Source organism: Falco cherrug, chromosome 6, assembly GCF_023634085.1.
Source record: "Falco cherrug isolate bFalChe1 chromosome 6, bFalChe1.pri, whole genome shotgun sequence".
Lineage (NCBI taxonomy): Eukaryota > Metazoa > Chordata > Aves > Falconiformes > Falconidae > Falco > Falco cherrug.
The window spans coordinates 69,062,795-69,134,883 of NC_073702.1; positions in this window are offsets into that span (position 1 = coordinate 69,062,795).

Below are 72,089 nucleotides of genomic sequence, written 5' to 3' on the forward strand. Positions count from 1 at the left end.
TATGGGAGACTTCTTAACATGATTAAGTCAAAACAGCAGGAAATTAATCACAAATGAGATATATTAGTAAAATGTGTAAAGAAAAAAACTTTTAAAAAAGAAGCAAATGTATGTGGGATACTCTAAAAATTGGCTATTTTCTTCTTAGAGATGTTGGTCCAAATTCTTATCTCTAAATGTTATTGTGAGAGGATTTACATTTCTCAATATAGGATGCAGCTGAAGGGGAAGATTTGGGAGACATAAGAATAAAAGTGAGTTCAATTAGTTACAACCAACTCTCCAGGCAAATGTGAAAAAAAAAAAAAATATCACTCTGTAGGACAACACATTCCTGCAGGTCACAGGCTAAAAATGAGTCCTGTAAGAAAAGCTGTTTTGAGACTCAGAGCACAAATTGTCAGAATCTCTATTAAAGGAGGAAATATTTTGTATTATCTAGAGAAGCTTGGGTTCACTTTGCCATTTCACTGCTTGTACACTCTTCTTTTACATCTTTAGATAGTTCCATAGAAAGAAAAGCATGTTCTTGTATACATTCTCTACTAAGTTTTCACCTTTTGTTCCTTCAGAGATGTATGCTTCAGATGTATATAAATGAGAAAAAAACCTGTAAACACGTTCTGGGAACTAAACTGATAAGATATAAAATGTTGATATACTTGGTCAGCTCATAGCTTAGTGTCCTGGTTTCAGCTGGGGCAGAGATAATTTTCTTCTTAATAGCTGATGCAGTGCTGTGATTTGTATTTGGTGTGAGAATATTGATAACATACTGATGTTTTTAATTGTTTCTAAGTAATGTTTATACTAAGTCAAGGACTTTTCAGTTTCTTGGGCCCTGTCAGCGAAAGGGCTGGAGGTGCACAAGGAATTGGGAGGGGACACAGCCAGGACAGCTGGCCCAAACTAGCCACAGGGATATTCCATACCATAGAACGTCATGCTCAGTATATAAAGTGAGGGAAGAAGGAAGGGAAGGGATATTCAGAGTTATGATGTTTGTCTTCCCAAGTAACCATTACACATCATGGAGCCCTGCTTTTCTGAGGATGGCTGAACATCTGCCTGCTGATGGGAAGTGGTGAATTAATTCCTTGCTTTGCTTTGCTTGCGTGCACAGCTTTTACTTTACCTATTAAGCTGTCTTTATCTCAACCCATGAGTTTTTTAGCTTTTCTGATTCTCTCCCTCATCCTACCAGAGGATAGTGAGCAAGCGGCTGTGTGGTGTGTAGTTGCCAGACAGGGCAAAACCACAAGGTCTAGAAGAATAATTTCAATTTATTTCTAAGGCAAATGACACTGTCCTTTAGGGGAAAAAAAATCTTATTTTGTTTAATTTTTTAAAATTGTTTTTGTTTTAGCAAAACTTGCTATATTTAAAGTTATCCTACTTTCAACATTTTTTTTTCAATATTTTCTTAAATCAAGTTCCTGAGATTATACATAGTACACAAGTAATTTATTTGCCTTATCAGAGGTACTACAGATCTTGTAGTAGCTAAGGTTACAACTGAGCTTTACCAAGCAAGAAGTAAGTAAACAAGAAATGTACTTTTCATATGGTAATACAATTGGCATGTGTACATTTTGTGGCCAATTATGCCATTTCCTGGGATTACATATTTGGCAGAAAACTCACAAGTGTAAAGCCAAAAACTGTCAGGGTCTGTAATTGCTTTTCTGAGATATTACTGAAGCTATAATTCATACTTATTGTTTCTGTCAGTTTCTTGACCGACACAAGCAAGTAGGACCATCAGCTGCGTATTTAGACTGACTGAAGAAGATCTGACCCAAAGTTTGGACAAAAATATAGACAAACTTTAAATCTTCTTATTCTTCATTGCAGCTGGAAGTGATTCCAGTTTAAGTACATATATGCACAGAGTGGACAGATATTTTAGACATTTAGAAAATGTGCTATTTTGGAGAAACTAGAAAAAAACAATCTAACCAGATATTACAGTATACTGTATACTCAAACTTTGTGGGAAGAGATGTTTAAATATTTTAATACTTTTTTTATTTAGTTATGAAGGAATACCAAGATACTACTAGTAGAAAAGTCTTGTATCCTCTCATGTGCTTAATCCTAAATGTTGATAGCTATTTGGAATTAATCCACATGTATAAACACAAATATAGCTTTTTCCTAAATATTATATATGTCTTTATGAGATCATAATTACATGAGCAGAAATCCTTCAAAACTTTTAAAAAATGTTTTCTATTTCACTTCATTCATTAGTTGTGTTTCTCACTCCACAGGTCAGAACAGATATGCCTTTGGTATAATCTGGTTTAGATAGTTTATACTTAATTTAAAAATAAAAATTTTGAATAAAGTAAACTTTATTTCTTTACCCAAAACATTTTTTGTGTTGTAATTCCCAGATGGTCTTTTATCACAGCTAGGTAGCAAGATGAGCACTGAATGTACCAAGAGACAATTACTTCAAAATGTCAAAGTCTCTAGTGGTACAGTACAAGAAAGGAGACGCTTCTGGGTTAAAAAAAAAAAAAAAAGTCCCAATTACTACTAAACCCAACAATAGGTCTAATTTTGAAAAACTATAGCCCAAGAGCTTAAATATATTATTGTATTATGCCATAATCTGAGTGAAATTCATATGTTGCTATTAAAAAAAAATACAAATTATGGGCAACAAGAATTACATTGATATGTTTTCTGTAATAGTAATAATAGAAATAATAAAATTTCTGTAATTTTAAATATTTTTTCTCTTTTTGCAGTAGAAACTCAATAAATAAGTTTCCCAGGATGCAGAAATTCTTGTTACAACTAGTTCTTTTTAATCATGAGAATTACTGCAAATATGTAAATTTTTTTCCCTTCCACTTAATGCTGAAGTTATTTGAATAGGGAGCTTTTGTTAGCAACATTGTGAATATATATATGTGAGTGAACAGGTTTATGTGAGAATGACACAACTGTCTCCCCTGACTGGGTGGAATCTATGATTTTGTAACACGTAAGATGAATTTGTTCAGAAGATTATGCTGTGGGAAATAAAATATTTTCAGAAAAGCACAGTGATAGGAGAATTGCAAAATCTGTGATACACTTTGACAGTAAGAAATATTGTAGTTTTCTGTTTGCCTAAGTTAAAAAAGATGAAATATACAATCATGATATTGCCAATACACTTCTTTTTCACACAATTGATTACACAGTTATATTCCTAGACCTTTGAATTTTATTAAAATTCTTGGTTTATGCTTGTAAATGTAGAAAGCCCTTGCTAACCACTAGACTAATATAAATCTTTCATAAAAAAGCAAGCAGGATGTATTTACATCTGTCATGGGATGAAGAGAAAAGCTGTTTCTTGGAAAGCTGAAAACTGTCATACTGAACGTTAAGAAATTTCTAGAGAGTAAATAATGAGTGCAGTTCCAGAGCAAAGGAGAGCAAGAAATGCATATTCATAATGACCTCTGCTGCTATTGTTCTCCAGCCAGAGCTTCCTTGGGGCTTCTAATTTCATTCTTAAATAATTACAAAATTAATATTAAGAAGAACACTGAGGTATTTGGGTTAACATAAAATGCAGTGTACAGATATGAATTCTGCAAGGAGAAATCATGTCTCATTAATTTACAATAATTATTTGAACATGTCATCGTCATGGGTAAAGCCAAGAATAAGGGAATATTCACTGAAAATGAAAGGTAGAAAATACATAACTGATTGAACACTTTTTTTTATACAATGCCTACCTGAACAGTGGATCACCTTATGCCTGAAAATTGTTAAAGCAAAAAAACTCAAAAAGACTTAAAAACGGGATTTGGACTTTTAAAATAGTTTCTGGTCATAATATTTGGAATGGATTCTGACACCTCTTGCATAGATGTTTAAGTAAGTCCCTATTTATTAAAAACTAGGAGGAAAATCAACATGGGTATAAAGATAAATGCAACCGTGCAAAATTCTTAATTTTTTTCTTGAAAATTTGTGGAGTAGGTATAAAGATTGGACAGCTGTCCCACTGGCTTTAATCCTTGATGTTTTGTAACAATTTATAATACCTTTTAATGTCATAGAAATTAAGTCTGGAAGAGAACTATAGGCAAGAATGGGCAGATAATTTATGAAAGAGGATGTAATCCTGAGGCTAATCACAATTGTAATCAGCATGTAGGGAGTGCTGTTAACCATGATGGATTCTTGGACAGCTGAGAGGATCAAATTCCTTGACAACAGATGTCTCCACAATTTGGAAGCAGAGGAAAGGAAATAAGGTTGTGAAGCTCAAGTACTTACCAGCCAAATATTGGCTTGGTTTGGATTCATGTTTGTCCATCTAATGCTACAGATTTTGGTTTCAGCAATGTGCAGAGTGTGACCAGGACTGTCTTCTTGCTTAATTAATCCTGAAGAAAAACAGAGTTCAGAGTTATCTATATGATACATATTAGCTACAGTTTTCTCATTAATCACTAAATTTGATAAAATTATCATACAGAGCATTTTAGACATTCAAATTGCCCCTAATAGAAGTCTTGTGAACTTTGGATGTAGATGACTGTTAAAAATTGTTTTTGACGGTTGGTTTAGTTTAAATTCTCAGGGCTTAATTGGGGTATTTCCTATTTACACATTCCACTCTGGCTAAAAATTATGGATTTTTAACTATAAATGGAAACACACATTACAGTAAAAGATGTGATTTTTACCAGAGGATCTTTATTCTGTATTGTTCCTTAGCTTTGAGACCAAAAGATTCAGGATGGAGGGAAACAGCAGGTACTATGTAAGCCTATGTGGTTAATTTGAAGTTTAGAGATTTGCAGGTTTTGGTTTTCTAGGAAAACAGGAGGTGGATTGCAGGAAATATATATGTACTAATAATCATCAATGAAAACTGGTGTCCTGGTTTCTGCTGGGACAGAGATAATTTTCTACTTAGTGGTTAGTACAGTGCTGTGTTTTGGATTTAGTAAGAATAATGTTCATAATACACCGATGTTTGAGTTATTGCTAACTAGTGCTTACCCTAAATCAAGGACTTTTCCATTTCCCATGTTCTTCCAGTGAGGAGGTGCACAAGAAACTGGGAGGGAGCAGAGCCAGGAAAGCTGACTCGAACTATCCAAAGGGATATTCTATACCATAGAATGTCATGCTCAGTATATGAAATGGAGCAGTTGTATTGTGCATCACTTTTTTTTTCTTGGGTTTTATTCCCCCTCCCTCCTTTTCATTAGAATTATTGTTGGTCACAGAATCATAGAATGGTCAGGGCTGGAAGGATCTTCTGGGGATCATCTGGTCCAAGTCCTTACTAAAGCAGGTTCACCTACAGCAGGTTGCACAGAGTGGCATCCAGGCAGGTTCTGATTGTCTCCAGAGAAGGAGACTCCACAGCCTCTCTGGGCAGCCTGTTCCAGGGCTTTGTCACCCTCAAAGTACAGAAGTTCTTCCTCATATTCAGATGGAATTTCTTGTGTCATAGGTTTGTGCCCGTTGCCCCTTGTGCTGTTATTGGGCATCACTGAAAAGAGCTTGGCCCTGTCCTCCTGACACTTGCCCTTGAGGTATTTGCATACATATATAAGATCCCCTCTCAGGGGATTCTCTTCTCCAGGCTAAACAGCCCCAGCTCTTGCAGCCTTTCCTCATCAGGGAGATGCTTATATTCAGTCCCCGAATCACATTCATAGCTGTCTGCTGGATCCTCTCTAATAGTTCCCTGTCTTGAACTAGGGAGCCCAGAACTGGCCACAGGACTCCAGATGTGGCCTCGGCAGGGCACAGTAGATGGCAAGGATCACCTCCCTCAACCTGCTGGCCAACACTCCTCCTAATACACCGCAGGATACCACTGGCCTTCTTGGCCACAAAAGCACACTGCTGGCTCATGGGCAACTTGCTATCTAACAAGACAGTTGTCCTGTTGTTATTATTGTAGTAATTATATTTACTTTATTTCAAATATTAGATTGTTCTCAACTCAGGAGTTTTACTTTTTTCCAATTCTCCTCCCCATCTTGCTGGGGGCAGGGTCAGCAGGAGTGAGTGAGCAGCTGTGTGGTACTTAGTTGCCAGATGGGATTAAACCACAATAGTTGTTAGTCTTGGCTTTCTGTCTTTGATCAAAGACAGGATCTAATACTTTCAGGGGGCAGGGACGGGTCGGTTTTCTGCAAGGAAAATGAAGCTCAAAGGGTTATGGCAAGGCTGGCAGGACAGGGACATCACTAAGAAGGTCACAGTCCCACAGTGGCTGAACAAGGTGAGCAGAGCAGGTTTGGTGATGGTAACCAGGGTCAGCCAAGAGTCTGGTGTTTGCCAGACAAGTCTGTGGTGATGAGGAAGTCTGAAGGTTAAGCCAGGGTGCCAAGCAAACAGGGCAAGGCCAGGATAAGCCATGCCAGGATAAGCCATGCATACCTGTGGTGTTGCTCAGGCAAGGACCAAAGCAAAGCACATAAGTTTTTCTGCAGCTCCAGAGCCAAAGCAAAGAGGGTGTAAAGAGGCTTCTCATAGCTTTTTCTCAAAACTTGTTTTCTTCACAGTAGCCAGATTCAAGGTTACACAGCGGCACTATATCAGAAATGACCTTGAGTGAAGGCAGTGAAACCCCTGCAGCAAGGCTACAGATTTTGATGGTGCACTTATTCTACTGACCTTTTTTTTTTTCTTTTTTTTCTTTTTTTTTTCCCCTTGTGTGTGTGTGTCCTGAACTTAAATTGTTACAGTTTCTTTTGTTTTGTATTTAAAGAAGGCAATACTGCATGTAAAGTTCCTCTTCTGGAGGTAAAGTTTATAAGCGTGTTTGTTCTGTACTAGTTGGGTGGTGCCTAACTCTTCTCTTTCTTAAGGACCAGAGTTAAAGTTATTAAGAACTGTTTGCTGGTATATATGTCTAAATAATGCAGCATGTCCAAGCATGCTGGAGTGTAGATATTGATGGGAAAGGGCACACTGAACTTCTTAGGTTTTCACATGAAAAAATATTAATAGTAATAGAGAAGGGTAGCTACTTAAAGTTGTTTAATGTTTTAGGCTTTCAGTTGGCCAGAGACTTATTCAGAAAGATGTCTGCTGAAATGAGGGCTGATTATTTGTTTTAATTAAAAACTATAAAATATCCTCACCCTTTCTAATTGTTTCTTCTAGTAACCTTGAACCAAGTAGTCAGTAATCAGTAATGCACCAGTTCATTATAATAAATGGCTGTCAGGTATTGCTGTGACTATTTCCTGAGCCTAACATCCCTCTTTTCAGGTCACAGACTTCAGTTACTAAGCTTTGGATCCATGCCCTTTGTCACAGCCACCTGTTGCTCTGTGTTAATCTATCACTGCCTTAAAGATTTTGTGTTAAAGAGATTAGTTATTAACAATTACTAGATTTATGGTTTGGGTTTTGATTGGTTAGTTGTTTTTTGGTGGTTTTTTCCCCTTTTGGTTTTTTTGTTGGTGTTTTTTTTTTCTGTCTGTCATTTTATTGTCATTTGCTGATGCTTTTATGAATAACAAAATATATTCTGTTGGGATTTTTTCATCTTTAGGCTCTTTTAGAACTGCTGTGTCATACTATCTAGGAAAATAACTTTCTTGGATGGAATGCCAGGTAGGATATCTGAAGCATTTGATATATCAGTTCCAGTCTGTCATAGAGTTCTGGCCTGTATTATAGACCTGAACCTATCAATTTATTATCTGTTTCACATCTGAAGTCATACACCTAAAGTGTTTAAAGACAACATGATCCTTCTAACAGTAAATAAATGAATAGTGCTGGTGAGCTATAGCCTGGAGTGTTTGTGTTCATTCAGTTCACATTTTTAGGTGGGCTTGTGAAGTGAATCCTGCAGATAACTGACTAGTGAAAGGAGTGTTTTGCCAAACTGCTGGCAGCAGGCAAGCATAGTATAAAAAGAGTAATATTGGCAGAAAATGATGGCTTAAGTAAACATTTGATATGTCATGAGTGCTATTTTGGAGAAGCAAAGCCAATGTAAACTAGAGGTATTAAAAACCTTTGGGTCAAGTGTGTTCTTGGGTGCCCAGAATGGTTTGTTGGCTCCCAGACTTATGAAGAACTTCACACTAATTTATTTTATTTCATTTCCTGTTTGGATGCTTTTCCTAGTTGTTTCCCAAATTCTATTTTCTCATTAGCAGTTTGTAATGCACCTTGATGTGTGGCATATTCTTTCTCACATTGTTTTTTGCCAATATTTGTGTTTCTATTGTGTCTGACTATGTTAAGTCGGTGATTTTTAATTGTCAGCTTGATGCTCCAGCTGGCAAATATGTCAAAATGGTTTGTTTGGACTTCAAGGTTTCCATTTTCAGCTCTTGTTTACCTTGCCACATATTCACAGCTTCCTCCCACTTCTGCTGCCAAAATTTCAGTGCATATCCTGAAAATATTACAGCCTGCTAGCTCAAAACATATCATCCTGGGTCTTCTTGACCCCTATCCAATATCCAAAAAATCTTCTTTCTTGTGGTTCCTATTAGCTTGGTTAGTGCATAATATTTTCTACTATCTTGGCTGCTTCTATATTTTTTCTCTCTTAATTCACCCACCACCCGGGAACAGTAAAGTGGAAGGAGAAAATTAATCTTTACCATGGAATGTCTAAAAAATAACTGCAGACTTTGGGAATATAACAATTTTAAAGCTTCATCAAATGGTTATATAGTTAGATTACTGGATTTTTAAACAAATGAAGAATGAAATTCGTTCAGTTATTCAACTTTCTCTAAAAAAAAACCAACCCCACAACCCAATTTTATTCATGTTACTGACCCTAATCCTTGCTTTATGAAATGGGGAATTGCCCTTTGCTCACCACGTTTCCTCTGCCCTTATAGTTTGTCTAGTTTTTGGAAAGTCCTTATGGTCTGAAGTCTTAACTGTGAAGAACAGAGTATTGCTTTTTTCTATAATCTCCATGCCTGTTTATAAAACACTCTATATATTATTCTAGTGTAGTTTTTGTGATTGATCTATCACATTTCTCCTAATATTTTTTTTCTAAGTAAATACTGAAATCTTGGGTCTTAAATCATCTAATATTTCTCCCTTCTTAAATTCCACTGAAGTAATATGTTAGCTAAATATTTAGTATTATCTTATTGCTTTAGCTCTCCAGTGATTTTTCACACTGATTTAATTTACTTTTTATACTGTAAAAATCTAAATATTGTATCATGGAGGAAGGAAAGGAAAAAAATTTGAGACTAGAAATGTTAGACATGAATCACCAGAAGTTCATGCAAATAGTTATCAAAAAACCCTCTACAATAACCCAAAGGCTTTATTTTTTATGTAATTGATACTGAAGATAAAAGAAATTTACTACTTTCAGATTTTTAAGGAGAAATATTGATTGAACAAACCGAATGCTAGCATAAAGAGTTGCAGGTTCATTACCTACTCAAATTCACTGCATTGAGTCAATGTGCTGATAGTTCCAGCAGACTAACTGAAGAAGTTTCAAGTGACCCTTAGCTATGCAACTGAAGCATGAAATATCTCCTAGAGAAAGCTTGAAATGCAATTAACATAATTTTAGATATTGATGCTAAATCTTAATTAAGGACAAGGAAGGATGCCAATAAATTTGAGTGAATAATTCTGGTAATCTGACTTTTTGATCCATGCCATGCTGTTTGGATTTAATGGAGCTAAGATGCAGAAAAGGACAGGTGAGAAGGCAGAGAAGAAGGAACTGCAGAAGCAGTTGAGAGACACTACAGTAAAGAAAAATATTTTTAAAAGATATTACATCATATTTGCATGAATAAATTACAGATTACAAAGGAATGTCCCTGAGCACTAGAAGTCACTTCAGTATGGTTAAATATTTAATACATTCCCTAGCACTGCTTTAGCTTGTGCTGAATAGGACTCTGCAAAAATTTTCCAAGCATAGTTAGCAAACTAGAACAGGCCAGGAACACTTACTTCCCAGGAGGTAGTAGAGATATAAGTCAATTCATGCCAGTTGGTTTTGGTGTCTCAGATCTGTCCTGAGCAGGTCTTAATTTTCTAGTAGCAGACATAACCATACTAGGAAGACATAGCAGGAAGGTTCTAGGAGTTAATATTTGTGTCCAAAATAAGTTTGAGTATGAGAAGACTTCTAAAGACAAATGACTGATCTTTAAACAGAAAGATTTTATTGTTTTGGTATCTGCAAAGGAGGTCAAGAGGAAATCAATCTAGAGCACTAGTGAGTGCCTTGTAAGATACAGATAATTTGGAAAGACTGCAAAGCCAAGCAAAAAAATCCTTTATATGGAATAAAATGTCTTCTCCTTGGCTTCTGCTACTGCTAAACACTTTGATGTTCAGTTTATGGTGTGATAATATATATTTAAAATATACACTATTTTTTATAACATCTTAGAACTTAAAGTGTTAGGACTTGTCAGGTAAGGTTAATTTTATTGTGAAGAGCTTAACCAAAATTGACAAAATGCTGTGCTAAGTAGTAGATAAATTAGAAAAGGGAATGATGCATTAAAAATCTAGTGCACAACAGAAAATATAGAGGGCCTACTTGGAGGAAAGGGTTTACTTATGATAAGGAAAGAATGAGACCTCCATTCTTAACTACATGATATCAGATCACTATGGTTGATAGAGAGTTAATTGTAATAATGCAGTTACAAAATGTGACTTCTTTGTGTGCATGCAAACTAATTTGTTTGTGGCATATGAATTTTAATTCAGGATGATAAAGTACAGTTGTTTATGGAATTTTGGAATCTTTTGTTTTCTGTTAATGCTTAATTTAAGCACATCAATAAAATGGAGACTTGTGTTTATGATTTTGCACATTAGTTTTTGAAAGAAGCATATGTGATCCGCATATCTATACCAAACAAGACTGATACAGGGGAAAAAATACTTTTCACATTCACTAGCATTAAAAGGCAGAAAATTATCCTGTAATACTTCAGACAGTAAGGTAGAATGGTTGACATGATGAATAGTATGCACGCAAGCATCGCATGCTGTACTTTGCAACTGTTGTAAACAGTCTATTAATCTCTTTCATTAAATGCAGGGGTATCAGGAATCTAAAACTGGGCTGCCACAGGCTTATCAGCTATCTGGTGTATAAGGTTATTTCTAGTGCTGAGGTCAGTTGACCCTGGTCAGCAGCTAAACCCCAGTCCAAATGCTTGCTCACCCCCACCCAACATGATGGGGAAGAGAACTGGAAGGGTAAAAGCAAGGAAACTTGTGGGTCAGGATCTGCAAGCAAAATAAATTAAAGGAGTTAATTCACTACTTCCTATCTACAGGCAGATGTTTAGCCATTTCCAGAGAAGCAGGGCTTCATCACGCATATCGGTTACTTGGAAAGTCAAACACCATAACCATTAACTTTCCCCCCTCCTCTTCCTCTCCCCAAACTTTTATTGCTGATCACAGCATTGTGTGGTATGGAAAATCCTCTTTTGGAAAAACAGGAAAAACGTCCTGTTTGTGTCTTCTCCCAGCTTCTTGCACACTCCCAACCCACTTGCTGGGAGAGGCAGAGAGGGGAAAAAGAAGGCTTTGCGACAATGTTAACACTGTTCAGCAATTATTAAAACACTGGTGTTAATACTGTTTTAGCCACAAATCCAAACTACAGTACCATACTAGCTGCTATGAAGAAAATTAACTCCATCCTGGGCAGAACCAGTACAATTTTCACCCTTTACTGCATACAATTTATGTCATGCACAGGTATTAAACTATCTAGTACATCCTCATTAACCACCCTTGCAACTGGACATCACAGCCCGCAACTGTATATTGCAGACAAGTGTGGAACGTGTATGGACATGAGGCTACACACATCTTTGTTTGACAGCAGTTACATATTTCACTTTATGCAGAATAATTCCACCTTCAATTTATATAATTTAGGTAGCAAGGACCTTCTTTTAATCCATCCCTCTTTTTATTTGTATTATCCATAATTCTGCTCATTTTGTGACTCTCTTCCTTGGTCTTCTCCTTTTCTGGCAATTTCTTAAGATTTCTTTCACTAGTACCTATTATTTAATTTCCTCTAAACTTTAGACTCCACTCTAGGACTGAAAACTGTGAGAGGAAATGAGATGTGAATGAATTTCAGGTGCCTAGGTATACCAACTGCACTGTACCAGGGCTAAACTTGAACACAAGCTGCTTGTGCCCAAGATCAGCCCTGACCTTCCAGCTCAGCAAGCTTACATTAGTCTTATCTAAAACCAACAAACTGTGGAAAAAAAGCCTTCCTAGGGCTTCTCTTAGTTCAGGAGCTTGCATTGGGCAGCTTGGGTCCTAGGTCTTGGTCCTGGCTTGAGCTACATTACAGGTATGCTAGTTCCTGGCTTTGCACTTTGATGATCTTGACCTTGCCTTGCTGACTAGTCTTCTTGGTTTGACCTTGGATCTGCTCAGCTCTTCTTGCTTGGATATGGTGGCACTGCACCTTTTACTAGTGAGGTTAATGACTTTTTCTGCCTTGCTGTCTCAAGCTTGATCTTGGCTCCCAGCTTGTCTTTCCTACAGGAGCAAACCGCTGTCTCCAAATCCTGAAAATGAGGTCCATTAGCCGTATTTCAAGGATGCATTACAGCAATAAAGGCATATAGAATATAATCTCAAACTTCCTCAAACAAAAATTTTGTTGGTCTTTTCGGAAATATAGATAGAGTTTATTTTCATTTTTTTCAAAAGTAGTAGCATATTTTCACACCAAAATTATTACATTTTTAAGAAGCTGAAATTCTAGACCCATGGTCTAGCAACCCTGTTTTAAATTCAGCTTTCATCCCAAGACACTTACCAAGTCCCAGTATAAGCACCTGATTCTCTTATTTCATTCTGACATCCTCCATTTGCTTTTCCTTTTTCTCTGCACAATAAATTATTTTAGGAATCTGTATCTTCCTATAAATATGTAGAGCTCTCACCAGGTTTAGATCTCTTTGATAATAAAATAAGTTGTTACTGTGAAAGAAAACAAAAGTCACTTAAATTACGTGCCTTGTAAATCAATAGTGAAGGGCTACTCTGAGTATTTGCTTCTTCCTAATCACAGTTAGTTGAGTTTATGCTCTGAAGTATGAGAATTCATTGCCCTTACGCTACTTACTACTTAAAAAATCTGAAATCAGATGTTCATCACACAATAAAAAGATTTAAGAACTTACATTAAGTACAACTTTATTGATATATGATAAAAATCTCATAGAGATAAAGATGAATTCAGATGTGATATTTTCCCCCCCATCTCCTGATAAGGCAGTCTTACGTAGTTCATCACCACAGAAGAATGACAGGGAGCCAGTGGCAAATGTACAACTTTTCTTAGAGAATACAGTAGCTTGGTCACAGACAACAGATTAAAGCCAGCAAAGGACAACTGCTGGTGCATTGTGATTTAACTTCTTATATATGATAAAAGACATTAAAGTTTTATTCAACTTCAGTGAAATTCTGATGGTAAATTTGTTTGAAACAATGGGAGGGCAGACTGGCGGAGAGAGATCTAATTTATAACATCCTGCAAGGACACAGATGGATTTGGTGCATTTTAATCTGACTAGCACTTGAGTTTTGACTTCAGGCGTGCAGTGTGAAATGGAAATAATCTAGCTTGCAAAACTTGTATAATGTGCAATGGTTTGAGATGAGACAGTTAAACCATAAATATATATTATTTATTGATATAATTGCAACTGTTGGCAGGATAAATGCCAGGAGTGAGAAGATCCCTTAGACAACTGGAACAGATTAGCAAAAATAAATAGAGATTTTTATGTCTTTTTAAGGTGGGGAGTAACCAAAGTATTCACCAGTTATCAGTTCAAAGGCTAGTTATGCTCAAAGGGAGCATAACTGTCTCATATAATATCTCTCATAAGGAGAACAGGGAAAACTGAGATGGTAAAGCAGACCTAAAAGAAATGGAAAGGTTGAGTCTTGTTCTAGAAATTGTGTTTTCATTAGAAAAAGCATGTAAAAAATTGTAGGTTAATATTTTAACATAAATAACTGTCTTAAGATGAAGTTCAATAGTGTGTGCAAAAGAAAACAGAAGCACTAGTCTCGTTTTCATCAGACAGAAACCTTACTGCAGAGCAGTAAGTTTAACAGTAAGCTTTATTCACTTTCTGTAGTGAGAAACGTAAAACTTCTTGTATTTCATGTTTTAGATGATGTAAAAGATATCTAATAACACCTTAAAACAAATAGAATAATGATGTATTATCACTTTTTATGCAGGCTCCTGGAAATATTACCTAACTTGATATATGGCCAGGTCACTGCTGAGGTATTGTCTTTCTTATTGTTTTGGGGTTTAAAAAATGTATTTAAAATATTTCTTTATTTTTAATTTTTACATTATCAAATGTACTAATAAATGCTAGATTTTTAGTTCAAGAAAAACATTGTCCCATGATTGTGCAATCCATATACACCAGTTTCCAGTTATTATAATTCTTTTTCTTCTAGCTGCAGAGCTTGATCCTTTCTAGGGATTAGTGACCTCATCACAATTCTAGTAGAAGTGCTGGTGAAAATGTTCATTTTTGGTAGCAAGGAAATCAAAGTTTATTTGAAATAGTAACGGACTGATTTATTGACGCACAGAATTGTGGCAATAGAATACATCTATGTTAGATATTGAATTCCTGAGCACTTTTTTATCCTGAGTGTATTTATGTTTGCCTGACGGTAATGTCTTATGATGCATTTCTGATAGTTCTCATATCTAAAAAAGCACCTGACACCTTATAGAACTGTTAATTAGAAGGTGCCAGTGTTGCAGGCTGGATTATCTGCTTTCATTGTCTTCTGATTATGGGTTAAACCACTTGAAACTTTCTGGGGTTTTGCTTGTTTGCTTAGAGCTTTTTGTTGTTTATTTTGTTGTCCACTCAACAGCCAGAGAGTCTTAGACTACTTACGCAGTAGAGGGGTTTTACACAAGGTTAGAAACTGTCATATATAGAAACCCTATTATGATTACAGGTAAAAGTAATGGTAGTACACAAAAGGGACTCGGAAGAGGGACTTTGATAACTCTGCAACACTTTCAAACCTTAAACCTGCCATCAATTATTTGACAGTTTCTCCAGCTAAAGAAAAATCCTTCTTTTAAACCATGTTTCTTTTTTGTCTACCATATTGTCTCCAAATAAACCTTAATTAGCTTGGGTTCATTCCAGCTTACTTTAGATATCTAACCAAAGTGGATTATTTGAGAATGTATTTAACTAAAGCTCCCTTTACCCTCAGTAGAGACAGGCACCTGAATCATCCTTTGTTTATCAATTGTAAAGGAGATTGAGAGTAATTCCTGAATTAGAGAACTCCATTTACTGACAGATAGCAGGGATTAATTTGGGCCCTAGAGCACCAATGGTTTGGGTGGAGGTCTGGGAGAGTACAATTATACTTGTTTTAGCAAACAGAAAAATACAATCAGAGCAGATCTGTAGATTGAAACAGTTGAGTATGCCTGAATTCACTGAGAGGGTTTTATTTTGGACCAGTCTTGCCTGGTCCCGTATGCAGACACCCATTAGCTATTGGAGTACTTCTCCTGGAGACCATCTTGTGCGGAAGGTTACCTTGTGCTGAAAGGAATCCAATTTGTGCGTTTGTAGTGAACTTCTACATTACTGATAGCTGCAGTGCAAATATAAATAGACTGAAGCTCCTGTTATTGCCATTTATTACAGTTCTAGGACTGTACTTCACATTGGGTCTGTTGAAATCAAGTTCACAGCAGTTGCCTGTCTTAGGCACATGCACGGAGAGCTAACTGGAGGACAGAGCTAATGCATCCTCATTACATTACATTATGTGATGCTTTTGCATGACTTCAATTTCACTTCCATCAGGAAGAAAACTGCTTTGAACATATAAGAGGTGCACCCTGGGGTACACTGTAAGGCACTAAAATGCAAGGCAAAGCTGTAAAAAAGGAAACAAAACCCTTCCTGAAAACCCAACCAAACAAAAAATCTCAAACCAACCAACCAAACAAAAACCCTAAAAAACCCACCACCGAAAAACCAACATCCTGCACACTAAATATTTAGAGATAGACTGATGCAAATCAAAGTGCAGCAAGCAGGAATGATCAAGAGACCCACTTCAAAAGTTTAGCAGTGGTTCAAGTTTAAAAGAGTAAGGTGGATAGCTTTAAAGAGGCTATCAGAAGGATTCCAGGGCAGCTTTTTAGAAACATACAGCAAACGGTATGTGTCAGAAAAAGGCTGAAACTGGAAGAGTGACTTGAGCTAGAAATGAATCAGATCTTTTGTGCTTGAAGCATGTTGTAGCATGTAAGATCAGGAAGCCCTGAGTATAGAACTGGGCCAGTGCTTCTCCAATCCTTCTCTTGTGATTTTTGATCACAGGAAGGCATACGGGCAAGACTATACTACAGACACACTATAAAGCGTGGCTTAGATAAAAAACCCTAATAAATATTCTCGTTCAAATCATATGTAGCATATCAAGTCAAGCTTATTGAGTCTTGAGTTTATTGTACAAATACAGGTCCATGTTGTGAGTACATTTTTGGAGCTGTAAAACAGGTTAATACAATTCAGTTTTAAAACCCAAATTGACAGGAAAATATTGGAGCTGGCAGCTTTTTGTAGCTGCTAGTAATTAGGCTTTGTTGCCTGGGCCACCTTCTTATCTTTGCAACTTGTAATTTGAACACCAAATGTTACAAAGCATATGGACTGCCATAGTAATCCCATATGCTGAATGATAGCTGGCAGTTATCTGTGCAGAATTCAGACAACGATGAGATTACAAAATGTTTTAAACTGTACATCTAGCTTAATAGGCATCCCTGAAATTTTAAAGGGCAATAGCAGTAGATTTTCTGCATTTCATGCTTCCAGTCCTTCTTAAGCCTTTACCTTAAAAAATGGGGTTTCATACACAATTCAGGCCTAACAGAGAATTATTAGTACTGTCAGCAAATATATACTACCATTAATAGAACACTATTGCACATTCAAATTTATTTGTTTGCGTAGTGCCACTTTATTACTATAAATCTCACTTTTTATATTGTAATACAGATGATTTTGGACAAGCCACAAATCAATTTAAGCAGCTTGAATCTAGGATTACAGGTCTTTGCAGTAATTTTGTGGAAAACTGTTCTAATCAACTAGTTTTATGAATTTACTACACACTTTTCACAATGCATGCTTCCCATGATATGCTAAGAAAATGTTAATTGAATAGCGTATATGTTGACAACAGTAAACTAAGAATAAAATATAATTTTGTCTCAAGAAGCTTCTACACTTCTTGAAATTGAGTTTGAGGGCATCCTCTCCTAAACTCAACAGGTATTAAATTGTTTCATTCAAATCTAGCATTATTTTTTATTATTTCTTTGGTTAACAGAATGCACTTTAGTCCTTCCAAGAGCCTGCAATTTTTAAAATTCTTGTCCATCTAAAAGGCTCTTCACGCTTTGACTGTTAAAGTTTAGGGTTGTTTTTCAACACTGGCTTCTAAAGCTGAAAAGATCTCTTACAACTTAAGAAGGAAGATCAAGAGGACTCCATGGAGTGGTAACTCATTCTCCACAAGAACAAACATCAGTGCCAGCCTCTCATCCAGCATATATAGATCAGCAATAAGTTGCCTGGTGAATCATGTTGACCACAAATTAAATATGAATTCTGAGAAAGAAGTGAACCTGGAGGTTCATCATGTCCATGGCCAGAGAAGATCAACTGCATGATTACCTTTATGTTAGGTTTCCATGTTAGCTCCAGAAGTGGCTTCTTTTTTAAACACAATGCAGTGCCATGCAGACTTAGCTCTTAGAAAAAAAATCCAGCAGCAATAACCAAAAATCTTAGCTACAATTGCAGATATTTTGGACTGAGCTAATACTCAGTTTAGCATTCAGCTCATAGCACAATAAATTCACATCTTCCAGCACAGATTAAGCATTGTATTTTGTCAAATGTGGTGATGCAAGGAACAAATATAAGTATTGACACAGAAAATGTTATTAATAACATTTTGATGTTATGTTAATAAAATAACATTGGTAGTAGTAAGAATTTTAAGAGGCACTTTTGATCTCTTTAAGATTTTTGGTACTTCACAAATAAGAAGCTATTTGCTTATGTTTTGAGTAAATTAAAGTATTATTTGAGAAATAATTCTAATTACAGTATATCTCCAAGTATTATACTTTCTCCACTCGAGGGCAAGCTTCAAAACCAAAATTACAGACATAACTACAAAATATCTATAAACTCAGTATATTTATCTTGTCTTCCCTTATGTTCTTCTCTTTTATTCTGTGATTTAGGAAATGTATACAAACAAAAGCTGTAAATACCCTGAAAATTACATATTGTAAAGGAAAGAGCTAATTAATCAAAACCCCGAGTATATTTCAAATAGCAGGATATTTCCAGCTTGCCCAAGATATTAGGGAGAGGTGGAACTCTTTAACGCAGAAGCCAAATTGGATTAGATGGTTACCTTTTATACCAAGAAAACTTGTATAAACAAAAACAAAAACAAAAACAAAAACAAAACAAACACCAAAAACAAAAACAAAGCAAACCAAACCCAAAACTATTTACTAGCAAAAGCAAATTTGCCAGTGAGTTTTTTAAGTCATAAAGTAAGCTTTAAGTAAGTATTCTTCCATCTTCATCTTCTTTTGGGAAAACATCCAAAACCTTCAATTCAAATTTGAAAATAAAGGATAACTTTAAAGAAACCCTTGCTGAAACTCTTTTCACCCGGTTTGAGAATGGTTAAAAACCTATGCCACAGAAAATATTTCAGATTACTATGGGATTTATATTTTCTTTTCATATGATTAGTCTTAGGGAATTAGATATGTTTGGTCTTTCCAACTGTAGATCACTCTAGTGGATACATCACTTAAAACTCTAAAGAAATAGTAAAATCATATTGTTCATTAAATAGTCATATCTAATTCTTTTTTTCTTAAAAGACTTTTGGTTTTGTCTTCCCGACCCACCCCACCCAGTTTCTTTTTTTGTATTTTGGTAACGCCTTAGATCTGAAAAGGGAATGACACACACATAAAGTTATGGAAAGTTGTTCCTGCACTGGCTTAAGAAAGAAAATTATTATATATCTTCTTAACATGCATTATATTTCAACTGTATTCTTCAGTGCCTAATTAACTGATCATCTTTTTAATAGTGACTTGCTCTTCCAGAGTCCAAAACTAAAGCAGAAGGCACTGGAACAAACTAAAAACTGATCAATTTCCCTACCCCATCTTTTTCCTTTTGGTTGATTATTCTCCTTGAACCTCATTTCCTGGTAAACTGTGAGGCAGCCATCACCTTCAGAGGTCATTAACATAGTCTCAACTAGGAAAGCGTGAAGAATTTTTTCTGTTTTCCACTATCCAATAAAAATGATCTCAGATAATTCTCAGATCCAAAAGTACACCAGTGTACCAGGCAATTAACAGGTTTTTAGAAGTAAAAGGCACTTGAAATCATAAGCTACTGCATAAATACTACCTCAGCCATACATGACAGTTTTAATTATAATGCTGATTTTAAAATTCTTAAATTAATAAGAAACTTGAAATACAAATTCAAAGGAGAACTCCATTCATATATTCCCTTAATGATGCAAAAGCAATGCTCCTGGTTTATGGATGTATCTTTACAACTTGCCAGTTGTGTTTTGGTATTGATCAATCCAACTTTGAACTGAGTTTTGGCAAGTTTATCCTCTGAATATAATCACATGAGGTATAATTTTTTAAAAAATATATAGATCTCTCTACTATAGAATAATAAAACAATATAAATAACTGATTAAATTGTACACTAAAAGGATAACATTAATGGAAAATAGCAGGGGACATTAGCAGAGATTGCTGGTATTTTAAAACACAAACGTAGATCAAAAAGGATGGGCACCTAAGCCAAACTTGTGATTTCCCTGAACTTCACTATTCATCATTGTGAGCTTGCAAATTCTAAAATTATAACTTTGCAATTAAGTGCATTTTTTTTTTTGCTCTTATAACTTTACAGATATCTCAGAACAAGGATTGTTCTTTAACAGATATCTACATGCTGAAAAGGAGTTGTGAACAATGAGAAAAGTAGGGAAGGTGGGATGCATTCCCAGAGACCAGGGGCAGGAATAGAGTTCCATTCCTCAGTTCAATGGCAAAACCCACATCACTGTGAAGGAATTCTGCCAGTAGTGAGAGGGAGCCACTGGCTTGACAGGTCTGAGGAGTGCAGATAAAAGTAATCAATTCCTGTTTAACACTGATCTTAATCTTCCGTTCTATGGATCTGGAAAACAGCAGCACACTCTCAAAGATCTTGGCCATACATATATCAGTAAATTAAATAATGTCAAGTCATAGGCAAAGATACTGGAATTAAAAAAAGTTGTGCACATTTTAAATGTTAGAATGGTCCCCAGCACACCTTTGGGTCAGGACAACTAGCATTCTTCCAAGCAGAGTGTGGGAGCCAGGCATGGGGCAGGCCTCCTTTCATACCAGTACTTTTTATGAGGACACTGTGTTTATAGCCAGTCAGCCTGTGTTTGGGGCTGGAGAACAGGCTCTGGAAGTGTTAAGTTTACTGACCTAGATGGATCCAGAGCTTTCTGTGAGAGCAGCTATGGAGCAGGAGGTGAGACAGAGAAGGAACTGTGAGCTCCTCTCTCCCCTCATGTCCATTGCTGCCTCTTCATCGAGTTTGCCCTGTTGTTCGCTGATAACAAAAGCTCCATGTTACTTTTATACCAATGCTTAGACACCTGTGAAAGGACACTTTAAAATAAAATAGTAAAAATATAGTAGAACAGATTACCTTTATATTGCTTAATGTGTACTGGTTATTATCTTTGTCCTGATTTCAGCTGGGATAGATTTAGTATTCTCCTTACTAGCTGGGGCAGTGCTGTGGTCTGGATTTGGTGTGAAAGCAATGTTGACAGCACACTGATGGGTTTGGTTGTTGCTGGGTGATGTTTATATTAAATCAAAGGTTTTTTTCTTGGGCCCTGCAAGCAAGAGGGCTGGAGGGGCACTGGAAACTGGGAGGGGACACAGCCAGGACACCTGACCCAAACTGCCCACAGGGATATTCCATACCATATGATGTCATGCTGAGTATATAAACTGGGGGTAGAAGAAGGAACTGGGGGTATTCAGCATTATGGCGTTTGTCTTTGCAAGTAACTGTTATGCGTGACAGAGCCCAGTTTTCCTGGAGATGGCTGAGCACCTGCCTGCTGATGGGAAGTGGTGAATGAATTCTTTGTTTTGCTTTTCTTGCATGCAGCTTTTGCTCTACCTATCAAACTGTCTTTACCTCAACGCCTGAGTTTTCTTACTTTTACTCTTCTGATCTTCTCCCCTACCCCACTGTGGGGGGGAGTGAGTGAGCAGCTGCGTGGTTCTTGGTTGCCAGCTGGGGTTAAGCCATGACAATCTTGATTATTTATTTTCTTAAATAAGTGGTGTCATAATGGTGCATGTAGTAGCAAGTTTTACTGATATTATACCTGCTGATAAACATCAAAATCAGGGAATAAACTGATTCTAGACCACCTGTATATCTTCAGTTCACACAATCTATTTGCTGGACTATTCAAAAAATATTGATTTGGATCAGGGTAGGGCATGTGTTTCAAGTTTGATAGATTCTAGCCTAAACAATTTTTATTAAATGTCAAATGAGGAGTTATTGCTTTGTATCTAATGAGTCTGCTTGCATTATGCCTTGCAGGAGGGTATTGGATTACTGAGAAACAGTGGGTTGGAGTTATTTCCATAGATGGCACTTTTTCTGTGAAACTAAACCGAGTTCTAAGTGAAGAGCTCTTGAGCCTCATTCTGTAGGCTGTCGACAGTTTCAGCAGGTCTGTTACACTGGGTGGTGAGGGGTGTTTTTTCTTTGGGGGGGTGCTTGACAGGAAAATAAAATAGCTGAGTTCAGATACCCAAACAAGAAGTGTTAATGTAACACTGTATGATATTTTGTGTGGTGATGTGACTAGACAGATTGCACAAATGAGACTTCTGACTAACTAGAAGAATATCAAGTGGACTTTTAAAGGCACTTTACCCTGCTCATTTAGTATTTGCAACGTCCTGAAAGACAGGAAGGTGGCCAGTGTAATGCTGTTATTTAAAAAAAAAGTCTAAGGGCAGGCTAAATTACAGTTTTGTTAGTTTAACTTCAGTTACAGGAGAAGGAATACATATTATTTTAAAGATCCAATGGGTGGACATTTTGGAAACTATATCCTGATAAAACAAAGCTAAGACATTTTCAGAACTGAGGGGTTATTTCTCACTAATGCACTAATACACACTGCTATCAAGACAGAAAGAAGGAAAAATACACTTCATAAACTAATGAGTATTATAAGGAGGCATTTGGTAACATTTCCATGTTCAAAGATTTAACCTGTAAGAAGCACAATGCAGAGGAGGTTTAAGAATGCTTTGAATAGGGGCTCCTCTGCTGAGAAATAAGAATAACTAATAGTAGTTATGAGTGGATTTGCTTTAGATTTGAAATAAGTGACATAAACTGTAATTTAAAAAAAAAAACCACAAAAAAATCAAACAAAACCCCCAAAGCCCAGTATTAAAAATTAAAATGGTGATAAATTCCTGGTTGAGTAACAAATATTAAATGTGACCTAATTCAAGTCCTTATTGGTTTTAAGCCTGTATGGTAAATTTAGTATCACTTTTTTCTTTAATCTAACCAAAATGTGATCCAGTGCTTGGAAATATATAGCTCTTACTGGAAAAGAGATTCACACTTCAGAAGCATGTTAATGGATTGTAAATCTTAATGTATTTATGGCTGATATCCAGATAAGAACTGCATTGTTTGTGAAGCAAAATAAATATCCTAGGCTACATAGGTTTTGAGGCCAAGCAGCTTGTTATCTTATGACCAACCTTTCAACAAATTGAAATCAAGAATATTCTGAAGTTGTTTTTATACAGAAGTGGCAGATGTGACACATAAATATCTATAAAATTGTTCTAGGAAAAACTGATGTTGCATTTAACTCAACATTTGAGAACTTAGCATGATCAAATCCCTGGGAACATATACATAATTCTTATTAATTCAAAGTAATCATAAAGTCAAAAGGTGCTAGGAAATAAGAAACCTGGTATTTGTGTTTAGAACTGCTTTCAAAAATATTTCACTTTATGAAATCGTGCTTCAGCTGAATGGAATCCTTAGTTTTTCACCATAGCAATAAACAGATTTTTTCAGCATGCCAGAGAGGAAACCAAGATTCCAAATTATAATTTCTTCAGTGAAATAATAACAGCTAAGTAATTTCCACCTGAATTTTATTCATTTTAGTGGTTGATCCCTTCAAGTACTATAGAGTGATTATACTATTTTGTGTCATTGACTCTCTGCCAATAATGAATACAGCAGCCAAACTTTCTCAGTTCAGTGTTCTGGTCTGTATTTTTACCAGAAGTAGTTAAACAAGAAGATTTTAATTTGAAGTACATTGAAATAGGTTAAAGTGGTTTATTAATTTATCAAAGACACATAATTAACTGGCAGTCAGTGACCTGTACACTGCAGATCAATACTGGCAGTGCAACAAATAAACCGCAGTACTAGATCCTGACAAAATGCTAATTTATATGACAGGAAAGTCTAAACAACCCTCTATAATTAATCTCCAGAAGCATCCACCCTGCTTTCTCTCTGAGTTACATGCACACCTCCCTCAAAGGCCAAGAGGGTTACACACAGAGATGTGCACATGCACACAGATGCAAACACACGAGTCTGCTCTGCCTGACCTCAAAGCATGGTCACATGCTCTGTTACCTTCTCTGCTTCCCTTCCGGTACAAACCTCTATGCTGCTTCTATACTTTTCAAGCTTCTGCTTTCTTAGTTTTAAAAATCCCTTTGCAATTCCCTGGTTACACTTTAATCCAGTTGATGGGCATCATCCTCTTTAACACAATCATTCTTGGTCAAATGCCTCCTTAGATGGTTTTAGGTGTCTCAGTCCCACACGCTGGCTACATTGATATTCCCATCTTAACAGCTGCATTTAGTCAAGACTTTTCACCAAAGATGGGTCTTGCAACCACAATAACCTATATGCACAAGGAGGCATGAAAAATATTACTTTTTTAAAAATTTCAGGGCTCAGCTTTGCTCCCTGAGTCATACAGTGTATTTTCTCCACAGTTACTTACTCCAAAACAGTTATAGGCAAGATCTCTGCTGGAACTTGCCTTGTCACTACAGATCTCAATAGTAGGCAGTCTCCTTCTGCTTCCAGATTTTTCAAGATACCTGGAATATCTGCAAGACAACCCTTGACCTTCCATTTGCTCACATAATTTCATTCTCTGTACTAAGGTTTCAGACCATTTTAGAAGATAGTTGTTAATGGATCTTAAGATCTTTGGCATTGTGGGTGCTTGTGAACATTTATAGCATGATGAAAAGAAAAATTTCTGGGTTTAGTAGTGGAATTATTTTATTAACAAAGTAGTCATAAGAGATGGCTGGAGATATGGGGCAGACAACCTTTAATTTCTGTTTGATTACATTTCTAGATTAAAACCAGAAAATCAGAAAGCATTTAGCAGATAAGACAAACATTGGCAAGCTGAGTGGTATATTTGGTGGCATCCTTTTATATGAATAGTATGTTCTAAGAAAATAAATGCTTCAGTATGCATGCAAAGGTACTGAAAATAATACTTATGTATTTTACTGACTTCTGCTTGCCTGAATCCTCTTTTTATAATTACAGCCTAAGCGTGCACAGTGGAAGAAATATCAGGTAATAGGCAACTTCATTACCCTATCTCCAAAGTCATGGCTCTAGTCAGGAACCCAGCAGCATACAACAAAGTGGGCTCAGAGGAGGAAATTAATTCTGTACCCTAGAGTAGATATCCAAACCATTGCTCCTGAGAACAACACTGAGTTCAAACTGGGACACTGGAAAAGCCAAACATTGAGTTCTGACTGGGACACTGGAAAGCCAAAATAAATCAAACCAAACCAAAAAAAGCAACAAACCACAACCTTTTCTATAAAACTACTGCTTTAAGCAGTTCCTTCTTTTTAATATAGTTACATGAAAAGCAGCTCTTTTTTTTTTTTTTTTTTACTTTTTTATAGGATATCAGCTGTTAAAAGATAAATATTTTTTTAAAAAATAAATTTTAGAATATTTGCTAATCTTAGAGCATATCAATATTTCAAGACAAAAGATGTCTAATTGTAAAATCACTTGTGAAAATTAAGTGTAGATAAATCTTAAATATAAAGCTGAAATTTAAATGACCATTCTTTACATACAGGTGTCTGTTATTGTTTTGGCTGGGATAGAGTTAATTTTCTTCCTAGTACCTCCTAGAGCACCACGTTTAAGACTGGTGATCAAAATAATACAGGGATGGTTTCGTTACTGCTAAGCAGTGCTTGCACAGCAGCAAGGCTGCCTCTGCTTCTCATGCCACCCCACCAGTGAGGGGGCTGGGGGTGCACAAGGAGCTGGGAGGGGACACAGCCAGGACAGCTGACCCCAAAGGGATGTGCTAGAACATACGACATCATGCTCAGCAATAAAAGCTGGGGGAAGAAAGGGGAAGGGAGGATATTCAAAGTTATGGAGTTTGTCTTCCCATGTAACTGTTATGCATGATGGAGCCCTGCTGTCCTGGAGATGGCTGCACACCTGCTGGCTGATGGAAACCAATGTATAAATTTCTTACTTTGCTTTGGGTCTGTGTACAGCTTTGTCTTTATCTATGAAACTGTCTTTGCCTCAAACCACAAGTTTTCTCACTTCTACCCTTCTGATTCTCTCCCCTGTCCTGCTGTGGGGGCAGTGAGTGAGTGGCTGTGTGGCAGAGTGGAAATATAATCTAAAGCTTTTAAAATATATAGAAGAAATTATAATAATATATTTTTTCATGTTCTGTGAAAAATATTTTCTTCTCAGTTAGGTAGCTTCATATTTATAGAAAAAGAAAGGGAAGCAAAAAAAAAAAAGCCTTATAAAATCATACAAATATTTTAAATAGTTAAACAAGTTTTTATCTGAAGATTTAACATATAATGGTAGTACATTTATGATATTTTTCCAAGGAGCAGCTGAAGTGGAAGGTTTCCCTAACATTCCTTTGAACAATCTGTATACTTCTCAATGTTCCTATAATCATTTTGATAATTACTTTCTTCTTATGATAGCTCCTTTTTATGGGCTGCAACTCTGTCTGGTTAGAAAATAAAAATTAGGCAACTTCGTTAGAATTTAATTTTTTTTACTTCCATTAGAAAAGCTATTAAATTATATTTGATTAGCTGTCATATAAGTGTGGACTAAGTATATAATGCACTGTTTTCAAAAGACATTGTATTATATTTTAAATAATTAAGGACTCTTGGTGAACTATTTAATTTGCTAAAACTAAGAGGAAGCAAGAACTTTCATTTTATGTACATTTAACTGTGTGCATTAATTTTTAAAACAGGGATGTTATATACATACATCTATTTATCTGCAATTTTATTTATTACAGAATAATTTATTAGAGCATAAGGTGCTGGAAACTTTGAAAGCATAATGAAAATCCCAGTTTTGAGGAACCTGTAGCTAAAGACCTTCATGGTCTAATGATGTTTCCAATCAATAGTCAAACTCTCTTGTTCTCTCCCACTGCCATTGAAGGACAAGGACAGCATTTATACTGTTGGAGTAAACTTAGGTTTGAATTCTGATGCCAAACTCCCTGATTCTGAGATTTATCTACATGTCTAGTGCTCCCAAGGTATTACTCGTCTTGCCTCACATTAGATGGCTGTCATTTAGACTTCTAATACTCTACTTCTAATCTTGTCTCCTAGTGTATTTTTGTAACCAAAGAAGAAGGCTTCTCCTGATAGTATATCATACAAACCTTTTTCAGAAGTGTGCTTTACGACGAGTTGATTTACCCTTTGAGGGAGCCTTACCCCACCCCACCCCTACCCCACCCCCCATTACTATAAAGGTAATATAGGGTGGCTAGTTTAAAACACTGACTTTTATGACTGAAGTTATGTGAGGTGAATCCTCCTTTCCCACACACACAGGCACAATTCAGGGGGATATGTGGGACATATGAGGTACGTGTGAACAGCGCATGTGAGAGTATGGAAACTGATGCCTGGTTCAATGACCCTGAGATAGAATTATGCAATACAAACCAATTCTTCAGTGAATATTGAGGTCAAAGGTAGGCAGCTTTCAGTGGATGATGAACAGCCTTTTAATGCTTTCTCTGTATACAATTCATAAGCACACAATTATTTATTACCTAGCAGATATGATAAATGATTGGGAGCAGCCAGACTAATGGGCTAAGGATCAATATCCTCACTTGCATGATAATCTCTGCTTTCCAGTGGTTGCCCATCATCAGGTAAAGAAGTGTTAGCCTTAATTGCTTCTCCACAATCACACGATTGTTCTTCATAAAGTTGGAACTTGGGTCACAGACATATGAGCTTTATGAAACTGAGCCATAGGTTATAGCTTCATGAACAGTCAGGTTTGTATCTTTGAAAGGCCATTAGCTGACCTTGTAGGGCATTCAGTGCAGAATAATAGAAGTGACTTTTCTCATTCCCACCAGGTATGACATTTTCACCTGTTGTTTGCAAAATATATTATTTACTTTGATATCTATTTGCCTGAATTGGTACTACCTAGAGAATGGCATGATTAGGAACAAGTCTACCTTCACTAGTCAGTGGGGGTCACTGCAACGCCATCTCAGGCTTGATGTGTCTGGGATCTACGTGGTGGTGTAGTAAAGTAGAAAACAGTAAGTACATTCTTTCTTCTCCTGGTTCTTCTTTGGTGTTCCTCCATCAACAGGAGGCAGCACCACTCTCCAGCAAGTTCAATGTATACCTTAGAGGCTAAGTAGAATCACAGTATTAGTCACAGTTAGTTCCAGGTGCATACGGAATAAAGCAGATTTTGTGGAGAACCTTATGTATTCACTGACCACTTAAAATCATAATAGTAAGATACATCTATTTGTAACAGAAAAAGGAATAAGTAAATTCCTTATCTAAGATGCAGATATTTGGAAAAAATGAGGACAGACACACACACATACCCACCCATTTTTGTATCTACAGTGAAAAAGAATAAACTAAAAACATTCCTGAAATATTTAACAATGATTGAGAATTTTCAGCTGCATCACACAGAAGGCAGCCTCTCTTAAAACATTTCAGCTCTTCTTGAAATCACTGAAGTTTATACATGAAGAATATTTGCAAGCTTAAGTTAGTGTAAATCTGCCTTTTTTTGTGTAAGCAGCTATATATTCAGCTGTATTCACCACTAGTGCAGCCACATCTTTAAGGTCCTTGAATGTCCAGAGGAGGGCAACAAAGCTGGTTAAAGGGCTGGAAGGAATGTACTACGAGGAGCAGCTAAGGGCTCTGGGTTTATTTAGTTTGGAGAAGAGGAGGCTGAGGGGCCACCTCAGTGCTCTCTACAGCCTCCCGAGGATGGGAAGTGGAGAGGAAGGTGCTGAGCTCTTCTCCCTGGGATCCAGTGACAGGACGTGTGGGAATGGTTCAAAGCTGCAGCAGTGGAGGTTCAGACTTGACATCAGGAAGCATTTCTTTACTGAGAGGGTGGGTCAAACACTGGATGAGGCTTCCTAGAGAGGTGGTTGGTGCCCCAAGCCTGTCAGTGTTTTTTAAGAGGCATTTGGACAATGTTCTTCATAATCTGCTTTAACTCTTGTTCAGCCCTGAACTGGTCAGGCAGTTGGACTAGATGATCGTTGCAGGTCCCTTCCAACTGAAATGTTCTGTTCTGTGCTATTCTATTTTATTGGTATATGTATGTCTATATATACCTACATCTATCTATCTAGAATAAGTATATGCTAAGCTTTTGCTTAAGAGGTCGATTTGAAAAAAAAATAATAATAATCCTGATGATATGTGGAATCAGCAATGTGTGAAAAAAGATCTTGTAAATAAATGTAATTTTGCAAAAGTAGTTAAATGCGGATGTCTACCAGTAATGCTTCCCCCAGTAAAGGACACTAGTAGCATTGATACTGAAAACAATGGTGAAGGTTGCTGATATAAATGAGTTTCAAAGTGTATGAACAAAGGCAAAATGTCATTCTGGTCTGAAAGCTGAAATAGTTCTGAGAGACAATTTAAAAATTGATATTCAGAAAAACATCTGGTTCTGATTCTGCTCTGATCCTTGTAGATTTTACAAGCACACTCTGCTGCTTCTGTATAGTTACCTTGGCATACACTTGCATAAGAAGACAGCCAAACCTTTCCTTTGAATTTAAAGTATTTCACTCCTAGCTATTTGATCTTTATTTTCGTACACCTCCATCTTTCCTCAGGCCTTTTATTTGTACCTAGAATTGTCTTCCTGATCATAAGATTAAATTAAAATTAAACTAGTCGTAATTAATGTCAGTTACTTTATCTACACTCATTTCAATCAGAATTAAACAATTAAACAATTATCGAAATTGGTTGCCAAATATTATTTTTTGTGCTTTCTTACCAAATTTAGTCTCATTCCAAATTAACTTTGTTATTAGCTTATTAACCAAAACATTTCTAACAAACAACACAACAAATACAGTGAATGTATATTTCAGAGTAATTGCAGCAAGTTCTACATTTTAACATATCCACAATGTAACGTACTTGCGTATATACTTGTATTTAACGTATGTATACATCTTGAGCCTGAGTTTTTCCTGTTTGCTTTTCTGAAGCACCAGATTAAAGTCCATCTTATCCATATTAAAAGAATTTGAAGTAAAACATGAAAGTTAAGGTAATATATGTGATAGAAGTCCCAGACATTATCTGGAAATGTATCTTGACAGCTTTGTTTACAGAAATAGTTTTATCAAGACTCCTGTGAGTCCAGATAGTCAGATTGAGATCTGTATTGTTTTGAAGGTTTGAATAATTGATTAAAGCTGTTTATTACACCAGAAAATCATACAATAAACAATCTTTTATAAAGACAAAACACAAAGCTGTCTTTCTATTCTTTATATTTGAAATTTTGCCAGTAGTAAAAAGGTGGGAAAATGTGACTGTTCAGTGACAGGTAACTGCAATAATGCATGGGTACCAGAGGGAGTTAAACTGTGTAGTTTGGGCTCCACTGTTGAAACCACAGCAGTGTAACATTCAAGGCAGGTGAATTTACAGGAGGCAGAGCAAATCACATACATAGCCATATACATTAAGTAAATTCTGACACTGTTCAAACCACAGCTGTGACAATAGAATCTCCTGTGATGAAAAATAAAGCTTTCGGAATAAATGGTGTATAACACTGACTAAATTTTCTACTGGATATGTTTTACAAAAATATCTATACTCTAAAATAATGGGAAATCCCAGGGGTGGGGGGTGGGGAAGATGAATTTGTCACTGGCACTGTTTCATCTGATTGGAATAAACTATATGCAGATTCCTTGACAAGAATTATTTAACTTTCCTCCCAGTGCCAGATACTTACATTATGGAATCCTCATGAGTGAAAACTAAAAACAGACCTCATTGATGAATGACTACAATTAAAACTCTTCCGTACAATTACTGTTTTTCTAGGTTTGTTTATACATGTCAAGTATGTGCCTGCAACAGGTAGCAAAATAGAATGATAAGCTTTCTGAAAGGCAAACTAGCTTCTAAATATTTATTCAGCATTTACCGCTTGACAAGAATTACAGAAAAAGCAAATAAATGTATATGTAAGAAATCTTTAGGATTTTCATACTCTTTCATCAATACCCACTTGCCATATCCAAAGAGAAACCCATCTGACACCCTCCAAGAAACTGGGAGGGGAAAAAAAAATCAGTTGTTAGTATTTATATTATTTTACATTTTTACCCCATGCCTTTAGCTAGACAAACACAAAGTGCATCTGTATAAGTACACAGGAATCCAAGTGCAATAAAAGTCCTTCATGCTTGATGATTTACAGTCTAAACTGAAAGAGCAAACAAGAAGAAAAATATTAAAAATATATAGTAAGTGTCCAAATATATATATGTTGTGTATATAATTTGCCCAATTCCACCTCATTTCATGCTTTGGTCTTACTAATTTTCTTCTATTTATCCTGTAAATACCGTCCAATTACTTTCCACAGCACAAACACTATCCTCTTCATGCCTACAATACTCTACCAAAGGTTATCAAATCTAGGTCTATTATTTCTAAGAGACAGAGCTCCTCACGCTGTGGGGTGACTGGACTGGGCTTCAACAGCCAGGCAGGAGGAACCCTGGACCTGATGTTCCTGGGACTCAGCACCTCTTGTAACGTCCTTCACAGGAGCTGCCTAAGCAACAGATAAGGAGGTCTGGGAAATGCAAATACCTGAGATAAGCAATGAGCTCATTGATGGAGAGGAAATACCAAACACAAATATTTTTCTAAAATGGTACCTTGTTCTAAGAATTGAAGGATTTATTCCTGACAGTAATTCCTTTTCCCTTTTATCCATGACATAACAACTTTTGTCCCTTTCTGTTGAAATTCTTAACATTTCTTGAAACTGTTCCTGTTTCATGGATAGTTGAAAATGGTGCTGAACTTCAGAGAAGGCATGGGGAATATTTAGGGATATGTGCATGATTTTTTTTAATTTAATGCTCTAGGACACTGTTCTGTGATAGAATAGCAATTTTTACGCAGTTTCAGCTGCAAAAGTAGTTAAGTTAAACAAATTATAGACTATTCTTACAGGAAAAACTAACTCTGTACCCTATATGACTGTCCTAGTTACAGTACATCCCTCTTAGCCTTGATACCTAATGACTTCTTGCAAAATACAGCAAAACTTTGACAGTAATTTAACTCTGAAACTAGAGACAATTGCATCAAAAATGGGCTAATGAAACAAATTGCTTTGCCTTTCTCCTGTCATTGAGCCAGACACATTCTGAACAGAAGTTATGATTTTTAGTATTTTCCAACAGAAAAATTCTCTTTTGAATGTCTCCATATATCTGTGTTCAAGAGAACTGGCCTGGATATTTAGCATTTCTAGGACTCAGCCACAACAATTTCTGTGCTGCATAGTGATTTGTACTTCGATCACTTATTCTCTGCAGAATAACATGTTTTCCTGAACAACAAAAATTATTTCAAAGTTCCAAGTTGTATACCAATGACAAAACTTTGAAACACACTGTCACAGACTCCTGTAGGGAAGAGACTGTGGGGGGAGGGTTTGTACCCAGTTATTAAAGGGAATCAAAACAACTGGACATAACACTGATTACTGAGGCTGAATTGTTATACCTTAAGTAAAAGGCTCCTTTTTCTCCCCAAGACTTAATATTGTATGTGAAAAATCATGCTCTCTTTTGTCCCATAGCCAAGAATATGTTATTCAACAGTTAGGATATGGTTATACTTGCTTGACTTTATACGCTCCAATAGTGTGAGGTAGATTGCTATCTATTTCTTAATCTTCAAGGAAACTACTTTTGGTTTTACCTCAGCAGCAAAACTCAACCTCTGTTCTCTTTTTGTCCCATAACCCATTCAGATACTTTTTATCATGAAAGAGTATGTCTCTAGAAATCTTCAAGCCTAAGACTATGAATATTACATAGCTATCACGTTGATAAAATTCCTTGAACAAAACACAAACACCAATTCTGGATCCATTTTACAATCACTGTATCAATGACAAAAAATATTTAGCTAGTCATAAATGTTAAACATAGAACTCATAAACAGATCACTTATCCTCTACTTAGTCCAGTATCTTATGTGGGTTTTATTCTTAGGTAAAGCTGAATGTCAAAAATAAATTTATATGCCTGTAAAGATTCCCAACCAGTGGTTTAATGTTTTTCAACATGCTGAGCTACCATTAGATTCTATCTACTCCTATTTAAAGAATACTCAGCATGTATAAAAACAAGATTACTTCCTTAGCTATCTGAATAAGGATATAAGAGCCTAATTCTAACACTTTCTAAAAAAAGAAATCTTAATTGTTTTGTTAGCCAAACATCTTAATGAAGAGAAGTGCCTTTCACAGGAATATTTTAGAAAGACAATTCTAAAAAGTTTATTGATTGATATAGGGTAAAACACTTTGGCCATTATTCAGCTGACGTGTCTTGCATGCAGAGAAGTAGAATGAGAGGTACAGAGCAAATCAAGGTAAAATTTAGTCAGGAGAAATGCATACACATTTTAGAAACTTTTCGTTCTTGTGGTGTAAAGGGCAACAAGAGTTTCAATACTAGGGAAATTCTTATTAAATATTGTCAAAAAATGCAGATTCTGGTTTTGCTTTGTAATGGGAATGGATGTAAATAAATTAGAATAACCTTACCTTTAATTCACTTTTATATACAATAGTACGAAAAAACACTCGCAGCAAGCTAGAAGCAATAATGCTCTAAGTGCATATTTTAGAGTGGACAAACAGAAACTAAACAAAGTTTACTCACTTTTATTTTCAAGTTCATTAGTACTTAAGAAAATTTCTTACAATAGCCCTAAACAACTGTTTCCTGACAGCTGATGACCTGACTTTAAATTGGACTTTCCATCATCTATTTTGTATGCTTACAGAGAAAAACTGGGACAGCGTAAAGTAAGAATGATTTTACTTAATCAAAATGCAATAATACTCGATTCTCTTTTAGTGCAGCAGCTACAGTTCTGTGAGGTAAGATTGACATTATTAGAGGATATTGTTGACTTACTGAAGATGGATGAAAACAAGAACTGCCAGCACTATGATGATTAGAATCAGGCAGAGAAAAGTATTTTGGAGAGGTTTGAATAATTACAAATGTACAGAGCACAAGAAAGATTTGGCAACTTTAAACATTCTTATCTTTATTATGTACAGTTTAGCCTTTCTTCTTTTCTCTATTCCTATTCTGTTCCCTGTGCTGACATTTGTTCTTTCTTGCACCCTTTCAGTATCTCAGTATCTTCTTTTTTTCAATTTTTCTTTTTTTTTCTTTTTTTTCTTTTTTTTTTTTTTTTTTTAATTTCTTCTGTATCTGCTGTCAAACTTGCATCCTTGAAATTCTCCTGTCTGGTCAAGTGTAGGGACACACCTGTTTACACTGCAATGATGGATTGTAATTACTTTCCCTTCTCTCCTGCATGCCTTGGTCCAAAGGCAACTGCTACTGATGTGGGAGGTCTTAGAGGGGGCTGCCTTGGAAAAGAGAGATGATTTCTTTTGTCAGATGCTTACCGTTCATGCAGCAAATTCCCTCAGCTCACTTAGCTTTCGGAAATGAACTTTATCTCAACACAATGGAGAAAAGTCTGTTACCAAAACTTGGTTGAATTTCACACTGTGAGTTCCAAAAATAAAATTGGCTTTTATCTGTTGGAAACTACATAAAAAATAAACCCTGGGAACTGAAATGCAACTAAAGTAAATATAATACTTTTGCAGTAAGCTAGGTAAGCAGATATGTCACAGGTTTTCTCTCTTGAGAATTCATTTGAGACCTCTGAGGAAAGTTTCTTACCAAAATAGTATCTTTGTGCTTTGCTGGCATCTTTTGAGTATATGTCATTAATTTGGAAAGCAAACAACAAACTGAACTTATTAATGAACAATTAGCAAGGTAGATCTGTGGGATTCTTACTTCCCATGTAGGATGGGATGGGGACATCCATATTTCATGAGATGGAAGTGGCTAATGAGCAGTTAATTAAATCCTCAGAGCCACCATTTAGGATTAGATAACCCAGTAAGTAGTTTACCATGTAACAGGACCAGATGACTCAGAAGAAAATATTTAACAAAAAAGACGTAATTATGAAGCAACACACTTGCAAGGAAAGCTACCCGATTCTGCTAATTAAAGGTTAATTCATATTTTGAAACTTTAAGAATTAATATCCATTACAAAAAAGATTATTTTTTTTTAAATTACTTTTAAAGCTCTTGAATCAAAATGTCACATAGGAACATTTTCCTTCCCATTATGAATGATTCTGATGTTTTGAATGGATGGTAGAGGGATTTCTGTAATTTTCTTTATAGAATCATAGAATCATTTAGGTTGGAAAAGACCTTTAAGATCAAGTCCAACTGTTAACCCAGCACTGCCAAGTCCATCACTAAACCATGCCCCTAAGTACCACATCTGCACATTTTTTAAATACCTCCAGGGATGGTGACTCCACCATTTCCATGGGCAGCCTTTTCCATTTCTTGACAGCCCTTGCAGTGAAGAAATTTTTTTCTAATATCCAGTCTAAATTTCCCCTGACACAACTTGAGGCCATTTCCTCTTTTTCTATTGCTTGTGACTTGGGAAAAGACTCGCCTCACTACAACCTCATTTCAGGTAGCTATGAACAGAGAGTTCAGCTAGAGATAAAGTATTTGCATGAAGAAGTTTGATTCTGCTCAATCTGCCTACAGTTACTGGACCATTAACAAAACTGTTATTCTGCTACAGAATTTTTTATTCTTTTCTCTGTAATAAATACTATGAAATGCCTATGACAGGAATACTTGAACAAAAGGTTTTTCTGTCTTTTTATTGTATTCATTGGCATTTTCTGAGGCTATCAAAATCATTACTGCTTCTTACTAATTAAAATTCTGCTTTTCACTTATACATATACATATACAAACAATGTTTGTTTCATTTAAAACATTTAGAAAAATACATAAAGAAATCAGATCAATTCTGAGCTTTGTAAAACAAAAACTTCTTTTAATAGCTGTTAAAAAAAACCCAACAACAGAACCACCAGAAAAAGCCATTAATAATTTAGAAAAAAATATGAACAGAATTACTGAAGAAAGCTGAGATGATTACGAATGGTAATGTAATTACTGTTTCCTGACAACCAGAATTTGTCTTATGAGCTGAGGAAAGCTAGTTGAAACCATTTTGTGCTATTCTATTGTTTCTCAAAGGAAGATTATGCTCTTTGAGATACTCTGAAGAAAAAAAGAGGTTTATGTGCTTGTTTTATGTGAGTAGAGGAACAGAGCTGTTTGCAAGACAGCTCCAGAAGAACGTTTCTGGAGACCATTATTTCAATGTGCTTTTCATTTTCTTGCCAGGAAATGAAACTCTGTGCTAGAATAGTACCATTCTGCAAAAGACCACTCAGTTGAATCCCACAGAATGGAGCAATCTGTGTGTCTGTCCTGAGACTGAAACAGCCACATTTATAGCTGAGTCACTTCCATCCCCAGGGGACAACTGTATAACATATCTATGTTTCTATGCTACAAAAGTCTCTTTTATATAAAGCTGATTTTCTGACAGATGACTTAAATAGTTTGAGCCACTGATATATACGTTGCTTTTCTCACTTTCAAATTGCCACTTCACTAAATCACTTATTCTGTCCCACACAGCAGGTTAACAACACAAAAGTACTAGATTAGCTGGCATCAAAAAGAAGAAATGCTGCAAGTATGACATATTCAGAACATGGATTGATTTCCCCTGGGGCAAACATATGCCTCATTTCCCCAAAGAATCCCAGGAACTGTTCTGATTGTCAGTTGAATGATCAATTTTGGGCAGTTGTTTTGTTTTCAAGCTGCATGTGGTTCAATTTATGGTCATTGGAAGGAATATTAAGATTTTTGAACCCATTTCCTCACCTTAGGGAAAACACCTAGCAGCTTTTTTAGGGAACTGCATCTCTCTAGAGCACCTTCTGTCATGCTGAGAGAAGGATGTATCTCTTTTTCCCCCAATCTAGTGCTGATTTTTAAAAATTAGAAATTTTGCCATTCATAATTCTATTGTGTATTCCAATCTTGAACTATCTATCTTACACTCAAAATATTCTCCTTCTGTAGAGGTTTCAGTTGTATTGGTTTTGAATGCCATAATATGATACATTGAATATCTCTACACCCAGTGCCAGGAAAAAGCAAGGCTTACAAAGTGAAAGTTATCCAAACACCATATCCCACAAGTGCTTTTGTGGTCCTAAATTCATTACCTGTAAAATACCCCTTAATAATTACATTCTCTCCCATAACCAAATGATACATATGTATCCATATGTTATGTAATTATAATTATAAATGTCTATAACTGATACAGACAAAATGTAATAAAATACATGGATGAATTTATGGATAAAAGGAAAATGTCGTAGATACAAAATGCTACAGATAATATGAGATAAAAAATCTGTTAAAAATTGAATCACAAACAAAATATAGCTCTTGATTAAATTTATTGTTCTTAACAGTTAGGCAACTTGTATAATATTCTGGATACCGATGTTCATAAGATTTAGGAAATTTGTGTAAAGTTCTGGATACCATCAATTTTGTAAAACTTTTCTAGCTCTAATATCAAAAAGATCAAAAAGATCAAAAAGATCAGGTTCTTGAGATTTTAATGGATATTGGCTTTTGACTTACTCTTAACAAAAGAAGCAAAACTTTATGATTAAGCCTAGAAAACTAGTATCTATCTCTATCTCTCACACACACACTCTCTCTCGCTTGCTCGCTCACTCTCTTAAAAAAACCGTTAACTACTGTTTTTTCGTCCAAACTCAAGAAGTTGTGTTTTTCCAAATAAAATTTATACGTATAATTCTGGCTTCAACAAATATAATCTTTGCAATATTTCATGTACAAACTAGTAAAAAGGTGCTATGTTACTGTTAATATGTTATAGTTGCTGTATGGTAAGGAATTCATAAATAAAGTAAGTACAAGGTTTTTTCCCTTTTACTATTAAAAAAGGTATTAATAAATCAAAATTTGATGAAGACCAAGAGTGCGTTTCATGATTTATGAAACAATATGGAGACAAAGAACTTCCATCTTAACAGTTAAAAAAAGTCAGTCAAATGGATAATCTGATGTTCCTTCAAGTGTAAATTGCTGTTGATGAACTACCTTAAGTGTCAAATGGTAAGAAATTCAGTTTTATGCTTTTGTTAGTTTGGTGGTTTTGGAGTGGATTTTTTGTTTGTTTGGTTTGTTGTTGTTGTTGTTTTAATGGTGAGAGTTCTTAATTTATAATTTTGTATCTTGAATTTTCCCTGAGGTGTGTTAGGCATTGCAGAATCGGAATGCTAAGAGCTGCTAAATAGCACCAAAACATGGATTGCACTACCAACCCACAAAATGCTCTGCTCATGTGCTTTGGCATTCATCTGGCTTCAGTAAACAGTTCTTTAAGCCAGTCTGTTGGAATATACTTGCAAAAATCATGTGATGGTCCTGTATTGTTACCATATTACTACTGTAGTTATAGCTATATGATAATTTAAGATAACTTCAGACAAAGGTCTAATTCAAGTGTTTTTTTCCAGTTTTTTAATACTGTACTGAATATCTCATTGGTTAATACCCAATGCTGATTTTCTGTGGAACCTGTGTGTAATATTGGTATTTGTTGAGAGATTCCTCTAGGGCTTCTTTTAGAAAGTATCAAGCCATTTCAGTCTAGTATTAATGGCCATTATGGTATTCCATTCGTTTCACCTGTCTCATTGTTAAAAGTATGCATTTTCATAAAGTATTCTAGAATAAAGCTTGACAAGTGAGTCAATGCCCTCTTGTTAAGGAGCTTCTTCAAAGACTTTGATGCAAATGCAGACAGTGTTATCCTTTCAGTGACTTATGTCAAGGATTTGCTGAAGTTCAGGAATGAGCTGTATAGATAAAAGATGTAAAGTTTAATGAAGGACTGTGTATTGCAAGAGCATCAAGTATGAAGGATTAGAGGACAGTCCTTCTTGATAAGTGTATTTTCAGCTGTCAAGGTAAAAGGGAAAGGTTAATGCCTTTGACTTTGCTAATACATTTTCTTTATTAAGTCTATGACCTAAGTTATTTGTACGGGAAAATCTAGGCCAATTTATTTGGGATTTATTGACATGCTGGCATTATTTGGTCTGATTTTTGTATCTTTTTATACTTTGACTGTGGCCTTACCCTGATTTAGGAAATGATATAAGATTCATCACATTCATAAGGACAATCCAGACCACAAGTTTTGTTGGTATATGGCCAAAGGAAAAAGATTATTTCATTCTTAGGTGGTAAAGTGCATGCCTTTCATTTATTGCCAGTAACACATGATTGTAGGATGCAGGAGAGAGTCACAACAATCCTTGTATTTTGCTTTGATGATCACAAGTTTTTTGAGTATTCCTGAGCTTGTGTATGGGATTGACAAGTAGTTCACAGGGCCTATGCATAGCTAAGACTGTATTTTTTTGCTTAGGAAAGCTTTGTATTCCTCTCCCGCTTGGATGAGTGTCTCTCTTGCTCATTTTGTGGCACTAGGCAGGCATTCAACAGAACTTTATTCCTATCAATCTATCATTTACAGTAATTGCCTAACACCTGACTTGGCCTATAATTTTTAAATCTTCTGTTATATCCTATATTGAGAGATAATCTCCTACAACTCTATTGAATTCTAATTTATTGCTATATTATATTGGAAATCAAGCCCTACTTCCTCTTAATTCCTAAAATTTGACTCAGTTTAGGAAAATCAAATACAGTATAAGAATACTCCGTATGTATACAATCTGGTAGCCATCAAAAAGTAATTGTCTTTGGATCAATATCCATAGTCACTGACCCTGAAAAGTTTAAATTGTTTCAGGAAACCATCTTACCACACAGTGTATTTTGGAGTTACCAAGTTCAGCTAACAGTATTCTAGTTTTAGAGGAGAATTTCAAGGGACTGTTAGGCCCTTCAGCTTCTGTCTAAAAAAATAATACAAGTATGGGCCTTTGAAAAGTGCCCATATTTGAAAATTTGAAAATTCATATCTATAATGAAACAGCAAATAGAAAACAAAATGGAGGTCACAGCTGATGAAAAGAGAGAGAGGAAATAATGAGGAAGAAGAAAGAAAATATTGCTTGTAGGGAAGACATATTAAGAAAGCTTCTTTCCGAGGATTATGGAGTATTCCTAGCATGCCTACTGAGGCATCATTGTTCTGGAATCAGATTACATGTTATTACTCACACTGAGGTTGGTTTCTTTTTTCCCAGATGATGAAAACATGGGAATTTGTCTAGACTGCTTTTTAAAATGAATCTGACAAAACTCATTCAGAGTATTAGGCCTGTAATTGTTAATCATATTAACCTCTGTTTTACTGCCATGCTATAAACATTTTTCCTTTTGAGTGAGCTATCCTGAAATGTTGCCTTAAATATTTCTACATCTTCAAAAGTATGTTTATAAAGTTGTTCCAGAGCCTCCTTTCGGTTTGTTTGGGGGGGGGTTGTTTTGTTTTTGTTTTGTTTTCTATCCTTTTCTGCCCATGCTTTCTTTCTTGTAATTTTCATCCCATATGTTTTCCTGACATTACCTATTTCTAGAGGAACTGGAGACCAAGAAATGGAACTTTATCCCCCATTTGTTATGTTCACCTAAGAGTCAGAAATCCCAAACTTAAACTGCAATGTTTTTATAAAATTCAAACCCATTTATTTCCTATATCTTTAATAATGCATCAGCCCAAACTGTGTACAAAATTTGTGACATGGTAACAAAGATATTTTTGCAACCTGACAACTCATTGAAATGTTTTTAATTGCCTGAAACAGCATTTTTTGTGAGCTTCAAAAAAATTTGTTGTAATGCAGAGCAAAATCAGACATTTGATGTATCCAAGTTATTGTTATCTGTGGTTGTGAATTCCCAAGAGATAGAATGTTGAGCAACTAAATAAAAAAGTTTAAAAAATCTGATTGGCACCTGTCAAGTCTTTTTCAAGGGATATTGTCAACGTAACTTACCAATAGGATACATCATTTCAGGATGATATTTAGTCTTTTTTGAAAAGTGAAATTGTTGAATGAACTAACATCTTGTTTCTCATGGAGACTTGATTAATTCCCTTATTTAAAAAACGCAAGCATTAACTTAAAACAAGGCACCTTTAAAGACCAATGTAGTTTTGATGAAGTTAGTCAATGGAAGTTGACATACATATCAGGAATAGTTTAATTAAATGTAAAACTGAAATCAATAAACTGGAGGTTGCCAGAAGCTAAATAAATGATATGAGAAATGCCTTTACTAAAAGTTCATCTTTAACAATAACGAGATATACTTTGAAGTAGAAATAAAGATCACTGGTTCTATCTGTTTCAGTAGATTTACAATTTTTTTTTCACTATAAATAGTTAATAGTCTGATGACATTAATAGGATTTTTATTGTACAAAAAAGAGTGTGGAAGATTTAAATAAATTTGTAATGACTAAATACTAAACTGGATACAGGATGAAGTTAAGAACAGAACTTGATCAAATTCTTTTCATAATAAAAATATGCAAGAATGGCTCTGTCAAGCTATGTTTTAAAAAGTAGCTATGGCTATAGCCATGGTCTTTACAGGTCATTTTCTTTGTAGTTCATGAAAGTATGGTCATTGGCCTCTGTGTGAGTCCATCAGCTTTATAAATTCACTGTTATGACAGATTCTTTGTGGGGTGTACGCTTATGTGTGCATAGGCATATTCTTTCGGTAAACAAGACAATACTAAGTAAACTGCTAGTTTCACACAATTTCAAAATTCATGTTAGATATTAGTCTCAAGGAAAAAAAAACAAGGCTTCTTGCTACTAAAACATCTAGTTTCGCAAATAGCATTTTGATTACAGACTAAAAATTTGATTACAGACTTCCCAATGAATCTCACTTTCCTATAAACCTTACAGGAACTAGATGCTCTGGATATCTAAACATTTTTTCTGCAATTTCTTAATGCTCTATTGTTCATACTTAATGGAAATTATACCAATGGAAAATATTTGAAGGATCCATATTCCAAATCCAAGCATTATCAAGACATTCCACTGCCTCTGATGACCTTCCACATAGTTCTGTCTTGCTGCAATTACTGTAGTATGCCAGCAAGAGGTAAGATTTTTTGAAATAACACAGGAGACTGTAATGTTGTAGTTTATTGAGACTGGATTAAGGGGACCTCAGATACATATATGGCTCAATTGAAATTGTTAAGGGATACAAAAAAGAAAAAAAGTAGTGAGAATAGGAACTAGAACTGAACTTTTTTTCCCAGTTGGTATCCAACATTTTTCTGTAGAGTCACATCTTACCTTTCTCTTCTTTCTCAGGGAATTTGATTCCTTTCTATACATCAACACAGTTTTGCTTTAAAATATATTGTGGGTGGCACATAAATATGGAATGGAATTTTATTCCTCAGGCTGGGGATCCTTTGAACTAAGGGATTCCCTATCTAGACTTCCACAACTAGTAAATAATAGTAGTAACTACTAGTAGTAGGCTGGTAGGACCACACATTTCAAAAGATGCTTATTTTGTGTCTGATAATCAGTTCAAGTTCTTGTTAGAACAGGATGAAACAACACTGTTATTAATGATGCTTATGCACCTTACTCATTGCTTTGGTTGAAGTTAATGAAGAAACATGTTATGATTTGATCATATGTCTGTTTCCAGTCCATTGTAAAGCAATTAGTATAGCCTGTTGACAACATAGTACCTTATCAAGAGACTACCTTATCAACAGAGTATCTTATTCACAAGAGGAATGGAGTTATTAAGTCTCTTCATAATAAGTATAGTCACTTTTCTGGTCACATCCTTAAACAAGAGACTAGACATGTCCAGAGAATTCAACTAATGCTGAATCTAAGTATTTAAAAACTATTTAGATTTAAAATAAAGGTAATTATTAACTTTTTTTTTTTTTTTTTGACAAGTGCATTATACTTGAGATGCAGGATGAGAGTCTGGAGATTTGGATTCCAACACAGTAAAAGTAAATCTTAAAAGATGTACTATAAATACATATATTTAAGTTTTGCATTCTGGCATTTCTCATGTTTGTGAATTGAACTGTACACTAAAATACAGTGTGTGTGACCTCTCATTCAGTTGGGAACTGTTCAAAATGAATGTGGGTGACAGAATTTATCCAATAGAAATTCCTATATTCTGTTCCCCCACAAAATCCCCAGAGTACTAATTGCTTTCCTAAGTAGCACATAGAATGAAAACAAACCAATTATTCTTGCTTTTATTTCTGTTTCCAAAGCTTTCTGTAGTTTCCTGGGTTGATTAAGATGTTCTTTTACAGCTTTTTGATGAGTCCACTCAATCTAGGTTTTACAAAATGAATCACCAAATGAAAATTCTTGTCACTACAAGAATAAAAAGCTTTGCATTAGATTTTCTTTCTGCTTGCTTTAGAGGCTTTTGGAGAAGACTTGCTCTTCCTTCAAGTTCTAAACACATTAGTCATAGGAGATCAGCTAGCATATATTTCTTTTTTACTACAGTGTGTCAAGGAGAGTAAAAAACAGAGATGACTAAAAGAAAAGAATTCCAAGGCTGACATTATAAAGTAGAATAAATGTTACCCAAATATGAAAGCTTCATATTATTTTTCAGTCTCCCCAATACCTATGTTTCACATTCAGATATTGTCTATTATACTAAAATATTTTCACTAGCGCTGTGATGCATATAGACACTTTTGTTCAATACATGTGACTTAAGAGACATTAGAAGCAACTTTTTTTTCTTTTTTTTTCATTTGATCATAGAATCATTTGGGTTGGAAAAGACCTTTGAGGTAATCAAATCGAAAGTTAACCCAGGACAGGACTGCCAAATCCATCACTAAACCATGTCTCTGAGCACCGCATCTACATGCTTTTTAAATACCTCCAGGGATGCTAATTCTACCACACCCCTGGGCAGCCTGTTCCAATGCTTCACTACTTTTTCAATGATTTTTTTTCCCTAATATCCAATCTAAACATCCCCTGGCATAACTTCAGGCTGTTTCCTCTTGTCTTGTCACTAGTTATCTGGGAGAAGAGACCTACCCTACCTGCTCGCAACCTCCTTTCAGGTGGTTGTAGAGAGCAATAAGTTCCCCCCTGAGCCTCCTTCTATCCAGAGAAAACAAATCTACTTCCCTTAACCGTTACTCATAAGACTTAGTATTAATTAAAACGTTTTAAATTCTTCTATATGAAAAGACCATACTACCTGAGGGGACAAAGGTTAGGAGGAAAAATAGCAAAAAAAAATTGCGTGTAAAAACGCAGAGGGATAGAAGCCACTTCAAGCTCATTTTTGTCCAAAATGGATTGTCTATCACTAGTTAGTCGCATTACTGAGCTGATGCATACTTTCTACAGAGGTAGTGGCAATTAATAAATCTAAGTAATAAGTTCAAGATTAACTCCTGAAAACATTAAAAAGGAATATTTTTTTCAATAGTGAGGAAGGAGACAAATAATTTGGATTTTACTAGAATTCCAGTACATCCCACAGAGTAGGGACCGAAGTTAAAAAAAAAAAAAAAAAAAAGTTTTCATTCTTCAGGTGCTGTTCTGCACAGATGCAACACAAGGAGGTAAGAAATGAGTTTTTGGCCAGAGTGGGTTTTGCCCAGCTACCAAAACTATCAGAGAAGAAGCTAGGGCAATTTAGGAGATTCTTTGGCAGAGTAAGAAAAGTGAGAAAAGCATTACCTTTCAACAGCTTGTTCTACCGGCAAAGAGAAAAATAATAACAGAGAAAAACCTATAGGTACATGCTGCTGGAACTCTTTTGAATAAGTATTAGCTCCACAGTAATTCCTGAGTATTTTGAATATACTGATGTTGTGGTTTAACCCTGGCCAGCAATCAACACAGCTGCTGGCTCACTCCCCCTCACCCAGAGGGATGGGGAGGAGAACTGGAAAGGAATGTAAAACTCAGGGGTTGAGATAAGAACAATTTAATAGGTAAAGCAAAATCTGCACCCACACGCAAAGCAAAACGAGGAATTGATTCACCACTTCCCATGGGCAGGCAGGTGCTCAGCCATGCCCAGGAAAGCTGGGCTCCATCACATGTAACAGTTACTCAGGAAGACAAACACCATAATGCTTAATGTCCCTTCCTTCCTTCCTTCTTCTTCCTCCAGCTTATATACTCAGCATGACATCATATGGTATGGAATATCCCTGTGGCTAGTTTGGATCAGCTGCCCTGGCTGTGTCCCCTCCCAGTTTCCCTGCAGCCCTCTGGCTGTCAGGGCCCAAGGAACTGAAAAGTCCTTGATTTAGTATAAACATCACCCAGCAATAACCAAACCCATCAGTGTGCTGTCACCATTGTTCTCACACCAACTACAAAACACAGCACTGCCCCAGCTACTAAGAAGAAAACTAACTCTATCCCAGCTGAAACTAGGACAGCTGATTATTTTGGTATAATATTATTTCAGATTTGAAATAAAATGTCCTTATTTGAAATAGAAAAGTTATTCCAGGAAAATTCCAGAGTATACCATGGATAATTTCCCTGGTTAGGAGAAGACACTTTCAGACCTATCTGAAAGCAGAAATTGTGTAATGTCTGTTAGCTGGTCTTTGAGGACCTCTTTCACTTCGAAGTTGAGACTGTAAAATTATTATAAATAGAACCCAGATAATTTGAAAACTCAGTTGTTATAATACATTTACATTTACATATTCATGTTACGGAAACAGTTTCTGTCTCAGTAGATCTCTTCTATTGTCTATACCTGACACAATAAGTACATGAGTAAAAGTTAATGCTTTCTAATATATTTGAAAATATAGAAGCATAATATCATAGAATCATTTAGGTTGGCAATAAGCTTTAAAATCATCAAGTCCAACCATAAACCAACTTTGCCAAGTCCACCACTAAACCATGTCCCTAACTGACACACCTACACAGCTTTTAACTACCTCCAGGAATGGTGACTCAGTTGTATCACAGTCAGCTCTTCTCATTATATGTCCTTGGAACATAGTGAATGTAATATGTTTTTCAGGACAATATAAGGAACTGTAAGACATATGTAAGAGAGTGATAATTCACTTATTTCAGCAACAATACTTCACTGTAACCTTTCAGAAGACCTCAAAACTAAATTAGAAGCTAAGAGTAGTTTCTGTTGTATACGTGTCTGACAGCCTTTTCTCCTACTTTTCTTCACTCGTTTGGATTGATCATAGTATTTTCACTATATCTAGCATTTGGACAAAAAAAGGAAAAAAGAAAAAAGGACTGTAGTCTATCTATACTTTAACTAAAAATTTGGAACTATTGATTCCCTTCGTTAATCCTTTCAATTCATTGGTCTTCAAATAGTTTAACACACTGTATGAAAAATATCGTAGAGAATGTTTTTTCTTGTAAGATACCTGCATTTTTTAATAATTATGTGTGCTCACTGCTGTGAATGTGGAGGAGATTTTTAATTTTAAATGTTTCTTCTGGATTTGCTACTATCAAACTTTTTGTATAATACCATCTATCTGCCTCAGGCAAAGAAGAGGAAACTCTTTTCAGCACCCAGTATTTTCTTCTGTGTCTCCCTGGGAAGTAAACAGGTCCAGTTGTTGAGACATAGACCAGCAGATCTGGTAAACTATTTAAGAGGAAAGGAGAGATGTAAAGAAGTGTAAATTATAAGACACTATAAACCCTCAGGGGGGCTGGGGGGGTGAGGGGTAGAAAAAACCAACCAGAAAAAAAGAACCAGATTAAACACTCACAATATTGGGACGTTGCCAGAAGATCTAGCAAGAGTATCTGAACAAGTTCAATTGGCTATAACATAGCACCTACCTTTAGTAAGATGCATAAGCAGCCAGGCTGGCAGTCATTTTTGAAATAAAATTCCTTGCTGTTAAATGCAAATACATATTTATCATATCTAATCATGTGTCTTCAGTTTCAGCTGCAGGAGATGTTCATTATCCATTTGCTCCAGGTAGGATGATAAATATTTTTTGTATATTTAAAGATTCAGAAAGAATTTCTTAAGAATTAAAATGGTGAGTTTACCCTCAGACAAAAAAGAATTGTATGTAGCACCTAGGCAAGAAAGAAAATAACAAAACCTGTAAAAAGCTGTATAACCAGACATGGTTTTCTCCCTCATTGCATCGAAGGACAGCTTTATATAGCTTTTCAATAACCATGAAGAAAATTATTTTATTTTTATTTGGTAGATTGACTGGAAGGGAAAATATATGGAAAGCATGATCTGAAGGAATGCAAATAGGTGTTTTTGTTATAGTGCTGTCTTATATTTTTTTCTTGCTGAATGTTTAAGGTCCTTGAATGTGTCCAGAGGAGGGCAACAAAGCTGGTTAAAGGGCTGGAAGGAATGTACTACGAGGAGCAGCTAAGGGCTCTGGGTTTATTTAGTTTGGAGAAGAGGAGGCTGAGGGGCCACCTCAGTGCTCTCTACAGCCTCCTGAGGATGGGAAGTGGAGAGGAAGGTGCTGAGCTCTTCTCCCTGGGATCCAGTGACAGGACGTGTGGGAATGGTTCAAAGCTGCAGCAGTGGAGGTTCAGACTTGACATCAGGAAGCATTTCTTTACTGAGAGGGTGGGTCAAACACTGGATGAGGCTTCCTAGAGAGGTGGTTGATGCCCCAAGCCTGTCAGTGTTTTTTAAGAGGCATTTGGGCAATGTTCTTCATAATCTGCTTTAACTCTTGTTCAGCCCTGAACTGGTCAGGCAGTTGGACTAGATGATCGTTGCAGGTCCCTTCCAACTGAAATGTTCTGTTCTGTTCTATTCTATTCTGTGCTGTGCTATTCTATTCTATTCTATTCTATTTTTGAAACAATATGAAGAAAAACCCCAAAAGTAAACCACAAGTTTAGCAATAATCTCATATGGATTATTGAAATTAACCAGTTTAAAATTGTTATAATGCTATTTGTGTCAGTTAGATGTTTTAGCAAGCAATACACAGCAATCACGGATTGAAAGTTTCTTCACAGCTAGATATGTGGCAAAGAGCAGCAGAATTAGGGCTGTTTTGTGAGGGAAGGCAGCCCAGAAGCCAGGGTGACAGCACAAGCTAGTCTGTGATTACCCACACCATGGTGCAGTCCCACAGTACAAGCAGAGTGAGTGGAAACGAGGTGGTGATAACAAGAGCTACCATCAACAGAAACTGTCAGCCTAGGCAAGGTACAAAGTCAGGTCCAGGTCACCCAAATGATCTCAGTACAAGCAAGCAATACAGTTAATCCCAGGTACAACTAGAGTACAGCTCAGACCAGGACTGAAAGCACTGATTTGACTTGAAATGGGGTTCCTGGGTCATGTGGAGAGGGAGGGGGTCCCCCGGGGAAGGTGGTCAAGGCCATTACAGCCTGTCAGTGTACTCAGGGCCCTGACACCACCTCAGTGACTGTTCTCTTTTGTGAAAAGAATAATACAGTGAATGAATTTGTTTAGCAATGCTTCTTAGTGTTTGACTGTACTATACTCCTTTCTTAGATGTTTCTAGTGCAAAATTATGTTCAATGTGCATAATCATAATCACAAATAAGAGATGATCTTCATCTTCCTTCTGTTCTGCACATTCCTGTCACACTTTTTCCTTGTGTGTTTTAATAGTATGATAGTAGAGATATTTCTTCAGGAAGGAATGAGCTCAGAATCAACTAGAAATCAAATGTTGAGTACATTCTCTATCCTCCCATATTATCTGAGACCATAGAACAGAACTAACAAGCATATACCAACTAACCCATAACTAATTCCATGATTTCGAGACTATCTCAAAGATATTCTCCATGTGTCAGAATGTTTCATTCTGACAAAATTAGGACAAGGACAGGTGTGATGTTCTGCATAAATGGGTCAATTGCAGGAACTGTAAGAAAATATAATATTTTGGTGGTGGTGGTGGTTTTAAAGTTCCTTGACATTTGCCCATATGTATCTCTGACTTTGAGAGAATAAATAGGTGACACCCAGCAGGCATAATCCATTATTTAAATGTAACAGCAAAATCTTTCTTTCAAGATGAGAAAATCAGGCTACTTCCTGGCATTTAGTGCAAAGTACCAAAAATTTTTATTTCTTTTTCTATCAGCATCTGCAGAAATTTGGAATTGACAAAACTTTGCGAGACATGCAGATTCCTGACACACCAAGATGTTCTCATCAGCCTACATTGCAATGTATTTTGGGATAAAAATAAACTGGTCATTTTCTTCCTTTTTTCTCTCAGTTTAGGGGTTTTAAAAACACAAACGCATTGTAATTGAAATCTTGAGTCTTGCCCAGTTCTCAGACATACTTTGACACTTTTTTTTTTTCATACAGATACAAAAAACTATGAAGCCTAATTCTTGTAGAAACAAACAGATGATTCTCAAAACCTGAACAGTTACTGAAAGAAGCCTGGATTATAGGAACCTTTTTTCTGACAAGACAATTTGTGCATCCATGGAAACTATGAGGCTGATGATGACTTTTCCTTTCCCTGCTGAGATAAAAGTGAAATTTTCTTTATATAACACCTCAACTACTGAGAGAGTGAACCCATTCTTTCAGTAATCTTTTCTTGGAAAACGTGATTTATTTCAATATAGAAATTTCTGGACTTATTTAGTTCTAGTAGTCTATGAACAGCAGTGGTGTCAGGTGCAACACCTGCTGTAAGAGGAAAAGTTTCCTTGGCCACACGCACAGGGTGTGCATGTAACTAAATTTTAATTGCCTCATTCTGTTTTTCACCACCTAAAACATTCATAAAGATATCTTTTAAGGCATCTGCTTAGTTAAACAGACATCTGGCATCATGGTCTGAACTACTACACAGTAGTAACAAATTGCCATACACTCAGAAATGCTGGCTATTTTTGAAGCAAATGTGCAGATCATCTTGAACACTCAGGGCAAGTAAGACTATTGCTCCCTGGAAGCTTCAGGTTTAAGGTTTTCTTTGGGTTTTTTGTTTGTTTTCTTATTTCTCTGATGGTACCATCAGGTTTATTTTCAAATGCACTAATGTTTAATATGCAATGAAACTGATGCTTGCAGAGTATGTGTTTTGGCTGTGTATCCCTCCACTTCTGCCTGGAAAATCCATAGACAAACATAGTAGTAGTTCTTACATCTGCATCAGCTGACTGCGGAAACTGAGGTGTTTACCCCAGACATGTGCCTCATTCTGGCACTACACCTCCTTCTTTCCCAAATAGCTACACCACTCGCATGCCTCCAAACCTCCCACCAAATAGGTACAAACCAGAACCCTCACCTCTTTTTTCCCCCCAGCAGTCTGAGGTTCACTTTACCATAGAAACTGCTTGCTACTGTTTCGTTCTGTTGATAGAACCAGACAGGAATGCAGGTTCCAGATTAATGTGATAGGCTTCACAATCCTGATGTGACTAAGACAGAGGCTCCTTCTTAATGCAGCAATTACTTCATGGCCAGGTAACTTGGCTGTGAAAACATATTTACCAGAAAGCTATTATGTCAAAACTTTCTCTAAAATAATTTTATGCTTCACTGGCTATGGTTCAGTCTAGACATAATCAAACCAACTTTAAATGAATTCTCTCAGGCATAGGTAGCAGTCTAATTTCCCGAGCAGAACAACTTGCACAGCCCAATGGAAAAATACAAGTGCCTCTGCTGAAATCCGCTGCCATCACAAGACTAAACCTACTAATTGAACTAAACAGTTAAAGACCACAGGTTCAGCTGGAAATGGAGAAAAGCTGATATCCTTGTCAGTGTTCCCCATCAGAAAAATAAAATTAATTGCTCATGTGCTGTCATACCAAATTTGAATGTTAATTAGGTTCTCTAAACTGCATGAGAATTAGTGTGGTTTAAACTCCTATTAAGGAAACATAGAAATTACCTGATGAAACATAGTTTTTTTGAAAAAAAAATCAGAATTGCTGGTCCATATCACTTTGACTGATCACTATAATGAAGTAAAGATAGTGTGGCTGAGACTTCAGATCTTAACTGGTTGAAAATACATTTTGTCTCTTGGAAGCATAGCACTGCAGTCTAATGCTTTTGCTACTAAACAGTCGTCTACTCTTGTTTAGTGGTGAATGGGGAGATGAATCCTGATGCATCTGCTTTCCCAGAAACATTAAAGGTTCAGAAGAAAGGAACTCTTCCATCCATTTCTTGATTAGCAAGGGAAAATACAGCTACAAAGACAGCTTCATCTGCATAGTTTGAATTGCAGAAGTAACAACCTAGGAATCATCATGATAATGTATTCTCTCAGCATTAACCACACTGTGAAAAAAGTTTAAAAGTAGCAAAAAAGCTTCTATATTGTAAGTGATCATACTTGAGACCTTTTCTCCAATGTCTCAGGTATTCCTGTTTCCCCTTCAGTACCTGGAAGTCTCTTTGCTGATGTTCCAGAAATAAGCAATATGTGTTCTTTGAATAAAGACAGCAATAGGAATGAGAATAGCCATTATATAAATCTGATACTCTTACAACACCATTCAGTGGTGAAGTGTCTTCTCATAACTAGAATTTCCTTGTACATAAACTGTTGTTTTCTGAAATATATCTCAATAGTTTTCTGTTCAATACTACTGAAAACCCAATGGATGTTTTTAGACAAGGAAGGCAAAAATAACTGATCTTTGAATTAATATTAGACCCATCTTCACTATGACATCAGTAATTCTCAGTATATTCAGACTGTATTTCCAAACTTCATTATTGCTACACCAAAGATACTGGTATTAAATGATGGTACTGGTATCAATTATGTGTGAAGTTAGGTAGTATAACACCTAAATTATCTGACAAATACATTTCCCATTTCTTATTTTACTAAGTGATAAGCTTTTTCTTTTGGGCAATGTGTTTTCACATCTATGAAAGGTGACCATGATTCCAGCATGAATGGAATGTATGTTATTTTCACTTTCACAGGACAGTGTTTCATCTCTTTTGTTCTGGGAGGAAAAGAAAAAAAGGAAAAAAAAAAAAAGCCAGCAAAGAAGTGAGTGAGAGAGAGAAATAAGTTTGGAATTGAAAATGTCTGCTTAAAAAGAATCCCAGTGGGGGAACTGGTTTGGCTTTTCTGCATTTCCTTTAGGAGAAATATAGAGCTAATAATAAATTTTGGTATGCTGACTTTTATTACAAATTATTTACTTACATCAAGTTTTCTGGCTGTCCTGGTTTCAACTGGGATAGAGTTAATTTTCTTCTTGGTAGCTGGTACAGTGCTGTGTTTTGGATTTAGTATGTGAATAAGGTTGATAACACACTGATGGGTTTAGTTGTTGCTCAGTAGTGCTTACTCAAAATCAAGGACTTTTTAGTTTCCCATGCTCTGCCCGTGAGCAGGTGCACAAGAAGCTGGGAGGGGGCAGAGCTGGGACAGCTGACCCGAACTAGCCAAAGGGATATTCCATAACATAGACCAGGGGTCCTCAAACTTTTTAAACAGGGGGCCAGTGCGCAGATGAAGTGGCAGGCAGTCATCTGCGTCTGCTTGGTTCCCCCCCCCAACCCCCCGCAGGGGGGGGCAGGGGGGGTCTGTAAATACCAGGGGCTGAATTGAGGACCCTGGGGGGCCGTATCCAGCCCGCGGGCCGTAGTTTGAGGACCCCTGCCATAGACTGTCATGCTGAGTATATAAATTGGGGTCACTTGGCCAGAGCCTGCGGCTTGCTGCTTGGGGACTGGATGGGCATCAGTCTGTGGGTCATGAGCAGTTGTACTGTGCATCACTTGGGTTTTATTGGTTTGTTGGGTTTTTTGCCTTAGATTTTACCTCTCTGTCGCACTCTCCTCCTCATTAAAATGAGTGTTGGTGTTGTTGTTATTATTATTATTTACTTTATTCTAATTAATGTGTTCTTATCTCAGCCCACGAGTTTTATGTTTTTCCAGTTCTTCTCCCCATCCTATCACAGGGATGGGGAGTGAGTGAGCACTGTGTGGTACTTAGTTACTGGCTGGGGTTTAAACCACAACACTGGCATTATTAAAAAGCGTTTTGAGGAAAAACGTTATTTTCTGATATATCTAAACCAGCATAACATAACAGATAATCAGAAAACTATGCACACTGAATTACACATACCAAGGTGATCACCTTTCCCCCACTGAAAATGGGGAGTGAACTTTTGACAAAAAAATACCTCCCAAAGGGTGAATATTCATCCTCTAAGTCTTATGTCACAGTCCGTTAGCAGGCAATAATGCTGTTGCTGGCAAGGTGCGGCCTGCCTCAGCGTCTTCTACTTCTCCCAGCAGCAACAGCTTAAGTCCCTGGAAGTGCATGTAGGGACTTCGTTACTGTTGCTGTGAGTAGAGGTTTTAAAGTAGATCTAAGCCAAACTTGTCCTATAATCAGGACCATGCTGAGTAAACAGTTTGGCTTGTTGAACCAAATAATTTCTTTTTTCTGAGGAGAAGAGGCTGGAAATGAATTATCTCTGCCTAAGCTGTTCCAGTTTTTCCTAGGGGGTATGCAGTTCATACTCCCAGTTTCTTCTATCAGGTAGATTTCATGCACAATTTTCCCTATTATAATTTTATTTTTTTTCTGTTGAAAGACATATTATGGCAGAAAATTCCCAACCAGTTCCACTTGAAGTACACTACTTAGTGTACTACAGATTGATTTTCACTCTATTCTGCTTGGGAATTTGGACTAGTTTAAGACTAAAGGATCCTGAGCCGAACATTTGAGTGACAATGGCAGTGCACCATTTACTGGCTGCTTCTGCCGCCAGCAATAGCAGAGGCTGTTGCTTGATAAAAACAGAGTTCTGCAAAAGAGCATGTAGCTGAGGCACACTCTCCTCCTTTAAAAAGGAAGGCACAGATTAGGGTGAGATTATACCACAACAGATTTTAGTATTTACTATTCAAAATGTGTCCACATGTCAATAGGCTTGTTTCTTATCACTGTTGACATGCATATCCACATATAAATATGTGGGTATAATATGGCAGCTGGATGCATTACTAAAAGTAAACAGTATCTTCCTTTTTGTTCACTAAAGATAATAGCTAATTTGTATTAAATAATCCTTTGATTTGTTTCACCCATCTACTTCTATTTGACCTGAAGAAATATTATACAACATTATTTTTTGAAAAATCTTTTTCTGTTTTGTGTCACTTGTCTCAATTCCATACAAGACACTCTGGCTTTGACGGACAGGAGGATTTTCTTTTTTTAATAATTTAATTATTCCCTGTATGTCTTTTTTTTTTTTTTTTTTTTTTATATAGACAATTGATCATGATCTTACATGCCTAAGTACCAAAACCAAATTTGTGCAATCAACATAGTGAAAGTAGTTATCTCCTCCTAGCTATCACTTTGGACATCTTTTCTGAAATCTCAAGAGATATTCAGGTCTTTCACTTGCTCAGCCAGCAGCATCTAGGCAAAGCACTGATTCTCTTAGTGCTGTACTTTGCCACTGTTTTGAACACTGAAGCTATTTTCCTTTACTTATATTATTCTACGCTCTCCCTCTAGCCCCAACCATCACACTGCCAGTCACATCAAATGGTCCAGTGTATTCTCACCTCTGACCTAAAATACTATTCTCTCTGGTCACATTAGCTTAAGCAACACATAAGTAGCTTTTAGCACCATCTAGCTAACTCCCAATGTAACATCCTTCACCAAAGTTTTGTAGTTCCTTTTGAGTCCATTTCTATAAACCTCACACATTGTTCAGTTTTAGCTCCTTCAATCTCACGCATAAAGGCAGAAAACTTTCTCTGATGTGGTTGTAGACTTATTTAAGTCTGATGAAATGTACTTTAGTAGCAAGCAGAAGGCTGTCTGGAAGAGCAAGCATTAGTAAGCGATCACACTGGTTGTGTACTGTGGCATGGGTACTCTGTGGTGGGTGCTGCAAAGCAGCCCTTGCAGCACTGGCTGTGCAAACTGGCATACTCCTATATGCAAACTCTTTGCAGCTGATGCCAATGAGACTGTCACTTTAACATGAAATAGATTTTGCAGTTTTATTCTGATAGCTATGCAGTATGATAAAGTTTTCAAAGAAAAACAGATGAACTTAGATGTGCAAACAAATCTGGAAATATGTTTAGTTTTTCTTTTTGTTTTGTTTTGGGTTTTTTTCTACATATGTCATGGAAGAGAAATTATATTAAAATTATTAGATATGTTCATAACAAAAGAGCAAAACAGCAAAGAAGCTCTTCTCTTTTTAAGCAGTAAGTAGATCACTAAGTGTGTTTTCTTCAAAGATAACTGACTTTCTCCTTTTCTTTTTCCATTCCTCCCCCTCTCCTTTCCTCAACTCACCACAGAAAAGTTATTTTTACAGTGCATAGAATTTCCTACAAGATTCCAGTTTGACCCTGTATATCAGAGACCTAAAACCCTTTTCTGCTCCCTAGGTAACAAACCACTGTATGTGCTGAAACTGCCTCTTTTGGTCTCCTAATCATGCTTTCATTTTGTGCACCTCTGCCATCAAGCAATATATGACTGGAGCACTTGAATAGTAGCTTAAAAAGCTGGACAAAAATTATGATTGTGGCAAAATGAATGCCATTAGCCAGCAGTAACAATTAGATTTAATATTTACAACTGAGTTGATGTAGGATTTGTAATTTTCCAGTAATCCAATTGGCACTGCATTAGTAAAGGAATGCTGTGAACTTGTGTGTTTTTTCTGTTGCATTAAATTCATAAAATACATTAATTATTAGAAGAAAATAAATGGATAATACTGTACCAAAATAAGTAGATATTTTTTCTTCTGTTCACAGTAATTACATGGTGAAGTACAACTCTGAAAAAACAGAAATCTTAAAATACAAGGCAGTTCCAAAATTTAAGGTTTTTTCCCACCAAATTGCTTATATACTCCAAAAGATAGGATTTTTTCAGTTACTTAAAGTAGGGTTTACTGTATTTAATAGTGACAAAAACATTTCAGCTGAGTTCTCTTATAAAACTAGAAAATCAAAATTAAGTTACTTTGCAAGTGGTCATTCATTCAGATACTATGGTTGCTAATTATGAGGACCTGAATTTTAGATAGCATGGTTAAAATGTCAGGATTAATGCAACTAATGTGTGTACTTTTATTCCATTATTGTGATATGTAAATTGACTTGTTTAATATGGTGTTTAGCAACCCTAAAAGGTAGTTGGATCGACTTTCATATTTTTTCTTTCTTTCTTTCTCTATTTCACTTAGGTTCTGAAACCCACATTTTTACAAGTACTGACTAAGATACCTTGAAAGATGAATTAAGGCTGACAACCATTTCCAGAAATCAGGAATTTGACTCCCTTGAGTAATTTTAGGGGATTGACTTCCCCTAACACTCATCAAGCAGGGTTCATCTGCAAGACAAGTCTTACTACAGAGTATGTGACATATTTGTAATATTCTAGTTGCTCTGGATTGGTCACCCTAATAAGGAGAAAAAGCAATCTACTTTTAAATTTTTTGTTCCATACCCAGTTTTCCCATTACAGGGAACATTTTCTCCCACTGGGAGAAACGCATTGCATAATTCAATTCATTAAGATGCATTAACTAATTGTCTCCATTCTCTTGCAGTTAATTAAACTAAATTAAGTCAATTATACTTTTCTATCTCTGTCTTTTATTTTGCCTAATCTAAATTTGAGAAAGTGAACCTTAGCAGGAAAATTAAAAAAGAGAAAGGATTCTTGTAGCAAAAGTTGAAGCCCTAATATCATAGTGTGAAGTCAGTTTAAAGTCAAAGTGATATAAAAGTCTTCTAGCCTCATTTACCTATTATAAAGACTGATTATCTGGTGTTTGTTGTGGGGTTGTTTTCTGGGTTGTTTTTTTTGTTGTTGTTGTTGGTTGGTTGCATGTTTTTTTTCTTTAGAACATGATGGTGCCATCATTCCAAGAAATGGACATCGATGTACATTTTATTTAGGAATTTTGACATGACAGCCATGGTATAAAGCTGTCATGACATAGAATTCATTTTAGTGGCTAAAATTTATTCCTGATGTCAAATAATCACCAGATTCTTGTTGAAATGGGAAATAAACAAAAAAAACCCCCAAGTTTTACTGAAACCTTAAACTTTTATTCTTAAAGAACAGTCCATATACAATTTTCAGATTTGATTAGCTACTGGGAAATAACAAAATCAACCCTTTAAATTAACGATTCTTCTTGCATCTTTTTATTTTCTCCTTTTTTTGGTTTTTGTTTTTGGGTTTTTTTTGGTAGACTTATTTTTCTGCTACCACATTGATATAATAAAAATGAATTTGGGAAGATGTTCATAACAATAAAATGATAAAATGGAACATCTCCAGAAGCAGCACCCCCCAATTAAAAACACAAATTTTTTTGTGACCTGTAAGACCACTGAGGATCGCAATAGAAGATCACTTTTTTCTTTTCTTCTTTCTGTTAACTATGGTTATTCATGCAAATATTAAAAATTAGCCACACTAGGGTTGCCTCAGAAGTGATGTTGGATTAGTGTAATTGGTGGCCACAAATGACCTGCAAATTCTCTGTTTATTGTCCCTTGGTGCCAATACACAGTAATAAAAGACCAAAGATCTAGGGGTGTGAAGATAAGAAACACTTTCTGTGAATCATTTGACTAAAATGCTCTCATTTCCAGCCCAGAGCAATTTGTAGTATCTAGCGTTTAATCTGGTCATGACACATTTTGGAGATTTCACAGAGATTAAAAGTTTTCTGTTTTGCTATGACTCTGCCACCTCCTTGTTCCCTACAAAACAGAAACTCAGCCTCTTCCGTCTTGATTTTGTACCTTTTGGGTGAGGCATAATAGCCACCAAAAGAAGCATTTCTCATCTCTTTCACCCTCTGTGCTTAGAATCAAAAGTGATACTATACTTATAAAAAGGGTTACTCATGGTGAAGAGGTGATATGGGGAAAGGGATCCAGGACACTGACTTAAACGATCTCTCTGTCATGCTTTTCTGTTGCATTCAGTTTCATTTTTCTCCTATCAGAGAACTTTGTTTATATGGCTGATACTTGACTTCAGTTCTACAGGTGACTTGTCACAAGAGCTATCATCTTATCATATATCTATCTCAGCCTCAAAGGATCTATGGGTCCCTGTCATTCTTTGTTGACTATATCTTCTTTTCAATAGATTTCTAGAATAGGTTTCTAAAATTTCTTTTAATTAAGAACAACAACCTTAGGAACCTTTCCATTAATTCCACTTTTCCAGAGTTGTTCTGATTTCCTAAGCTGACCCCACAAAACCTGAGATATGAAGAGCCTAATTAGTTCAGAAATATGCATTTGTTCTGATAAAAGCTACAAGAATGTTTTCTTTATATCATTTTAGTTTTGATCCTTACCCTGTTTCTTTCCATGTAAACTTAACATTGTGTGTCGATATCTGGATCATGTCAGGTAGCTAAGAAAGCATGAAATTGTCTTTAGAGTACAGCAAAGACTGTATTTCACTTTTTTATCAGACAGCTATTACTACATTAAACACTGTTCATAGCTTTCTTCTTTTTAATATAATTCTACTATATCTAGTCGGAAAAGGTCTACCTACCGATATTTTCCTTTTCTGCTTGTAAGGATGTTGGCCATGAGTTAGAATATATCTCCAAGGGACAATAAAGGCGGCCTTTTTGGTGTATTCTTATATCTTCCTTCTTCAAACATTCCATTACTCTTCTGTATATGAGCTACCCTGCCCTGAAACACTTCAGTGTTTATACTGCTTTTGCTACAGCCAGGAATAACATTGATCATCTCATTACTGATTGTAACACAGGTCTCCCTGTGCTGGGCAGAGTGCTAAAATCAAAGGATGGTGAGGCCATCTTGTGTTTATCAAAGTTCACAGTATCCTACAGTACCAGGGTTACTAGTGGGTGTGTGAAGATACGATTACGCACTGGAAAGGGATAGCTACTCTGATCTCAAAAGATTGGTTTGGATAGGATTTGTACCATTTCTCATTCAGTGATATTGTGCATTGAAACGTTCTCAAAGCCAGGAACAGTGTGTGGAAGAGTAACAGCCCCAAGCAATCTTTGCTTTTGCACCTGGGCTTTTTGTGACTGTAATTTTAATTTTACTTTACATCAGAGGGCTCGAGCAACCCTGCATTCAGGCAGAAGCTCCATCTGTAGGTGTACTCTGTGCTACAGTACTCCAAAAGATATGTTCTATTATAAAAAACATCCTCTTTTAAACAGCACACAAGCTTACAGGGATGTTGTTTTAGAAGGCAAGCAGCAATTTACAGTCCTACAAGATATCTGATTCCTTCCAGATATTAGTATTTTTTCCTCATCCTTAAACAAGTATGGATGCAACAGCTCATAGTGTCTTTAAAAAGGTCAAAGATGCTTTCAAACCTCAAGTGTCTTATTTTCTCTAAGATTGTTAAACTTTACTCTCAGAGAAAAGAAATATGACTAAAGAGATGGAAAAAATCTGAAAATGGATCCTGGTCCTAGCCTTCAATAAATTATTATTTCATACATATCACGGTGTTCGAGGCAAACAACAATTGGAGACTATATAGATGAATAAAGAGTAACTATTTGTTGACCTTGCTACACTAATAATATAGACTACCAGAAACCTTGGAAATAACAGTTTTAGCAATGGAGTGGATATAAAATTCTCATTAACGACCAAGAATGTCAAACACTGTTCAAAAGCAAAATAAAACTCTCAGTTTACGTGCTGTATCTTCTGAGTATTTTACATCTTGTTATCTATATATTTCTGAATAAAACCCAAGCAAATAGCTTTCCTTGAGTAATATTTCAGGTGGTAGGCAGCACCTTGCAAAAGTGTGTGTTTGAGATATGACGGCTCCATAGAAGCCATTCCTGAATTTTTCATTCTGTGGCTAAACACAGGGTTCATTCCTCTCCCAGACCCTGTAATCCTCTTCCTAAACCCCAAATAATTAAAGCTATCTGTGTGTGGCTAACCTAAAAGAAGAAAGTGATGTGGCTATCCTACCTGTCTTTGATGATCAAGGCCATTTTATAGCTAGGTCAACTGAGAGATCACTTGCAGAGTGAGGGCACATCTACGAATTTGCTAACTGAAAGCAATGTGATTTTTCTTTTTCTTCTCCTTTTTCCTTTGCTTCTTTTTCTCTTTTTTTCCTATTTTCTTTCCTTTTTCTTTCATTTAAGGTTATGCTGTTTGTTTTCTCCTAAAATGAACAAACACAATGCATGAACCCAAAGTATTTTGAGGCACTAAAAGAAAAAAAAAAAAAAAAAACTGAGATGAAGTTCTTTCTAGTAAAAATGTGACAAAGTAGAAAAATTAGAAAACATTCTTCCCCAAGGGTGCCACCCTGAGGAGTGTTCTTATCAGCATCTTTCAGAAGTTTCTGTTACTTTAACCAAAGGAAGTTTTGTATAAAGATAAGAATAGGTTTGTCAGTAGAAAAACACAGATAGATTTTAATAAGAAAAACAATAGAAAACAAGTCCAGGCATCTTTTTTGTAATCATGTAAAGAAGAAGGTGATCGATTCATGTTTTAGTAGACTGCCTTCATAGTGTGAAATTTATTTCTCACATTAGACAACTTGATTTAAAATGAGAAGACGTCATCCCACAAATTCTACATTTTTAAGGTTTCCACCTAATCAGGACAATAGCATAGGGGAATAGTAGCCTAATATTAAGCTAAAATAATAATAAAAAAATAGGAAGATAGTGTTCTAAAAAGAAAAAAAAAGAGAAAAAAGTATGTGATAGACACCAAAGTATATTATATGCAGATAAGTAACTAAAAAGGGTAATGACTGCAATGAGGTAAAGATATAAATGAAATCTGAAGTAACCAAGTTTCAGAAGGAATTCCATTTTCTATCTTTGGAGTTTTTCAGTTAATAACCTTAATGTTCTTCAGTGGTTTTTTCCTTGGGTTTTTTGCTGCTTTTTTTTTTTTTTTTTTTTTTTTTTTTTTTTTTTCTTTTCCTGAGGGATGGCACAGTACACAAACAAGAAACAGGACACCGGGATTCACAGGAGGTACTCCAAGGGAAAAGAAAAAAAAAAAAGAATTGTGACTGGAGTTAAAGCTAATAGAAAAACAGAACTATAAACATTAACCAGAGAGAGAGAGAGAGAGTGAGAGAGAGAGAGAATTATGCTTCACTTATATCTTATTTCTGTATATCTACAAAAGATGAAGGACTTTCAGGTCATTAGTCCAAAGTAAAAAATTACTGAAACATGCATTATTTCTTTAAGCATGAAACATGCATTATTTCTTTAAGCACTATGTACCTGGAAAGAAAATTAACAATAAAACCAGACAATGGGCTGTTTTATTCATCATTCTTCATATCACAGCTGGAAGGACCTCAGAGAGGAATGTACAACCTTTTGATCATTATGATATTTTCGTATTGCTCTATGACCAATTAATATAATGAACTGTGTGCTGAAACACAGGCTCAGCTGTTTATTAATCTCCATCTCAAAACAGTGCAAGTAGACTTCTGCAATAGTATTTAGTGAGAGATCCTGGATGAAGATACTATCAGAGCAAGTTCATATAGTGCTGTGCTCTGATTCCTCTTTTTGTTACTAAAAAAAGACTAGAAGGATCTTTCTGAATTTTCTTAACCCCTTCAAATCTGTACTGTTTACTGAAGCCAATGGCTGTATCCACATGTAGAACCTCATGGAAAGCCCAGTCCCAGATGTCTTTTTCAAACATTAGATTCCTGAGCATTAAAAACTCCTGGATCAATTTAGTTTATATCTAATTCATGTGCCACATAATGGGTTTATTATTATAATGGTGGATGGCAAGAAGACTGCAAAAAAATACCACTACAATTAGTGCTTTCCATCTACATTAATTTAGCAAATTAATGACTTTGAAATAGCCCCAAATCAGAAACAAAGAGCACTCAGAGGTGCTGGTAAATTAGGATTTTTTTTGGTAACAGTTAAAAAAAAAGAAGATAAATTGTGTATGTGTATGCAGAAAAAAAACATAAAACAAACAGTGGTGGAACGTAATGAAGAAGTGTAGATTAATCAGGAAACCTACAGGATTTTAAATCATTTTTCTTACTAAGGACATTCAAAAAAGGAGACTGCTACTATAAAAGTAGAAATACAAGCAATTACAGAAATTAATGTAACTGTACTTACCTGTCACTGCCTGGCACCTGAAAATATGTTTCCACATTCTGGGTGACAGTTCTTGTTATCATAGTTTTGACCACTGCCTAAGCAATGCCAATTTTTACACAAGTTACCAACTGTAATTTGCTAACTTTGAACTTCAACATTAGAGATAACCACTGGTGTCCTCACTTGCAAATGTTGTTGGGTGAAATACCGTGGACCTGAAAAGTTTAGGTCTTTAGATCTCATGCTCATGTTGATGGGTAAGTAGTCTTTTATTTTTGAGAAACTTTATGCAAATTTAATTTATGTAATTACACTATTGGTGCAAATTCCCTTCCAATTCAATGAAAAATAATTTTTTGTGCCTGTATTCTCAAATGTCAGAAAGGGATGTCTACATTCTCAGAGGGTCAAAGGGAAGGTGACAGACAGAAACTACACTCGGGTCTACAGGCTTAATTTGTTAGTTTCCAAACTGAAAATAATGAAGACTAAATTATTCCCCAGGAAGGTAATCACAGGAGACCTTAAACAAAGAATAAAGCTCAAACCCCAAAAACTTGCTTTGGCAGTGGATGGACTACACCTTTAATATCCAAATCTATAAATAGAATCATAGAAGGTTTGTGTTGGAAGGCACCTTAAAGATCATCTAGTTCCACCCCACCCCACCCACCCCCAATGGGCAGGGGCACCTTCCACTAGATCATGTTGCTCAAAGTCACATCCAGCCTGGCCTTGAACATTTCTAGAGATAGGGCACGCACAGCTTCTCTGGGCAACCTGTTCCGGTGCCTCACCACCCTCACAGTAGAGAATTTCTTCCTAATAGCTAATCTAAATCTATTCTCTTTCAGTTTAAAGCCATTACCTCTTATCCTGTCACCCCTATACTCCCTGATAAAAACTCCCTCACCACATTTCCTGTAGACCTTTAAGTACTGGAAGGTTGCTAGGTCTCCCCAAAGCCTTCTTTTTTATAGGCTAAACAACACCAACTCTCTCATCCTGTCCTCATACAGAGGTTCTCCAGCCCACTGATCAGCTTTGTGACTCTCCTCTAGACCTACTTGAGCAGGTCCATGTTCTTCCTATGCTGGACCCAGAGCATAAGGTAGTACTCCAGGTAGGGTCTCAAAAGAGCAGAGTAGAGGGGGATAATCACCTCCCTCAACCTGCTGACCACACTTCTAACACAAATCTAATGCCAGAAGATATAATCAATTTTGTATCATAGTATACTAAGTAATTTAGTCAAAATAATTTTGCATTTATCACAATGCATTCCAGCTGACCAAAATATATGTATGGTAAAGGCAGGTAGAGTCAATTAAACGTTACATTATTTTGCTTAACAGTTTATTCTAATAGCAAATAGCTCAGTGCTTAAAAAGAGAAAAAGAAAGCTGCCTTAAAATATTTCTCAATTCTCTTTTGAATGTGTAGATCAGTTTCCTGCCTGTGCTTCTTGTTTTGCCTTTCTCCATTTAAATTTAAAAGACTTAATCCCCAGTGTACCAATTTACGATTACCTGCTGGGGCAAGCTGCAGAATGCCTAAGGGCTGCAGTTTCCTAATCAACCAGATCAGAGGATCTCTTGGACCACTTCACTGCTTCCCTTCAGCCTGTGTTGTCTGTGATTTCTTTGCATAGAAGCCAAGGTGTACGGGGGTGGGGTGGGGGGTGTGTGAGAGAGGAGGAGGATGAAAACAAGGAAGGGAATCTGGATGCTGCTAGGATGCATACCTATTTGGGAAGTGCTCCTGGTGGCAAAGACCCATTAATGTTCATGGCCAAAATCTAAGAACTTCTGAAGTTTTTGTCTTGAGTAGTTGTTTTTTTTTTTCTGGAGAGGAGAGGTTGGATGGTTGGGGTTTTTTTAGCTGGTTGTTTTTTTACTGATAATTATGCAAACTTCAGGACTGGATTCTTAATTTATCATTTTTTACAGCACCACGTAAATAAAGTTATCAGTTCAGAAAAGATAACACAGCAATCAGTAATAAAAGCACAGACAATATTAATGAAATTGTAAATCTTAACAATGATTTTGATGAGTTTCCACTCCTTCATAATATCTCTGCTAGATCTGTCATTGTTGTATTACACCCATGTGAAGTTTATCAAAGAAACGAACTACCAAGGACATGATCTGGGGAATTTTCAGTATAAAACAAATAAAGCTAAGCTGTTGGCAGACATCCATAGAATAGGACAAGACAATCTGTAGACATAACTGCAGTTTATTTTTTGTACCTTAAATTCATAGCCCAGTTTTATTCCAGCCTACTCCTTTTATATGCAGCCTTTGGATGTCCAAAACAAATATCAAGCACTTGAATAGTGCTTTAAAGCATGATGTCTCTATTCTTACATACCTGCAAATTTATGGAAAAGTAAATAGATGTTTTTCTACTTTTTAGCACTTAAATTTACCTTTAGGCAATGAGTGTAAAAAATTTGATCTCAGAATTAGTTTTTCTACAATGTCACATGTTTAAACACAGGAGTTTATTGTAGAAGTACCTTCTTAACCATATGTACAGTTTTACCAGCATGATTCTACCATAAATTGAAATTATTGAATTACATTTGAACTGTAATAGAGATATGGTGTTGTATAATATTTGAAATAGACCTGAGAATATTGAGGAAAGTCTTCGTTGAAAGAGAGGGATCATTTAAATTTAAATAACAATAATACAATAATATTTTTTAAAAAAAATCTATAATGGAATGAAATCCCTAAAGTACCTCTAGAACTGAGCACTGGCACAGAATATCAGAAGAAAAGTTTGTAGTGGTGAAGCTAAAACAGAATTCAGCAATTTCCACTTTCTATTCTTTGAGATTCTGTGCCCATTACCCAGCCTGTTCTGTGGCTAGGTGAAAAGTAAAATTCATTACAGTATAAACATTGTGCATGCATTTCTGCACTTCTGTATTGTGTGCAATATTGTGCACAATATTATGTAACTTGTACAAATATGTGTATGTGTGTTATAGTACCTAAAGCATAGATTTTCTCATTCTCCAGCAGGTATGTTCCTGACTTTACCTTTTCCACTGCTGTGTAACCACACTCCTGTTCAGCCTTTGCTATGGTCCAGTTGTGACAGCCTGGAACTCAAAATGTGCTGTTCCATCTTGCTTCCCAGTTCATTTGCTGAGCTGACCAGCAGCTGTTAAAATTGCTGAAGCTTTTGAATCAGTGAATAGACGGTGTAAATCCACCCTGAGATGTAGAATCTGGACCATCCCTCTTTCTCAGTTAGCTTAGCACATATTAATTTGTATTAAAGGGGAACATATAGCTAAGGACACACTGTGCTAGGCACTGTACAAGCATAACAAATGGGGAGTTTTTGTCCAGGAAGCTTAAATTTAAGACTGAAATGAGAGACAGCAGGTGGATAAGACAGATGGAAAGGAAACACAAAAATAGCAGTAAGACAGCTGTAACCAGTGCAATAAGCAGTGGTCACACCAGCTGGCTAATCACTGACAAGTGGTTTCTAACATTGCCGCAAAGACAAGCTTGAAGGGAGGATTTAAAGTGAAAGTGAGGACTTTTAGAATTGTTTCCACACAGAAGTGGGAACATGAGAAAATGACATTGTTTGTGCAAAAAATGCAACAAACAGGCTATCAGAAGCCAGGATTCCAGCCAGCACAGAGTGGGAATCTGCATCCTCCATACATATATACAACTGCAGATGAGGTGGGTGTTAACATTTTTACATGAGCTATGTCTGGGCCAATGAACAACACAATGATTTGTACAAATCTACCTAGAAATATTTTAGATAGGTATAAAGGAGACAAGTTTAATTATGATTAAGAAACAGGAGGCAAAATGTCCTTCCTCAAAGGGATACATAGACATAACAGCACTGGTTTCAGTAGTCTGGGCTGAGATACTGAGTGGGACCTAGGAATGGGTGTTTTCAAGGATTGGCACTTCACCTCAAAAATCAAAGTCAAAAGGCTTTTTTCCTGTTACAGCACATGGACCTCTGTGGACTTACGATGTGTACTGTACATAGGGTGTATGGAGACTCCTGATGTCTGATACGTCTTGCCCAGGCAGCAGAGAGAGACAGCTCTGTCACCAGGGAAACTTCCCAGTTTCTTTCTATCAGCATCCAAAAAGTGACTCTAGTTAAAAACCTGTTTGGAGGAGGTTTGCTATTTAAGAACAAAGCTTTTCAGTTTGGGTACTTTATGCTGGTCTCTGAAGCTTTTATCTCTCTCTGTATTTCTCTCCTCTTCACAGATGGTTTCAACAGCTTGAGCTTGCCTCTTTGCAGATGATGCCAGATGCTCCCTCTCTTAACAGGTAGGTTTAGCTCTTTGTCACACAAAGTACACACAAACAGGTGATATCAGATGCCCCATCAACTCCAGGCCTCACCCAAGTGAGTGCAAATACACGCATCCAATCAATACAGTAGATCTGCATATACTAAACAAATTAAGCCATGTACCTTTTAGTAAGTTAGGACTTGCTGGAAGAATTTAATCTTTCAGTGGCTCCTCCAGTATCTAATCAATATTTACTCTTCTTTTGCTTTGCACTGATTTCTTCCTCTTTCTAAATCAACTATAAATACATTACAATTTAGTACTTGAGACGTAAAGGGCTAATATAAGGTTGTTTGGTTTATATACAGGTCACAGATTTACAATAAGATATTTGTAAGGTAAACATTTATCCCACTTATTTTTTGATCTATTAATTGTATTTATTCAACAGTTATTGGAAATTTAGTAAACCCACCTTTTGATTTGTGAAACAAATCATGTATATACAGCATTTCCTGTGGACAAATATAGGTATTACTCCAAAAAGCTCTAAAAAAAAAATGTATGTTCTACTGCAAGAATACTGCACAGCTGAAAACGTACTTCTAACTGACATTTAGTGCCCAATAAACAGTACCTACATTGTATGTACTATTACTGTAAAAATGTATAACTGTTAAGTGAAGGGTGTTAGGGAAAGAAGATTTTCCTCTGCTGCCAATTTGTTTACTTTATATCCTTTCAATATTTTGTAAATGTCAGTCAAACCTTTGATGCCAGCTGTTCTCAAACTGGTAGACAGACAAGTGATATTTTGAAACATATTAATAACACTGGTTATCTTGTCATCTTGTTCCCTCTTGTTCTGCAGGTGCTCCTACTTCTCCTCAGGTTCACCTATACAATAAAATCTAAACAGCTAGATCTGATAACTAGAAGAAGCTTATTAGGCTGTTCACAGCTGTAAGGGTCCAAGCACAAACCTCAGGTTACAGGACTGAGGGATTTAGGTTCTGCTATTACAAGCTTCAAAGGACCTGGGTCTATCAGTACAGGGCTCACTGCAGGACTACTTTTGCTGCTTTAATGCTCAGTTGGTGTACCCAGAATACAGAGAATTTTACAGGGGTGTAGAAGAATATCTTGAAAAATATAAGAGTCTGTACTGTTTAAGAGGCAAACCTAGAAAACATCTTGGGAGGGTGTATAATGAGTAATTAACCCTGTATTACTATCCTAGAAAATATTATCAGTCAAATAAAAACAGGTGAAAAGCTTCTACAGTCTCTAATTTTCATCTTGTGGGATGTAGGTTTTCATTTAAAATATTTTGCATTTTATCCTCTCTTTAAAATATTGTGTGGCCTATAAAGTGTTATTTCAAGGGAAAATTATTTACTTGAGAGCACTGAATGTTTTCTAATATACTACAAATAGATTAGCTAATGTTCTGTGAAGCTTCTTGCAGATAATCCTATAATTCAATACAGAAAGATGTGAACATGATGTTTTATATTGTCTGGATTTTTTTAGAAAATATTGTTTTTAAATCTCTCTAGCATTCTGGACACACTAGCGTTATTGGAGGATTAGACTTTGAAGAGCATTAGGCTTTTCTGATAGTCACTCTAAGTAAGCTGATCAGCATCACTGTGGTGGGTTGATCTTGACTGGATGCCAGTTGCCCACCAAGACATCCTGTCACTCCCCACTTCATCTGGACAGGGGAGAGAAAACACAATAAAAGGCTCATGGGTCAAGATAAGGACAGTGAAAGGTCACCCACCAACTACTGTCATGGGCAAAACAGACTCAATTTGGGGAAAATTAATTGAATTTATTACCAATCAAGTCAGAGTAGGATAATGAGAAATAAAACCAAAGCTTAAAAACACTTTCGCCCACCCCTCTCTTCCTCCTACTTTTCTCTATTTCCACTCCACTTTGAGCAGCACAGGGGGACAGGGAATGGGGGTTGCCATCAGTTCATCACATGTTGTCTCTGCTGCTCCTTCCTCCTCAGGACTCCTCACACCCTTCCCCTGCTACAGGGTGGGGTCCCTCCCATGGGAGACAGTCCTTCATGAACTTCACCATGAGTCCTTGCCACAGGCTGCAGTTCTTCCTGAGCTGCTCCAGTGTGGGTTCCTTCCACAGGGTGCAGTCCTTCAAGAACAGGTTGCTCCAGCATTGGTCCTTTTCATGGGGTCATAAGTCATACCAGAAAATGTGCTCCAATGTGGGCTCCTCTCTCCACAGGTTTATGGGTCCTGCCAGGAGCCTGCTCCAGCACAAATTTCCCACAGGGTCACAGCCTCCTTCAGGCACATTTACCTGCTCTGGAGTATGGTACTCCAATGGGCTGCAGGTGGGTATCTGCTCCACTGTTAACCTCCATGGGCTGCAGGGACACAGCCTGCCTCACCATGGGCTTCACCACAGGCTGCAGGGGAATCTCTGCTCTGGCACCTGGAGCATCTCCTCCCTCCTTCTTCATTGACCTTGCTGTTTGCAGGGTTGATTCTTTCACATAGTCTCACTCCTCTCTCTGGCTGTAGTTGATGTTGTGCAGTCATTTGCGTTGTTATCATCATCATCATTATTATTAATTATTTACTTTATATCAGAAGTGTTACCACTGTTGCTGATGGGCTCAGCCTTGAGTGGGTCCATCTTGGAGCCAGCTGACTGGCTCTGTCAGACTCAGGGGAAGCTTCCAGCAGCTTCTTACAAAAGCCACCCCTGTAGCAACTCTGCTACCAACACTTTGCCACACAAAGCAGATGCAACCAGCAAAAGTGTCTAGGAGGAAGTGCCTTCAGAATATAAAAGTAGTACTGAAGCAGAGCAAGCAAAATGAGAGAGACAGAAAGAATATTGCAGTGCCAAAGAACAGATATAAATTAGGGGTAGTTCAAATAAAAATGTTAAATTCTTAATATGACTGCCCACATTGTTGGTGGTTTTTAAACTGTTTCCTTCTTGCTCTGTGGTGACAGTGATTCTGATTTGGTTTTCTTTATTATACCTGTGCATATGGAGTGGAAGTTAGATACCCAGTGCAGGGAAGTGGTACTCTCAGTTACCTTTGCTTTGACTTAGTGCATATGGGTATATTTTAGTCACAGTTTTGCCAGACCATGAAACGAGCCTTCTGGAACAAATCTAATTGGGAACGTCTTGAACCTAGATAAAGAGAAATCTTCAAGTTACATACTGTTTGAATGAGTTCTTTCTCTGACAGACCAAAATATTGGTTTAGAAAGTGTCCTAGGGCTTTATTAAAAATATTGGAGGGTCTGAGTATACACCTGGCTAGGCATATCATAGAAGACTTTATGCTGTATGTGTGTGTAATATACAGATGTTTTAAACAGATACAGAATGTCTGGCTCTAGGTTTGCTGTACTTTGGCAGACCACCTGAAGATATGCAATAGGTCAAACATGTCTAGTGTCAGACCTTAAACACACAGTTTATGAGATGTTTTTCAAAGCAGGGCTTTATGATCTAGTTATTTTGGTCTATACAGTAAGGCTGTAGTGAGGTCAGAAACACTGTAAGTGATTGCCTTAGTACTAGGATATTCTAAACAGATTATCTTCCTGACAGAGATTATAAGTTTAGCTCAGTCCTTTCAACTAAATAGCATTTTCAATAGGAAACACTTAACTCCTCTCTAAACCCTTCACATTAGATTCCAGGATAAAATGATTCAGGTTACAGTTTAATTATCTTATTTAATCTATTCCACACACATAAAATTCAAAAGTATTGTACACAATTGTACTCTTCTTGGATGAGTCAAACCTGTCAGTGTTGCTGTTCCCCTGAGATTTTGAAAATAGCAGTTTCATTGCCCAGTAACATGAAAACATCGAGAAATTATCCAAAAGGTAAGCATCAACTAATGGCAAAAATACAGTCCCTTGATCACTGGGGAGGTTTTAGAGCAGACTGGATAGTTGATTTCCTTTCTTGTTCCAAAAAAGGTTAGATCTCGATTTAATAAATTCATCTCTTCTGTAAGTGAACCTAATTTTCAAAGTACCTGTTGTGGGACAGTAAATTTTTGTTACTGTTGATGAAGCTTTTATTTATAAATCACCAACAATAATTTTATTTGTAAAACACTAGTACAATAAAGATTGAAACTACTTTTTTTTTTTCTTTTTTTTTTTCTTTTTTTTTTAATCCTCTGGCTTTTCAGTGACTGGAGTATGAGATGTGGTAGCAATTCATCATAACTAGTCTTTATACTCACCAGTTATGATACATATTATATTTTAAAAAAAGTTATACAAGACATGAGTCTTCTTGGGAACAATGAGTGTATAAAACTTGCTCTTAGTTGCCCATTATTCAAGATAAACACCTTTAACCAGCAGTGAATCAAAGCAATCTTAATAGCACAGGTGTTGGTCATTGCATAAAAACTATAGGCAAACATTGAAAGAAGACTCATAATCACTTTCCTGGAATTGCTATATAAAGCTTGTCAGTGATAATGTATGGAAGAAAGAGGAGAGGGGGGGAAGGAGTGGTAATCTTCCATGAGAAAACAGCAAATGAAGAAAGGCTGCAAATGTGGGCTGCTGTACACAGAAAGGATATAGATAAAATCTAGTGAATAGTGAAAAAACAAAAAGAAAAATAAAAAGGGAAAAAAAAAAAAAGATGAAAAAAACCTCCAAACCTGTATCTGAATCACCTAGGGCTGAAGATTCAGAGTAAATTTTTGCAGTCATTTATGGTCTGAAACATTTGAACACAGGTGGCTCTGCTGTCTTTACAGAAGTGTAGCGTCAACGACCATTAATTACACTGTTGGCACTCACATGTTTTCTTTGTTAAGAGACTCAATCTGTTTTGGAGTAGTTTGCCTCAGGCTTTAGTCCTCTGCAGAGCTGTACCAAAGGGTCAGAGCCTGTCTAGAGAGGGAAATCAATGAAGTGCTTAGAACAGTGACACTGTCTAGCATCTGTTTCTAAAGAGTATGACAGTGCAACTTCCGTTAGTTTATGCTCTTCTTGGTCAACATGTGGCTAAAAAGTTCCCTTCTGGCTTCTCTAAAATGGAGAGAATAACTTTAGGATTCATGTCAAAAGGTAACACTGCAAAAGAAATCTCAGTCCTCCGTGCAACTTTTCCAAGCCTATTTTCTTAGGAACTCTAACTGCAACCTTGATGAAATGTCAAGTCTTCACAGGTTTGCCCTTAATGAGGAAAACTTCAATTATACTTCAAGGCATTCTACTTCTTTGAGGCTTTTCTTTTACTTGAAACTCTCAGTCTTTGGCCATTAAAGTCATGTTTCAGAGACCTGGGAGATATCGATTTTTCTTTACCAAAAAAAGATCATTACCTTTAGGCAAGGTGTGAATACTAGATTGCTGCATTTTTTGCTTCCAACTTCTAATTCTTTTGTGTCTTAAATCTAGGTGACTTACTCTTTTAATAATGTGTGTTCAGTACAAATATTGAAAAATTATAGATCTTATCTTCCTTTGAATGTCCCAGTTATGCATCATGAATAGTACTAATGAATCCGAAGGGCTTATCCAGGTTTATATTGATGCGAAAGACAAGAGGTCTTATCTGTGGTCCAATTATTTTGTAGAATTAAACATATGTTCTATATTTTTTCTCAAACTTGACATTTCCTTAATATAATAATAAAGTAAATACAAATTATTTTTTTAT